Source organism: Vulpes vulpes, chromosome 12 (assembly GCF_048418805.1).
Source record: "Vulpes vulpes isolate BD-2025 chromosome 12, VulVul3, whole genome shotgun sequence".
Classification (NCBI taxonomy): domain Eukaryota; kingdom Metazoa; phylum Chordata; class Mammalia; order Carnivora; family Canidae; genus Vulpes; species Vulpes vulpes.
The window spans coordinates 79,717,866-79,789,954 of record NC_132791.1 but is presented as its reverse complement, the minus strand read 5'-3'; positions in this window follow the sequence as shown (position 1 = coordinate 79,789,954).

The window sequence follows — 72,089 nt, the reverse complement described above, 5'->3', positions numbered from 1 at the left end:
CAACATGTATTACTTGGGCAAATAATCATTCCAGAAATGAGCATTCCAAGTCATAAGAATTGGTTTTTTTTTTTTTTTTAAGTTTTATTACTTTATGAGAGAGAGAGAGAGAGCGCGAGTGAGCGCACAGGAAGAGGAGCAGATTGAGAGGGAGAGAGAATCTTTTTTTTAAAGATTTATTTATTTATTTTGGGGAGCGAGAGAACTAGCAGGAGGGGCAGAAGGAGAGGGAGAGGGAATTCCAAGTGGGCTCCACGCTGAGTGCTGAGCTCCACACAAGGCTTGATCCTACAACCCTGAGATCAAGACTTGAACCAAAATCAAGAGTCAGATGCCTAACCGGCTATGCCACCTGGTGCCCCCAATATCAGTTCTAAAAGTAACTTCTGATTTATTCTTCATAAGATTTTGCTTCATCGGTACACTCCCTCCTTGCAATGATTTCCACAGTGGCTGAGACATTGACCTCCAGAAGGACAAAGAAAGGAAAAATCAGTCAAGCTGATAAAGTTATATCTCCTATGTGACCATGGAACACTATTGCCAGCAAAGAAGGTCTTGGATCTACTTTATACCCCCATTTGAATTTTGTCCATAGTGTTCAGATGCTATCTTGTTTTCTGCCACCTGAATGTGGCATTCCTAGATTTCTTTAATCAAATACTGACAACTTTTGGGACACCTGGGTGGCTCAGCAGTTGAGCGTCTACCTTCAGCTCAGGGCATGATCCTGGAGTCCCGGGATCAAGTCCCACATAGGGCTCTCTGCAGAAAGCCGTCCTCTCCCTCTGCCTATGTCTCTTTCTCTCTCTCTCCTCTCTCTCTCTCTCTATATATATATATCTCATGAGTAAATAAATAAAATCTTAAAAAAAATACCAAGGACTCTTCATCTTTTTTTTTTCTTTTTAACATTCTCAGGATTCCTACACTAAGTACAAATTGGCAGTATGAGAGACAAAGGATGGACATCACTCTATAAAATAGCGATGAATAATAATTTTAATCCCAAGAAAGAATTCTCTAAATCTTTTTCTCTCTTTCCCTGAAATGCACAGAGCAGTAATCTCCTAATAAAAGACCTCCCATAATAGGTAACGGAATAATAATATCTTATGTTCTCAGCATCATTATTTACATGCAATAAAATTTAGCACATGCATAATAAGTTTAGATATGTTTTTCCATAAACTGTAAAGCAACAATAGGCATTTTTAGAAAGTAAATGTGTCCATTACACAATGGCTACTAAATTTGGGTATGCATATGCCATATACTGTAATTCCTGAAATAATGTAAAGAGATAGCATTTATTGACCACCACTACTGCATTGTCTCAATTGTGCAGACAAATCTCTTATGGATAGAGAGTGCCACTTTAGATGCTACATTATTTGTGTTTATATGGAGGAAAAGTAGAAATTAAAATCAGGATATGCCTGGGTGGCTCAGCGGTTGAGCATCTGCCTTCGGCGCAGCAGGGGGTAATCCCTGTCCTGGGGATGGAGTCCCACACTGGGCTCCCTGCGAGGAGCCTACTTCTCCCTCTGCCTATGTCTGCCTCTCTGTCTGTGTCACTTATGAATAAATAAATAAAATCTTTAAATAAAATAAAGATTTTCTATATTCTGGGCACCAACTCTGTCATCATTGTCTAAAATTCGCGTTACCAAGTAAAGTCAACTAATTATAAATGTCTTAAAACTTACAATGTAGAAAAACACAAGTCTTAAATTTTTCATCTCTATGGGTTTGTCTACTTGGAACTCATGCTTCCTTTGTTAGGCCAAGGCTGGTTCTCCCAAGTGAGACATACACACTAGATACGAGAACCATACAGGTTCTCTTTCCCATCCTGAATCCAGGCATTCAAGTGAGCAGCTTACAATGTTATCTTTGGGAAACAATACTGAAGTGGTGCTTCAGTTTTAACTTCATTCAAAAATCAGATACTCATGTTCACATTTGTTCATTAAGGTGAGGTTTTGGCTTTGGAAAGTGATGACTTTAGGAATAGCATACCTTAGTCCTTCAAAGCAGTTACATCTTAATCTTCAGAAAAATCTGTGGGACTGATACAGCAACAGTACTGGTGAAGATACTAGAACAGGAAGACTAGTGAATCTGATAGAAGATTAATTCAGTCTCCTTCATTTAGGAACCAACAGTGAAGGATCTGAGATCAGGAGACGAAGGAAGAAAAATAAAGAAATGAAAGAAGCAGGTACACTCAATCCAAAGTTATATAGTTAACTACTTATAAAGACTTTCTTGGGTTGAGAGGAAAGAGACATTGAAAGTCTAAAAGTCCAAATTTATAAAACTATCCTTTTTCCAAAAACATTGGGTAACCTGTTTTAGCCTTAGGGGATTTAAAATTTATCTCATTCTGTTGGATTTCTCCTTTATCTCTGATACAGAGTGGTCATTATTTCATCTCTAGTAGAAGTATTTAAGGCAGTAATTTCCCTCAGCACTGATTAATCTGTATCTGACAAATTTTGATATGCTGAATCATTATTCAGCTTGAAATACTGTTTAATTTCATTTGTGATTTCTCTTTGACCCTTGGGTTTTTAAAAAGTGTCTTGTTTAATTTGAAAATATTTGTGGTTCTCCTAGATATCTTACGGTTTTTGATATATAATTACCACCCCCCTTTGCAACCAGAGAACAGACTCTGCATGATTTAATTCTTTTACATTTATTGGGGCTTGCTATATAGCTCCACAGAATGTCTGTCTTGCTAAACGTAACATATGCTCCTGAAAAGAATATGTTTTCTCCAGTTGTTGGGTACAGTATTTTAAAATATCAACAGGTCAAAGTGGTTGACATTGTTATTGAAACAATATGTCTATTGATTCTTTTTGTTTAGATGTTCTGTTAACTGCTGAGAAAGTGGTGCTCAATCTCCAACTATAAGTGTGAAATCATTTCTTTTTAACTCTGTCAAATTTTGCTTGATATATTTTAAGGTTATTAGTTGTATGTACATGTATAATTATGTATTTCTTAAAAATTGAACATTTTATATTTGTGAAATATCCTTGTTTCCCTCTGGAAGTTCTTTTCTCATAATGACTGGTTTGCCTTATATTAACATAGCCATTCCAGTCTTCTTAGATGTACTGTAAGTATTGTATATCTTTTTCCCATCCATTTGCTTTCAATTTATTTATGTCTTATGTTTAAAGGGAAACTCTTTTAGAAACTGTCAGATAGTGATTTTTTAATCCATTCTAATAATCACTAACTTTTAATGGAATGCTTCGTCCATCAATATTTAATGCAATTGTTGACATAGTTATGATCTAGGTCTATTATTTTGCTATCTGTTTTGTTTGTTACTTCTGTTTCTTTTTTTTAATTTTTTTTTGGTATTCTTTTGGATTACTTAAGTATCATCATTAGAATTCCATTTTAATGTATCTACTGGCTTTTTTTAGCTTGCCCTTTTGTGGTTGCTCTAAGGATTGTGTAATGCATACTTTATTTTTCAATCTACTTAGTATTGATTCACCATTTCACATAAAATGTAGAAAATTTGAAGCCATCTTTTATGCTTTTACTGTCATATGTATTACATATACACAAAACTACAAGCCCCACAGAGCAACTAAGGTTTGCTTTAAACCACTCTAAAGAATTTCCTTTAATGTTTTTTAAAGTGCTGGTCTGCTGGAAATTAATTATCTAAGTTTTTCTTCTATATTGGAAAATGATTTTATTTCACATTTATTCTTAAAGGATAACTTTTCTGAATTTAGCATTCAGTTTTTTTTCTTTAATTGCTTCAAGATGTTGGTTCACAGCTTTCTCATCTATAGATTTTCTGATGAGAAATGCATGTTAATTCAATTGCTGTTTCTCTGTGTAATGTGCTGGTTTCCTCTGTCTGAGTTTGAGATTTTTTTCTTCTTTAGCATTCAGTGTTTTGACTATGATGTGCCGTAGGATTGGTTTTCTTCATATTTATCATACTTGATGTTTGCAAAACTTCATGGATCTTTACATTTACATATTTCATTATGGAAGGATGTTGGACACTATTTCTTCAAATAAATTGTCTGCCTGATTTTCTCTTTTTCTGTGACTCCTATTACCTGTATGTTAAATTTTTTGATGTGCTTCCACATATTCTTGAGCTTTCTTCTTTTTTTTCATTTTTTTCTCTCTGTTCAAGTTCATTGACTTTCACTTGTATTATGTAGAAATTTTTTAAAGTCCAGATTTTGTGTATCTTGTTCGCTTCTTTTCATAATTTTTATTTATTTTCAATTTCCTATCTATTCATTATGAGCATACTTTCCCTCATATCCTTATTTTTTTTTAATTAATTTTTATTGGTGTTCAATTTACCAACATATAGAAAAACACCCAGTGCTCATCCCGTCAAGTGTCCACCTCAGTGCCCGTCACCCATTCCCCTCCAACACCCGCCCTCCTCCCCCCTTCCACCACCCCTAGTTCGTTTCCCCGAGTTAGGAGTCTTTATGTTCTGTCTCCCTTCCTGATATTTCCCAACATTTCTTCTCCCTTCCTTTATATTCCCTTTCACTATTATTTATATTCCCCAAATGAATGAGAACATACACTGCTTGTCCTTCTCCGATTGACTTATTTCACTCAGCATAATACCCTCCAGTTCCATCCACGTTGAAGCAAATGGTGGGTATTTGTCGTTTCTAATGGCTGAGTAATATTCCATTGTATACATAGACCACATCTTCTTTATCCATTCATCTTTCGATGGACACCGAGGCTCCTTCCACAGTTTGGCTATTGTGGCCATTGCTGATAGAAACATCGGGGTGCAGGTGTCCCGACGTTTCGTTGCATCTGAATCTTTGGGGTAAATCCCCAACAGTGCAATTGCTGGGTCGTAGGGCAGGTCTATTTTTAACTCTTTGAGGAACCTCCACACAGTTTTCCAGAGTGGCTGCACCAGTTCACATTCCCACCAACAGTGTAAGAGGGTTCCCTTTTCTCCGCATCCTCTCCAACATTTGTTGTTTCCTGCCTTGTTAATTTTCCCCATTCTCACTGGTGTGAGGTGGTATCTCACCTCATATCCTTAAATAATGTTATAATTCCTATTAAGGAATACTTGTCTGCTAATTGTAACATGTGAGTTTTCTTAGGATTGTCTTTTCTATTCAAAATGGGTCAAATCTTTCAGGTTCTTCATGTGTATAATTTTGGATTATATTTTGAATGTTCTTCGACTGTGGAAGCTGAGAACTCTGTTTTATTCATTTGAAAACATTTAAAATTTTGTTTTTATTTTGGTTTGTTTTTATAGGCATTAACTTGTAAAAATTAAATTCCTAATTCTGTGCCCCAAATTCCAGTGTAGTTTAGTCTATTTATCTTTTGCTGATGGCTATTGGGAGCCTGTGTGGTTCAGCAGAAAAACCGATTTGGGCAGAATTTATACACAAAATTCTGGGATTTCTTTCTCTAGTTCTCACATTCACTGGATACTCAGCCTTAAACAGTTATTAGTTACCTCAAAATCCATTCACTAATTCTTCAAGACACAAAGATCTTAGGTTTTCTATCAAAAATTTAGCTGCTATATATACAGATAATTTAGACTGAAAGACCTAGAAATAGAAAATCATCCAAAGTATCCTTTCTATTCTATAATTTATCCATTTGTGAGTTGTTGGACATTTGGGCTCTTTCCATAATTTGGCTATTGCTGATAATGCTGCTATAAACATCAGGGTGCATGTATCACTTTGAATTAGTATTTTTGTATCCTTTGGGTAAATACCTAGTAGTGTAGTTATTGGATTGTAGGGTAGTTCTATTTTTAACTTTTTGAGGAACCCTCCATTCTGTTTTCCAGAATGGCTGCATCAGTTTGCATTCCCATTAACAGTGTGAGAGGGGTCTCTTTTCTATGCATCCTCGCCAAGACCTGTTGTTTTTGTGTTACTGATTTTAGCCATCCTGACTGCTGTGAGGTGGTATCTCATTGTAGTTTTGATTTGTGTTTCCCTGATGATAAGTGATATTGAACATCCTTTCATGTGTCTCTTGGCCATCTGTATGTCTTCTTTGGTGGTTCCACACACATTTTAAAATAGAAAATGTTAGTGGTATTTTGATAGAGATTGCATTAGATGTGTAGATTGCTTTGGGGTACTGTTATGGACATAACAGTATTTGTTCTTCCAATCCATAAGCATGGAATGTTTTTTCCATTTCTTTGTATCTTCCTCAATTTCTTTCATAAGTGTTCTATAATTTTCAATGTACAGGTCTTTTACCTCTTTGAACAGGTTTATTCCTAGGTATCTTATGGTTTTTGGTGCAATTGTACATGAGATTGATCCCTTGATTTCTCTTTCTGTTGCTTCATGTTTGGTGTATAGAAATGCAACAGATTTCTGTACATTGATTTTGTATCCTTTGACTTTACTGAATTCCTGTATCAGTTGCAGCAATTTTTTGGTGGAGTCTTTGAGTTTTTCTATATAGAGTATCCTATCATCTGCAAATTGTGAAAGTTTGACTTATTCCTTGACAATTTGGATTCCTTTTATTTCTTTTTGTTGTCTGATTGCTGTGGGTAAGACTTCCAGTACTATATTAAATAATAGTTGTGAAAGTGGACATCCCTGTCTTGTTCCTGATCATAGCTGAAAAGCTCTTGGTTTTTGCCCATTGAGGATGATATTAGCTATGGGTGTTTCATATATGGCCTTTATACTGAGGTACATTCTTTCTAACCCTACTTTGTTGAGGGTTTTCACCATGAATGGATGTTGTACTTTGTTAAATGTCTTTTCTGCATCTATTGAAAGGATCATATGTTTCTTATCTTTTCTTTTATTAATGTGGTGTATCACATTGATTGATTTGTGAATATTGAACCACCCTTACAGCAGAGGAGTAAATCCCACTTGATTGTTAGTGAATGATTTTTTTTAATGTACTGTTGGATTCAATTTGCTAGTATTTTATAGAGAATTTTTGCATCCATGTTCATCAAGGATATGGCCTGTAGTTCTCTTTTATAGTGGAGTCTTTATCTGGTTTTGATATAGGGTAATGCTGACCTCATAAAATGATTTTGGAAGTTTTCCTTCCATTTCTATATTTTGGAATAGTTTGAAAAGAATAGGTGTTAAATTTTCTTTATTTTTTTATTTTTTAAACTATTTTTTATGAGAGAGAGAGAGAGAGAGAGAGAACATAAGCAAGGGGAAGAGCAGAGAAAGAGAGAGAGAAGCTCCCTGCTAAGCATGGAGTCTGATGCAGGGCTCTATCCCACAACCTTGAGATCATGATCTGAGCTGAAATCAAAAGTTGGCCACTTAACCAACAGCCACCCAGGCACTCCAATATTATTGACTCTTTTTTAAATGTTTAGTAGAATTTATCTGTGAAGCCATTTGTTCCTGGTCTTTTGTTTGTTGGGAGATTTTTTTTTATTACTGATTCATTTTTTTGTTTATTATTGGTCTGTTCAAGTTTCCTATTTATTCCTGTTTCAGTTTTCATAGTTTATATAGTCTTAGGAATTTGTCCATTTCTTCCAGGTTGTCCAATTTGTTGGCATATAGTTTTTCATAATATTCTCCTATAATTGTTTGTATTTCTGTGGGTTGGTTGTGATCTCTCCACTCTCATTTCTGGTTTTATTTATTTGATTTCTTTCTTTTTTTTTTTTGATAAGTCTGGTTAGAGGATAATCAATTTTCTTTTTCTTTTTGATAAGTCTGGTTAGAGGATTATCAATTTTATTTATTCTTTCAAAGAACCTGCTCCTGGTTTCATTGACATGTTGTTGTTGTTTTTCTCCTCCTCCTCCTCCTCCTCTTCCTCCTCCTCCTCCTCCTCCTCCTCCTCCTCCTCCTCCTCCTCCTCCTTCTTCTTCTTCTTCTTCTTCTTCTTCTTCTTCTTCTTCTTCTTCTTCTTCTTCTTCTTCTTTCTTCTGTTGGTTTTAGGCTTCATTTGTTATCCTTTTCCTAGCTCCTTTAGGTGTAGGGTGAGGTTGCATATTTAGATTTTTCTTGCTTCTTAAAAGGTAGGCCTGGGATCCCTGGGTGGCGCAGCCGTTTGGCGCCTGCCTTTGGCCCAGGGCGCGATCCTGGAGACCTGGGATCGAATCCCACGTCGGGCTCCCAGTGCATGGAGCCTGCTTCTCCCTCTGCCTGTGTCTCTGCCTCTCTCTCTCATTCTGTGACTATAATACATAAATAAATAAAAATTTTAAAAAAAGGTAGGCCTATATTGCTAGATATTTTTCTCTTAGGACCACTTTTGCTGGATTCCAAAGTTTTGGACCATTGTTATCTCATTTTCATTTGTTTTCATGTTCATGTATTTTTTAATTTCTTCTTTGATTTTCTGGTTGACCCATTCATTGTGTAGTAGCATATAGTTTAACCTCCCCATGTATTTGTGGTCTTTCCAAATATTTTCTTGTGATTGACTTCAAGTTTCATGGAGTTGTGGTCAGAAAATATGAATGATATGGTCTCAATATTTTTGTACTTGTTGAGACCTGACTTGTGACCTAGAATGTGACCTATTCTTCATATCTTGTTATAGTGTTGGTTTAAAGTCTATTTGTACAATATAAGTATTCCTACTTTGACTTTCTTTTGGCATCCATGTGCATGATAAATGTTTTTCTATCCCTTCACTCTCAATCTGCAGGTGTCTTTAGGTCTAAAATGAGTCTTGTAGGCAGCATGTAGATTGTTCTTGGTTTTTTATCCATTCTGACACCTTATATAGTTTGATTGGAATGTTTAGTCCATTTACATTCAGAATAATTGTTGATAGATATGTATTTAGCACCATTTTATTACTTGTTTTTGTCATTGTTTCTGGACATTTTTCCCACACAAAGAATCCCCTTTTAACATTTCTTGCAGGGTTGGTTTAGGGGTTACAAACTCTTTTAGTTTTTGTTTGTCCAGGAAACTCTTTATCCCTCCTTCTATTCTGAAGCATAGCCATGTTGGATAGACTATTCTTAGCTGTAGAATTGGCTTCTCATTCAGCATGTTGAATGTATCATGCCACTCTCTGAGGCCTGTCAAGTTTCTGTGGAAGGATCTGCTGCTAGCTTTATGAGTCTTCCCTTGTAAATTAGGGATTTCTTTTATCTTACTGATTTAAAGATTTTGTTTTCCTATCACTATATTTTGCAAATTTATTTATCTATCTTGGTGTGTTCACCTTTTTTTTTTTTTTTATTTTGATGGGCATTCTCTATGCCTTCTGTATCTGGATGTCTGTCTCCTTCCCCAGATTAGGAGAATCTTCAGCTGTTATTTTCCCAAATACATTTCAGGCTCCTTTCTTCTCTCTTTTTTTCCTGGGACTCCTATAATATGAATGTTATTATGCTTGATGGAGTCACTGAGTTCCCTGAGTTTGTTCTCATGTCCCATAATTCTTGCTCTCTTTTGTTCAACATCATTATTTTCCTTTTTTTTTTTTTGTCTTCTATGTCATTTCTTCTTTCCTCTGCTTCTTTTAGCCTTGTGTTCATGGCATCCAGCCTGTTTCCAATCTCAGTTATTGTATTTTTCATTTCTGATTCCTTTTCTAATCTTTTATCTCTGTGGTAAGGGCCTTCCTGAAGTCTTCCCTTTTATTTTTCAAGCCCAGTGAGTATCCTTATGATCACTGCTTTAAATTCTCCATCAGGCATGTTACTCATATCTCTTTCGCTTAGATCTCTGGCCATGACTTTATCTTGGTCTTTCATTTGGCATTTTGTCTAAGTCTGTGCCTTCTGTGTGTTTGGAAAGCCTGTTATATTTCCTGCTCCTGAGAGTAATGACTTTATGAAGAAGAGGTCATATAGTCCAGGTCCTGGCACTTCAGGGGATATATCTGGTGTGTCCCGCATGTGCTCTGCTGTTGTGTTTTGGCCACTCTGCCCTTTGGTCCAGTCATCTGCAGAGATTCTCCTTGCCTGTAGTGGGCGGCATTTTGTACCTGACCAGATGCGGTGAGTTTTAACTAGGTGAGCTCTGGGCTGCTTGTTAAATGATACCTGATACTGCTTCCTAGAGGACTGAAGCCCTGCAGAATTCTCTGGTCAGGAGATGTGGTATGGACAGAGGTTTGTTCTGGTCTTCTGGGGAAAGAGCTCTTTGTGCTAGGACAGAGACAAGCTTGGGCTTGGTGTAAGCAGGTTAGGCAGGCAGGTTAGGTGCTGTGCTGCTTCATGCAGGTGTCTCTGTCTTTATGCTGAGGGGCAGGGGAAAGGAATGACACCAGTCAGCTCCTTTGTCCCTGGAGAGGTAGCTCCATGAATGTTACCTGTCTGGGATACACTCCAAGAAGAGCAAACAATCTCCTCTCACTGTGCCCAGATGCTCCTTGGGTCACTGTTTCCATGCTCTCTGCCCCTGGCGTGCTTGTCTGCCTTCTCCCTACAAGTAGGATAGGCAGCACCCTCAGGGCTCTAGCCCAGCCAAGACCACTGACCTTTAGGACACAAGTCTTTAAGCCCTGCTGGTGGCAAGAACTTGCAAAAATCATCTCCTCTCATTTTTCCAGCCAATGGCTTTGGGGAAATGCTCTTGTACTTCCCCCATGTGCTACTCTCTCTCATCTTTCTCTGTAACCTCAGCTCCCTCCTGTCCTCAGCAACTGTGATTACAATCTGTTTCTTCCCCAAACCACTTCTCCATACTTCCTGCCTTCCTTCAGGTGGCCTCTTCTCTTCCTGTAGTTGTGGGGTTGTCGTGTCAGTTTTCAGGTTAATTTCTGGAGTATTTAGAATGATTTGATAGTTATCTAGTTGTGTTTGTAGGACAAAATGAGGCCTAGGGTCCTCCTGCTCCTCCACCATCTTCTCTCCTTTCTCTTAGTTAATTTTTTTAATTTATCAAGAATTTATAGTCTTATCTGTAGTATGATTTAGTACTTTGGAAATTAGTTGCTTATACCAGAAGCAGGACTATGATCATCGTTTCTTGAAACAGAAGAAACCCCAAATACCCAAGATTATTTGAACTTTTGCGGGGATTGGTTACCTGGTTCTCTAAATGGCTACATGTTGCCTAGTTATCTTTTTCCCCAAATGTCTGTCAAAAAATGGAGCCTGAGGAAGAAAGTCATTCTGGGGAAGTAGGAATGCTACAGCCATGTATAAATATGTAAGGAATCCAAGAAGGTGCAATGTATAGCCTTGCTTTGATTCCAATAATAAAGAACCCTTTAGAAATATGAGCAATGAAGTAGGAAAATTTACATGCTTAAGGGTATTTCTGAATTAAACTTCTAGTCCCTGTCATCTAAATTGCTAGTTATTGCTAGTTCCTGTATCATAGAAGGTATGGTATGGTCTTTCTTACACGAAGATTGGACTATCAGTAGGAATATAATTAGAGCAACATTTTCAGATAGTAGTGATGCTTCTGAGCCAACCATCCATAGCATCTTCCTTAGCAATCTCCTGATAATACAATTTACAGACTAGATTAGTGAAACTAGAAGCTAAACATATAGCCACAGGAAAATAAAAAGGGTAAAGGGGACAAAATGAATTAATTTCAAAACTAAGATTATATTAGACACAAAGAAAAAATGAATGTTTATAGAATAGAAATATGGAAGCCATCTTGCTATAAAATGCTAATCAAGTATATAAGCTATCCAAAACTTAGGGCTGGACTAATGAATGATGGATGTTTTCTCATACGAAAGATAACACAACTTAGGCAATACTGGAGATAGCATTTGGAGCTTTGGGGAAGTGTGTGTGTGTGTGTGTGTCCACATGCACACACACTTGTGTACATGTGCATAGATTTTTCATTTAATATTTTTAATTTTGTTTTAAATTTTATTTAAATTCAATTTCATTAAATATTCTTAAAGCAAGACTTCTGGTAGAGAGGGAATCCGACTAATGTCATTCTCTTTTGTGGCTTCTTTCCTATTCATGTCATTCTAATTTATCAATCCTGCTGAGAAGCTTAAAGACTAAGGTTTAGTTTCTTACTGAATATCATTTTCATTTTTATTGTTTAATCCAATATGAATTTTTATTAGACTTGCTGGATTTTAACACCAGTTTTTCTGCAATATCCTAATGAGTTTTTGTCACTGTGGGGCACTTTATATTGCTATCAGATTAGTAGGTAGAGCACATGTTAGTTATTAGACTTCCTATAAATAATGTATATTCACTTATGCAGTAACAGTCAATACTGAAAATTATTTCTTAAGGAAAGTAAAAGTTATCAAGTTAAAGGGTAAGAAAAATCAAGTTGACAAAGAAAGAAAGATGCTGAATATTTGAGACAAGACTAAGAATGTCTGCTAAATGTTAAAATACTCTGGGTAAATATTTCTATTACACTTTGACATATAAATGCTGAACTTTATATTCAAAAGCTGGTCAATTGGAGAGGTTTTTATGAAAGCTGTAGTTGAAAAGCTGAGGGCTGAGTTCCCCAACAACTTAATTCTCTGGGTTTTATTTTATATAAACCAAATAAATGTGACAAAAATGACAAAGCTCAATGCTGATTAGAGTTGAAGATTTTTCATTCTCCATCAAGAAAATATAAATTATAACTTTTTTGGTGGGAAATTAGGCAATTTAAAAGTTACATCATAAACATTCTAAAATCCATTAAATAGTGTAATTCTGCCTCTACACATGGTGTGGGGAAGGAGTAGGTAGAGTTGGAGTGTATTGAAAAACTTTTGTGCCCCATTTCATAGCTGTTTGTTTAACTGGGGTTTTTATTTTGTTTTTGTCTCTGGAAAACACAGGATAAAGCACTTGCTATCTGTATGAAGAGGTCACAAGAGTGACAAATACAAAATGGAGGTTTATCTCCATGATTTCTCTTTGCAGGATTTTGAGTATATTCAGGATTATGACTAGTAACTTATTTGTATGCGCTCAAAATTATTAGGAAATCATTTTACCAAATCGTTTTACTAAAAATGTCAAATATAAACAGTCATAAAATCAGGAAACTCATATAATGTTCTCTTGAATAACTAATGATTTCATTCCTGAAGAAAATTTCGGAATGAACAGAAAAGATTACGCACTGATATCTGATATATATGCTGCTTTTCTCTAGCCATTGAGAGCTGAATGGTCATACAACTCAAGATCATCTTTCTGATTGTATTCTATGTAAATTTTTTGTCTTGGAGTTATGCAATGAAGAAAACCTCCCACCAACATCTATTTTGAAGAATCTGTACCTATTAGTTTATTTCATTATCTTTCTAGCAAAAACTGAGCATTTCAGAACTATTAGAGTCACGGCTTTAAATACATTACCAAACCATGATTTAAGGTCTGTTAGAAGACCATATATTAGAAGGGGTATAAAGCCAATGGGGAAATAACTGGCTCAGGTCCTCCAGTTGAGATCATGGCTAGAGGTGTGATACTTGCCAGAAACTTCGGAAAAAACATCACATATTCACACATCGCTCCAACCCTTCACCACAAGAAAAAAATAAGGCAATATGAGGTTAACATCTTTCCACCTTTCCCAAAGTCAGGGCATTAGCAGCCACTCTGTGCAGACTAGATCATTAAGTTTCATGTCTGAATGCACAGAGAAATGGCATAGGTCAAAGGTGAGATACGGCATCCTGCAACCCACTTTAAAAAGCGATTTTTCATGTGGCATTCTCCTTGTACTACAGTTGACCGTTATTAAACACAAAAATATCCTGAAGTATAACTGCCAAAATACTTAAAAGTATATCCTTGAGAAAACTTGAGTGCATTATTTCTCTCTAGGTCAAAACTTGAAATAGAATTAAATATAGTCTCCAACTCCAAGATAATTTAGTTTGCTGCTATAATTTACTGTGATAGTTTAACATTTGAATAGACTTTAGAAAATATTCTTGTTATTATTATTATTACTTTTTTTGGAAGACAGACATAGAGGATCAGATTAAACATGACAACCATTGCTTTAAAGCACATTCTAATAATATAAAAAGTACCTAGGAACACACCTTCCAACGCAACAGCCAGGTGACTTATTTATTTATTTATTTTTAGTTTTTTAGAAGCTATGATCTTAAAAATAAAATACAGCTAACCACAGATCCCTCACATTGTATAATTCATACTCTTTTTACTGGGGTAAATAAATATCATCCCAAATACATATTTGTCTTTTCCTTGCTTCCTCTTTTTGAAATATAAGTGATATAAATAAACCGTACATTTTTTTCCAGCTTTACTGAGATGTTATTGACGTACATTATATAAATTTAATGTGTACAACACAATGATTTCATAAATGTATATACTGTTAAACACACAGTACAACACAATAAGTTTAGTTAACATTCATCACTTCTGATAGTTATACTTTTTTTTCTCATGATGAGAACTTTTAGAATCTACTATCAATCTATCTACAATTTCAAATAAATGGCGTGGTATCATCAACTATAGTCACCATGGCACACATTACATCCTGGGACTTTTGCATCTTCTAACTGGATGGTTGTACCTTTTGGGCCAGGTGTTACTCATTTTGGCCACTCCCTAACCTCCTCCTCTGGCAACCACCAAATCTGCTTAGCTTTTCTTTTTGGTTCTTTCTTTAGAGTTTCATCTCTCTGATTACACCACACATCAATTATTTCATGTTGCCTACTTTATCATTACAACCCTTAGCATATTAATCACAGTTGTTTTAAATCCCTGGTCTGATAATTCCCACATTCCTAGCATGTCTGGTTATGATGATTACTCTCTTTTCAAAATTTTTTAAAAATATTTTATTTATTTATTTGGAAGAGAGAGAGAGAATGCATGAGCAGTGGGAGGGACAGAGGGAGAAGCAGGCTCCCCACTGAGCAAGGATGCTAATACAGAGCTTGATCCCAGAACCCTGGGATCATGATGTGACCCAAAGTCAGATACATAACCGACTGAGCCACCCAGGCTCTGTCTCTTAAAATCATGTGTTTTGCCTTATGGTGTGGTTCCTACAGTGGTTGTGGAAACCAATGTGACTCCATTTACTTATATATCTGTCTCTCCAACCTGGGGAGCAGCCATTTGCCCAAGATCTTCTAATCTCTTGTTAGAAGAGTTGCTGATTATTCAATATGTTTACCCTTTTGGGGTGCCTGCCTGGCTGGTTCAATTGGTAGAGTATGCCGCTCTTGATCTTGGGCATAAAGCTTACTTAAAAAAATAAGTTTACCCTCTTACTTGTTAAGACAAGATGGTTACTTTCATGTTCCTTACCTATAGAACCAGAACCCCAAATTCTCCTTTTATTGTAGGTTTAATTTACTTTTTTCCCAATATAATGAAGTTGAGCATTGTTTCATGTGGCATATTTGCCATGTACATATCTTCTTTGGTAAAATACCAGTTTAAGTCATTGCTCATTAAGTTGTATTTTAAAAACTTTTGCATACGATGTCACATATTTTCTTCCTTATTTTTTAAAAGTTTGTAGGTTTTGAATTTACACATAGATCTATGATTAATATTTATTTACCTTTTTTTATGGTCTGAGGCACAGACCAGAATTCATTATTAAATTAGAAATCCAGCGTACCTGGGTGGCTCAGTTGGTTAAATTGGATACCTAGTTATTCCAGCACTATTTAAAGAAATCTATCTTTTCTCCCCTGAATTAAATTTGAAATTTTGTCAAAAATCAACTCACTGTATAAATTTGGATTCATTTCTGGAACTTTCCATCGTATTCCCTTGATTTATTTGTCTATTTCAATGACAGTACTACACTTTAATGATTATTCTAGTTTTATAGTGAAACTTGAAATCAAACAGTGTTGATCTTTCAATTTTATAGTTTTTTTGAAGCTGTTTTGACCCTATTAGACTCTGCATTTCCACATGAAAAATATAATCAGCCTGTTATTTCCAAAAATTACCTGCCAATATTTTGAATTGGATTTCCTTAATCTATAGAGACCTATTCAGAAGAATTTACAATTTAATAATATTGAATTTTCCTGCCCATGAACACAGTGCTCCATTAATTTAACTCTAAACTTTCTTTTTTTAAAAAAAATATATTGAAGTATAATTAACATACAATATTATATTAGTTTCAGGTGCACAGCATAGTAATTTGACAATCCTGTGTTATAGTAATCACCATGACAAGTATAGTTACCATCTGTTACCGCACAATGTTATTACATTACTAACTTTATTCCTATGCTGTACTTTTCATCTTCATAATATACTTACTTATTTTATAACTGGAAGTTTGTACCTCTTAATCCCCTTCACCTATTTTGCCATCCCCCCCGACCTCCTTATCTTTTGTCAACCACCAGTTGGCTTTCTGTATTTACGTGTCTGTTTCTGTGTTTTTTTGTTTTGTTTTGTTTTGTTTTTCGGATTCCACATAGGAGTGATATCATATGGTGTTGGTCTTTCTCTATCTGGTTTATTTCACTTAAGACACACTCCCCTCCAGAACCATCCATGTTGCCACAAATGACAAGAGCTCATTCTATTTTATTGGCAAGTAATATTCCATTGTGTATGTGTGTGTATGTGTATTCTTTATCAATTCATCTATTGAGGGACACTTAAGCTGTATCCGTATCTTGACTATTGGACATGATGTTGCAATGAACATAGGGGTGCATACATCTTTTAGAATTCGTGTTTTTGTTTCCTTTGAGTAAATACCCAATAGTGGAATTACCAGGTTGTATGGTATTTTTATTTTTAATTGTCGAGGATTAGCTCTTTAATTTTCTTAAAAATGTTTTGTAACTTTCACACTTTTTTTTCCAGTCTTCTTCCTAAGTATCTAATATTTTTGTTGCTATTTTAAATAATGTGTTTTTTTTTCAGCTTCTAATATTTTGTTACTGATGTTCCTAATCTTAGGGAGAAAGCATTTAATATTTCTCCATCAAGTATGATGTTAGCTGCAGATTTTTCATAGATATCCTTTATCAGAATGGAGAAGTTCCCTTATAGTTCTAGTTTTCTGAGAGCTTTTATCAGGGATATTAGATTTTATGAGATGGTGGTTTTTGAATTGGTTATAATGATCAGATGGAGTGTTAATATAGTGAATTATATTGATTGATTATCAAATGTTAAATCAACTCCACATTCCTAAGATAAACATCACTTAATGTTACTGTATTATCCTCTCTTTTTTTCTCTAATACCATTTGCAAAAATTTTGTCAAGAACAGATAGTGTAGTTGTCTCATTCTCATTTTGCTAATATTTCTTCTTTAAATACTTGGTAAAACACAATGTTGGATTGATTTGGGCTTGGAATTTACTGTGGGAAGATTTAGCTACATATAAAATTTATCTAATAGATACAAGGCTATTTAGATTATATTTCATGTTGAATGTGCCTTCGTTGTTTGCATATTTCAAGATGAGTGCATTTCCTCCAAATTTTCATGTTTATTTGCATTAAATTTTTCATGTTACTTCCTTATTAGTACCTAGGAATTAATATTATATTACTTCTTAATATTTATGGAATTAATAGTAACATCACTTTTCTCATTCCTGACATTGGTAATTCTTATCTTTTTTCCCTGGCCGATCTGACTAGAAATTTATCATTTTCTTCAATCGACTATTGAAAAAAATATTGAAATTTCTGATCATATTGCCAGATTGGTATATTTCTTTTTGACTTCCTATCAGCTTTTGCTTTATATATATTTTGAAGGTCTATTATTAGCTTTATAAGGATTTAAAATTTTTGTATCTTCTTGATGAACTGACTGATCATTATTAAGTGGGCTTCTTTAACTCTGATAATATTTTGGTTGTTTTCTTAAGATTTTATTTACTTACTCATGAGAGACACAGAGAGAGAGAGAGACAAAGAGAGAGAGGCAGACACATAGGCAGAGGGAGAAGCAGGCTCCATGCAGGGAGCCTGACGTGGGACTCGATTTCGGATCTCCAGGATCAGGCACTGGGCCGAAGTTGGCACTAGACCGCTGAGCCACCCAGGCTGCCCAATATTTTTGGTTCTGAAATTCACTTTGTTTGATACTATAGCCTTTGCAGCTTTATTTGATTAAAATTAGGAGTACATGTACTTTTTTCATTTTTAAATATTAGTTCACTTGTCTCTTTATTTTAAATTGGGTTTCTTATAGGCACCCTTTGTTGGGGTCATTACATTATCTAATCTGACAATATCTTCCTTCGAATTGGGATAATTATACCACTTGCTTTTTATTTAATTTGAATACAATTGTTTTAAATTAAACCTTTTATTTTGTTATAGAGTTACATTCACTTATAAGAAATCCTAGGGGGAAGGCACCTAGGTGGCTTAGTCAGCTAAGCATCTGCCTTCAGCTCAGGTCATGATCTCAGGGAACTGGGATTGGGCCCCTGGTTGGGCTCCCTGCTCAACAGGTTATCTGCTTCTCCCTCTGCCTTCCCTCACTCACTCTCTCTCAAATAAATAAAATCTTTAAAAAAAATAATAGAGGGAAATATGGCATAACCTTTACCAAATTTCCTCCAGCAGAATCATCTTGCAAATTATAATACAGTGTCATAACCAAGATATGATATTCAAGTACTTAAGATACAGAACATTTCCATCAGCACAAAGAAGCTTCATGTTGTCCTTTACAGCCCCAGTGCCTTCTCTCTTGCCTCTTCCTTGACCACTGTCAACTACTTATCTATCTATTCTTTTTTTCTGTCATTTCAATATTGTTGTATAAATCAAACAGTATGTTACTTTTTGGGACTGGGTTTTTTTTTGCAAAATAATTATTCTGAAATTCATCTATGCCATTGTCTCAATCAATAGTCCATTCCTTATTACTGCTTAATGATATTCCATATCAGAGTTGTAGCACGGTTTAACTATTCACTCACCAACGACATCTGGTTTATTTCTAGGTACCAATAAAATGTGGTGCCAGCCAGCAATGTATGAGTGATCCAGTTCCTATGCATCTTTGTTAGCATTTGGTTTCTAACAATGCTTTATTTTAGCAAATATAACAGATGTATAGGGATATCTTGTTACAGTTTTAATTAGCATTTCCCTAATGAGTAATGACATTGAACATTTTAGAGTATATATTTGTCACCTGTATGTCTTTCTCTTGGTGAAGTGGTGTCTTTTCAAATCTTTTCACAAGTTTATTTGACACTTGTTTTGCCTATGGTGAAATGTCTGTTGATATCTTTTGCCAAATTTCTAACTGGATTATTTTATTTTATAGTAGAGTTTGGGGAGATTTTTTTTTTTTTTGGTAAAGATTTTATTTATTTATGAGAGAGAGAAAGAGAGAAACAGCCTCCATGCAGGGAGCCTGACATGGGATTCGATCTCCGGTCTCCAGGATCACACCCTGGGCTGAAGGCAGCACTAAACCAGCTGAGCCGCTTGGGCTGCCTGAGTTTGGGGAGATTTTATATATTGTAGATAGTAGTCCAACATAGATATTGTTTAAAAATATTTTTCTTCACTCTGTATCATTCATTTTTATCTTCTTTACAATCTCTTTTGCAAAGCAAAAGTTTTTAAATTTTGATGTGTTCCTATTTATCATTTTTCCCTTGTATGGATCATATTTTTTGTGTCAAGTCTAAGAATTCTTTGCCTAACCCAATATCCTAAAGACTATCTCTTGCATTTTTCTAAAAGTTTTATAGTTTACATATTATATTTACTTATTTATCCATTTTGAGTTAATCTTCATAAGTTGTCATTTTTTAACTGTGAATGTACAACTACTCTAGCACCATTTATTAAAAAGGCTATATATCCTCCAGTGAATTACTTTTGCATCTTTGTCAAAAATCAGTTGGATATATTTGTGTGAATTTGGTGGGTATTTTATCCAGTTCCATTTATCAATGTGAATATGCTGCTTGCCAATACTATGCCATCTTTATGAGTATATATGTATGTAACAAGTTATAAAAGTGGGTTGACTAATGCCTATCATTTGTTCCTAAGGTTTTTTTTTTAAGATTTTATTTATTTATTCATGACAGACACACAGAGAGGGAGAGAGAGAGGCAGAGACATAGGCAGAGAGAGAAACAGGCTCCCTGCAGGGAGCCTGATGTGGGACTCCATCCCAGGACCCCAGGATCAACACCTGAGCAAAAGGACATCTTCTTTGAACTCTTTCATAAATGTTTGTAATTTTTAACATGTAGGTCCTACATATATTTTATTAGATGTGTACCTAATTATCTCATTTTTGAGTGATTATATAAGGTATTGAATTATTAACTTTGGTACCCATGTAGTTATTCTTAGTGTTCTTGATAGACAATTGATCTGTGTATAGAAATCCAATATATGTTCTATCTTAGTACATTTTCCATGGACACTTAAAAATAAACTACATCCTGCAATTGTTTGGTGAAGTGTCTATAAATGACAGTTAGATAATGGTGGTTGATAGTATTATTTATTTCTTTTATATCCTTGCAGAATTTCTGTCTGGATGTGCTAGAGGGAGAGGTGTTGAATTATATTATATTTACAGATTTGGCTATTTCTTCTTTTATTTCAATCAGTTTGGGTTTACATATTTTGTAACTACAGGTGCATGCACATTAAGGATTGCTATATGCTTCTTAGTGGTTTCTTTATTATAGTAGAATGTCCCTCTGTTTTTAGGGAACTTCTGTACTCTGAACTCTATCTGATATTAATATGATTAGTCCTACTTTCTTTTGATTGATGTTTGCTTGATATATCTTTTTCTATCCTTTAATTTTCAAACCACTTTTGTCATTATATTTTAGGTGAGCCTTTTGTAAACAGCATACATTTGGCTCATGTTCTTTATTCCACTCTGCCAATATGGGTCTTTTTATTGATATATCTAGATTATTTACATGTACTATAATTATTGATATGTTCGGGTTTAACTTTGCCATTTTATTTTTATTTTTATTTTCTCTTTGTTCTCTATTTTTTCTGTTTCTATGTTTTTTTCTTGCCTTTTTGTTATATACTTGAACATTTTTTTAGTTTTACTTTGATTTATTTATAATGTTTTTCTTGTATGTCTATATACATCTATGTTTAGTGTTTGATATGGGTATTAAGTTCATGTGCATAACCTATCATAATCTACTGGTAGTTACTTTACTGATTTGAGTGAATGTAGTAACCTTTTTTTCCTTTATGTCCCTTTATCATTTTCTTAATTATTTTCACTACATATGCTTAGAACTATATCAGATGGTGTTATATTTGCTTCAATTAAAAAATGTAGTTTTGCTGTTGTTGAGAATGAAAACATACTGTATTAACCTACATATTTTTATTCTTTTTGTTGTCTTTTGTTCTTTCTCATTGTTACAAGATTCCTTTTTAATCATTTGTCTGTTTAGAGAGCTTTCGTTAGCCATTATTTTCAAGGTAGAGATGCTGGTGACAAATTCTCTTACTTTCTTCATCTGAGAATGTTTTAATTTCTGCCTCATTCTTAAAGGATATTCGTATTGGATAAAGGAATCTTGGTTGATAGCTTTTTCTTTTAGCGTTTCAAAAACATTGTGTCACTTCCTTTTGGCCTCCATTGTTTTCTGAGGAATAATCTTACTGAATTCCAATTGTCAACTGGTTAAGCTCTTTCCACTTTCAATAATTTTTTCTCTGTCTTTAGTTTTCAGAGGTTTAATTATGATGTATTTTGACATGAAATTCTTTAGATTTATCTTTGGGATTCTTCAAACTTCTTGAATTCTAAGCTTATGTATTTTGCCACATTTAAGACATTTTCGACCATTATTACTTGGGGTATTTTTTAATCCTCCCACCCCCTTCCTCTAATCACCCAGCTTTTTCCCCTCCTTGGGACTCTCATGATACACATGTGAATTTTTTTTGTCATGATATTCCCACAAATCTTGAGACTCTGCTTTTTTGTTTTTTTCTTGGTCAGAAAAAAAAAATCTCCCTGTTTTTTTTTTTTTATGGATTTTTAAAATTTATTCATGAGAGACACAGGGAGAAAGAGGCAGAAACATAGGCAGAGGCATAAGTAGCCTCCTTGTGGGGAGCCTGCTGTGGATTCAATCCTAGGACCCCAGGGATCACAACCAGAGCCAAAGGCAGATGCTCAACCATGGAAACACCCAGGTGCGTCTCTCCCTGTTGTTTAGATGGGTTAATTTTATTATTCTACTTTTGATTCCTTCCTCTCTGCTCTCTATTCTGTTAGTGAGATTATCTATTGAATTTTTAATTTTGATTTTTGCATTTTTCTGTTCTAAAATTTCCATTTGGTTCTTTTTTATATCTTAATTTCTGTGCTAAGATTTTTTTTTTTTTTTGCATTTGTTTTAGGACTCTAATTGCTCCCTTAAATACATTTCTGGGGCTACTTAAAAACATCAGATAATTCCAAAAATCTTTTGTTTCAGTGTTAACATCTATTGATTGTTTCTTTTCATTCCACTTGAGATCTTCCTGGTTCTTAGTATGGCAAGTGATTTTCAACTGAAACCTGGATATTAAGGTATAATGTTATGGAACCCTGAATATCTGAATGTTATTTAAACCTACTGCTGTCACTGGTTTCCTCTAACACTGTTCCAGCAGGGAATTGGAAGTCATCATCTTGTTATTGCCCTTTGAGGATAGAATTCCAGGTTCTCAACTCAGCTGCTATGGACATCTGAGAAATGGAAGATCCTCCTCAATGTTGAGTGAGGTTGGGAGTTACAGCTCCCCACTAGACTCCACTGATGCTATGCTGGCTGGGAGGAGTGACAGTGCCTGGTTATTACTCCTACTTTCATGTGGTCTCTACTGATACCCACAGGAATTAGCCTTTTTACTGCTGGGTGTTGGGCAAATCTTGACAGACTCCCAGGCCTCCCCTAGGACAGAAACCCAGTAGGCAGGATGACACACTTTCAGGTAGGGGTGGAAGTTCAAGCTCCCATGTGTTCTCTACTATCACCTGAAGGAAGGGGCCTTTTGTTATCTAATGGATACTTACTAGAAATTCTCTAACACTTCTCTGGCAGCAGTGTTGGAATATGCCATCACCAAGTGAAGATGGAAGTCTAGGCTCCCCAGGCAACTTTGCTCATGTGGGTCGGGATGGGGTCATATTTTCCTGTGGAGTTTGATTGGATTAGAGCAGTTATTGTCAGAATTTTCTCTCTTACTCAACTGCCCATTTTTTGGTATTTAATGAGACATTAGGAGCTTTTGAAGGAGGTTTATATTTCTGCATGCATTAGCATTTCCAGATTACCAAAACAAAAATATAAAACTAAAACTAAAAAAACAAAACAAAAACAAAAACAAAAAAACAGGAAACCCACACCATGTCATTCTTCATGTCTTGAGAACTCCAACTGTTTTACTTTCTCTCTACCATCCAGAGTCCTCTTTATTTATTTATTTATTTATTTGTTCTAAATATAATGTCCAGAGTTTTTAGATATAGTTAGAGAGAAGACTAAGAAAAACAACCCAAATCCATTTTCCAGGAAGCAAGAGTGCTAGACCCGTTTATTTTTAAAGTTATTATTCATATACTTGGGTTAAACTACCATCTTAATTTTTGTCCTATCCCATCTGTCCTTTGTTGCTTTTTCTGTCATCATCTGCCTCCTTTTGAATTAACTGTGTATGTTTTATGATTCTACTTAACTTCATTTTTTAAGTCTTAGTAATTATAATTTTTTCTTATTTCATTTTAGAGCATACCTTAGAGTACCCATCACTGTCTAGCTTTAAGTGCTATTGTACTATATTAAATATAATTTAAGAACCTCACAATAATATACTTTCATTTCTCTGTTTATAATTTTTGTGTTATTTGTTTTCACATAATTTACTATTCTGTATGTTACAAATCCAAGAATATGTTTCATTACATTTTCTTTAAACAATTGCTTCCTTTTTAATGAACTTTATACGTCTTTATATTTACTTGTGTAAACTGCTGTTCCTAGTGTTCTTCATTTCTTTGTGTAACTCAATGTTTCCTTCTCATGTCATTGTCTGAAGAGACCTTCCCTGAACACTTCTTGTCACTCACATCTGGAGCTGATGATTCAATTCTTTCATATCTGAAAATATGAAAACCAAACTGTTGGTTCTCATTTTTGAGTGTTTTTTTTTGTTAGACAAAAATTATTTTTATAGTTTTTTCCTTCAATACTTTAAATATGTTACTTCAATGTCTTCTAACTTGCTTTATATCCAGCAATCTATCTGCTGTCATTTTCATTGTATTTCTGCATTTATTGTCATTTATCATTGAATGGTTTTTAAGGTTTTGCTTTATTTATGGTTTTAAGCAAGCTGATTATAGAAAACCTTGATAGAATTTGCATCATGGTTTTTAATGTGTGTGTGTGTAGTGTATGTGTGTGTGCATGCACTACCGCTTAGATAAGCAAATTTTTGGATCTTTGGGTTTCATCAAGTTTGGAATATTGTTAATTTTATTTCTTCAAATACCACCACTTCCAATTTAGGATTTCTATTTCACATCTATTTGACTGCATGGAATTTCCCACAGATTAGTGACACTATGCTCATTTTTTTTTTTGTCTTCTTTAATATGTTTCATTTGGGATATTTTCTTTTGTTACATGTTCAAGCCCTTTTTTTCCCTCAATATTTTTGCTGCATTAGTTTTATCCAATGAGTTTTTTATCACAGATATCCGAATTTTCATTTCTTGAATTTTAATGTGTGCTTTTTAAAAAATCTTATGTATTTCTTAGTATGTTCAGTGTTTCTTTATTTTCTTTAGATTCTTGAGGATGTGAAATTCAATGATAATATTTGCTTTCGTGTCCTAGTCTACTAATTCTGCCATCAGTGTCATTTCTGTGTCAATTTCAACTGATTGATTTTTTTTTGTATTATCCTGCATCTTTATATGTCTGATTATTTTTAATTGGATGTCAGGCATTTTGGATTTTATGTTATCGGGTGCAATATAGATTTGTGTTTTACAAATATTGTTGACTTTTGTTTAGGGACATGTTGAAGTTGTTTGTAAATAGTTTGATCCTTTTGGGTCTTGTTTTTAAGTGTTGCTAACTGCTCACAAAACTGCATTTCCTGATGTTGATTTTTCTCCATTAGTGAGGCAAGAGCCTTCAGGATATTAGAGCCCAATGACCTCTGAGTTAAGAATTTCCGTTCTGGCAGGCTTGGCACTATTCCCCTTAATCCTTCCAGGTGAGTCTTTTCTTGGACTTGGATAGTTTTCTTGCATGCATATTATGATCAGTTCTCAACTGAATACTCAAAAAAGATCCCTGCATTTCTCTCTGTGGACACCCCTCTTCTCTCCTGTGTTCTGATCTATAACATCAAGACTTCTTGGCTTCAGTAGACTCCCAGATCCACTTGCTCAACTTGGGGAAATGCCTAGGGGGTGTCTGAGTTTTTCCTTTATACATCACAGTTTAGAAATTTAGAGGGCTTTTAGGACAATTGTAGTGCTCACTACTAATTGTAGCACTACTACATTTGTTTTCTGTCTCTGATATTCAACATTTTAATTACTATTATAACACTTTTAATGTCTTATGTGTATTTGTTATGTTATTTTTGCACAGAAGGCAAAACCATTATCTGGTTCTCCATCTTGACTTAAAATTTATCTTCCTTTTATACATTTTGTTTTTTAAAAAAATGGTCACTGGGGCACCTGGCTGGCTCAGTTGGTAGAGCATGTGACTCTTGATTTAGGAGTTGTGAGTTCAAGTCCTACGTTGGGCATAGAGCCTACTTACAAAAAGATGTGCTCTCATTCACCCAAAGAGTATACATTATCTTTTTTTTTTTTAATTTTTTATTTATTTATGATAGTCACAGAGAGAGAGAGAGAGAGGCAGAGACACAGGCGGAGGGAGAAGCAGGCTCCATGCGCCGGGAGCCTGATGTGGGATTCGATCCCGGGTCTCCAGGATCGCGCCCTGGGCCAAAGGCAGGCGCCAAACCGCTGCGCCACCCAGGGATCCCCAAAGAGTATACATTATCATGTTAGAAGTTTATTTTTAACTTTATAAAAAGTACCCTGTTGTAAGTAATATTTAAACAATTTTATTTTTCACTTAATTTCATGTTGCTGAAATTAATTCATGTCATTGAATTTTATTTGACTGTGGCATAATATTCAATTGTTTTAATATTTTTAGTTGACTCATAAGCATTTCTTTTAATTGACATTTGGTATTTATTTCTATTTTGAGAATAATTATTATGTGATGTTTATAAATATTTCCTATTATACATATGCAATATGTTCCTTATATATATGCTTAAAGATTAAAATTGCTTATTGCGTGCATGAATCTTAAGGTATGGGAGATAATATCCACTGCTTTCAAAGTGGGTGCAAAACTTTATAATTCCACTAGCAAATGTAAGATGTCTCATGGGCACACATCTCCAGCATTTTATATGGTCACATTTTTTAAATTTTTAGCAAATGAATTGGTGCAAAATGCCACTGCATTTTGGTTTTGATTTACATTTCACTGACTTGCAGAAGAACCAACCGAATAAACATATTGTCCTATTCTTAAGCATAATTTCTCTCTCCAATTATTTGTGTTTTTATATATCTCATTATATTTTATTATTTCATTTATAGAAGTGCCTCTAACTCTTGTTAGATTCCTGATATTTGTTATCCCTGAATCCTATAGTAAAAATATCTTTTTAAAAATTTCATTTCTCATTTGTTTGTTCCCGGTTTGTTGGCCTCTTAATGCTCAGCTATTTGCTAAAAAGTGATAAAGAATAACTTCTATGGTGATATTGCTGTTAATGGCTTCTAATCCTTCAAAATATTTGTGTTTTGTGGTCCTAAATAGAACATAGTGGTATTCATGCCACTATGAATTACTCTTAAATATAAGAGTAATTTTAGATGCATTTTGCAAACCTGCCATGCCTGATAATTCAGTTCTTTTCTGAGCATTTATACATTGGTGTTGAATACTATTAGTTCAGCCTAGAAAGCTGAACATAATGAAGAAAAATAATGAAGTCATTGAGTATTGATTAAGTCACTAATAACTAGTGAATTAAAGAAGTAGATCTGGGGCATGAAAAGGGACACTTATGTCATCATGCATTTATTTATTAATCCATATACTCATTCTATCCCATAAAGATTAATTGGGTCCCTCCTTTTGTGCCTGGAAGTGTGCCAGGGTGTGATGTATATGAAAGATACACAAGTCTTGCTTTCTCACCAGTACCTACCAAGATTATTTTTTGGTGTCCTAGCAGATTCAACAGAAATTGCTGTTTTTTATAATCAGTGAAAGGTATATTTAACACATGATTTCAAAATTAATTTATTTTAAGAATAATATGTATTATGAGTGTGGCAATAATACAGATTTTTGAAACTAAAGGTAACTTTGAGATTTTCTTGTCCAACTTTTTCATTCTATTGCCTGTATGACTTGCTAAGATTCAGATAGCCTGAGAAAAATATGCTCTACAATTAGGTTGCTAAGGCACAATCTCAGGCTGTATCATTCATTTTCTGTATTTCCTTAGACAATGGATCTCATTGTAAATTATGTCTTTAAGTCTCAATGTCCTTATCTATAAAATAGAGATATCATTTTAGTAGTACTGAGTAAGTGGGATACATTTGCACAGTGTCCTATACATAGTAAACAAACATCACTTAGTAACAATAAGCAATAACATCATGATGTGAACCCACTTCTTTGATTCATCCTCAAGGGAAGAAACTGACTTTAAATCCCCTTGTATCCATGAGAAAATAATCATAGTCATAATTTTCCATGTTGTGTGAGGTGTGCCAGATTTTATTACTGTTCCCCATTACTTGCTTTCCCTTCTTGTGAGAGAGTTAGTCGCCCCACTGAGATATGGAAGTCAGATATGGCCATATTACATGCTTTGGCTTATAAAATGTATATGAACTGGGCATATACCATTCTCTACCAGAAGGCTTAAGAGTAATCATGTAGGTTCTTTTTTTTCCCTTTTTCTTCCTCCATGAGGCCAGCATGATCTGGTAGAGGCTGAGCCTTATGGGTCCAGAACAAAGAATCAGTGGAGCAGAACCTCAGCTAACCCATGATGGATATGTATTGTGGTGAAAGAATGAACTACTGCTGTTGTAAACTACTGAATTTTCACGGTCTTTATTACCACAGAAATAACCTTTGTTACTACAGAATAACCCAGTAAAAGCTGTTCAATACAGTGATCTACATATGTTCTCTGTGCATTGTCATGCTATTTACTTCCATGGCAGCCATGTCTACAAAACCTGCCAAATATATAGTTGAATAAGCATTTTGTTTGGCAATTTTATTTGTAAAGTGCTAATCTTCTTTCTGGATTTGAGGGAAAAATATGAATGAGTATTTTTTTTAAAGTTTTCATTCCAGATGTTTGGCAACAAACAGACAGAATAGAATGTTAATGGTTTGGAAATGAAATTAAGCCAGAATGTTAGTTTCATCAGGGAAAACTCTATTTTAATGTGGAAGGAATAATAATCATCTTTCTGAGGGTAGCCCCTTATTCATTTATTCAGAAGCTTCTTTTTTGTCATCTGGCCTGAGGACAGGTTCATTCAGTTCAACTCAAGCAAAGTCAATGAGATGGATTAAAAAAAAATACTAGTCAGATAACCAGAGCCAATAAAAATACGTGTTTATTGAGGCTTTTATAACACTAAGTATTATTAAACCCAGAAAAGCATGATGAGTAGATTATTGTGAAAATTCCTTAAAAATAAGAACATTATTAAATAATTTCATAGAATTTGATAATGCATCTGAAGGGAGATGCAAAGCACTAGTGGACAGAAACAATAGAGACTTCATTCTTTTTTATTTTTCATTTTTTTAAAAGAGAAAGACAGAGGGCAAGAGAGCGCACACATGAGCAAGTGGGAAGAGAGAGAATCTTAAGTAGACTTCATAACCAGCACAGAGCCTGATTCAAGGCTCGATCTCACAACCCTGAGATCATGACTTGAGCTGAAATCAAGAGTCAAATGCTTAACTGACTGAGCCACCCAGATGCCCCAGCACTGGGGACTTCAAATGCAATGGCGAAATCATGTTTATTCAATTCTGCGTTGTGTTGGATATTTACCTATTAAATCTCGCTTATACATAGTTTTATCTCTTCAGTATTTAACATTTTAAAGAGAACTCCAGTAGTTGAAAAATGGAAAATATCTGTTTGATTTTTGACGTGTGAATTGTGAGTGACAATGTAGCAAAGCTGCTTCAGAGAAGTGATGAGAGAGGGAACCAGATGGGAGACAGTTGAGAAAAGTTCAGGAAGTGATAAAATGAAGACTTGGTGCATTAATAACTTTCACAAGAAAGGAGATACAGTAGTAAATGGAAGAGGATGTGGATTAGAAAAAAGTGGTTATTTGACACACATGGATTAACACATGTTTAAAAGTCAGCGGGAAGGATCAGTTGAGAGTACAAGGATACTAGAAAGAGGAAGGATACACAATAGTGAAAGGTACTTGAAAAGAAAGGAAGGGTTCCTGAGTGGCTCAGTCAGTTAAGTGTCTGCCTTCAGCTCAGGTTGTGATCCCAGGGTCCTGGGATCGAGCCCTCCATCATGCTCCCTGCAGAGCAGGGAGCCTACCTCTCCCTCTCTCTCTGTCTCTCATGAATAAATGAATAAAATCTCAAAAAAAAAAAAGAAAAAAGAAAAGAAAAGAATGGAAGAGTAGAATCCATACTGCACACAGAGGAAGTAGTCTTGAATTAGAAAAATATACAGCTCTGTCATTGTAACAGGAAGTAAGAAGAAAAGTATGTGAATTTTTTCCAGAAAACCAGGAGAGATACCTGTTTTCTGAATCAGGGAAATGGTAAAGACAGTGGAAAGCAGTGAGAGGAATCAAAACAAATTTGGTAAATATTAATACGACTTTATTATTGCTTAATTTTTATTTTTATTTTTGGCAAGGAGGAAGTATATATAGATAGAGGAAGAATACAGGCATAGCTAGACTTCTGGCTTGATTAGGCAGATGAATTATAATGAGATCCATTGTATTATTATTTATTATATATTATACATTTTACTGATGGATTATAATTGAGATCAAGGAAGATGGTAGATTAGAAGCCAATCTCAACTGAGCATCAAAGCTGCACAAAATTTCTTTCAGAAACACAGATCAGAACAACCACATCATGGGTACTACATAGTGAGTACAATGGAATAGTAAAAATAAACAAGCAAACAACAGGAGTCAGATGATCTGGCTTATTTTCTTTTGATTGCACCATTACATAACATCGATCTGAGCACATATTTGGTGAACTCATTGTCTTTACTAAATCATATCAATTTTTGTACCTTCATAATATTTTAATGAGCTCTACTGAGAAACTACATTTAAGAACATCTTTAAAAATCACTTCAAGAAAAAAGAAATAAAAAATAAAAAAAATAAAAATAAAAATAAAAATCACTTCAAGGTTTTTCTTCAAGAAGTCTATGGTGTTTTTTGGTTTGAACCTGGTTAGCATGAGAAAGGCAAGAAAAAAAATCAAACAATTGTTTTTAGAGCACAGCTTTTAGATTTACATAATGTCAGTATTCATTTCATCATCCAATAAAAATGCGTTGAGCGTGGGCTCTGTGCAAAGCACAGTTTTAAAAACTTAGCACAAGTAAGTGAAGCCCCTCCTGCTCTAAAAAAAAAAAAAAAAAAAGAATCTGTGCCTTCTGGGGAGAGGAAAAAGGTAATGAAGAGTAAACATAATACATACATGATAAATAAAAGAAGGTGGTATGTTTTGAGAGGACAAGTACCATGAAAAGATAAAGGGAGAAATGAAAGAGGGATCAGGCTCAATTAGCAGTTATATTATAATTAAAATAGGATTATCAGCATGGACCACATTGAGAAGGTAACAGTTGAGCAAAGAATGAGGGGTTTGACCACTCAGATATTTGACAGAGAAGGGAACGCTGAAAATGCTGGAGAGTACATGGTGTAGAGCAGGGAAGGCCAGGGTGGCCAGATCAGAGAGACCCAGGGGAGCATGGTAGGTGATGAGGTCAGGGAAGTTTTTTGACTTCTGAGTGAAATGCCTGGGGGGTGGGGGATGGAGTGAGGGTAGAGGGTGTCACTAGGTTAATTTAAGCAAAGCAGAGACATGATCTATCAGGCTTCATAAAGTCACTCCAGCCAGCTATTCTGTTGGAAGAGTTACTCTAGCTAAGGGTAAGAGAGGAGGGCAAGGAGACCTAGGAGAAAGCTATTAGAGTTAAAGTAAGACATGATGATGGGTGAGCCAAGGTGGCAGTGTGTTCTATTTGGAAGGTGAAACAGGTTGCCGACACTCTAAATATGTATGTGGAGGAAAAAGCGAAGTCAAGAGTAACTCCAAGGTTTTTGACCTGAGCAGCTGAAAGGATGGAACTGCCAACTGAGATGGGTAGACTGTGGAGTGGGGTGGGGGGGTAGGTCTTGGGGAGTGTAGATCAAGAAGTCAGTTCTAAATAATTTAAGTTTGAGATGTCAAGTAGACATTCCAGAGAGTTGGCAGCATGGCTCCTATTGGCAATCTCCTACCTGACATAATACTTTATCTGGTTAGTATATGCATAAATGGCACAGGACAGTGTGTTTGTGCAGTACATGCTCCATATTTCATGACTGGTTAATATTAAAATTCTAGATATTTAACCAAAGTTGTTTTTATGTGTTTGAATGCTTTATTAGGGAATAGAAATAGCTTAGCATATCCAAAAAGCTAACTTGATGCATTGGAAATAGGTTAGAATACCCAAAAACTGATTTAGAAACTCTTTCAAAATGTTCCAAGTGCTTGACTCTGTGAGAAGAACCTGTCTGTGGTTTTTAAAATATAATTCAGCTTTTAAATTGGTCTGAAATCTCTAGCATCATTTTCTTTGCCAAATTTCCTTGCTCTCTGTATTGCAAATTTCTAAAATAATTATTCTGCCATTTTGCAGTCAAGAAGAGCATTTCATTATATCATAATATAACCATAAACCAGCGGAAGTCAAAGCGTATCCCATGGTTCTCTTATTCTGTAAGTAGGTTTAGGTTATTCCTGATGAGGAGATTAATTCCACATAGTCAAGTCGGTAATGACTGCCAGACAGGTTTATGGGATAAAAATGTTCATAGAACCATTCAGGGACCTTGATTGCAGAGTGGTATGAAATATATTTGCAATATTTTCTCTTAGTTATTTTTATCTGCTAGGCTTACAGACTTGTAAATAAAAGTGGCAGATTTCCCAAAAGAATTAAATTTCAGCTTATGAGTTTATTTTATGGAGCCTCTATTCTACCTGTACAAGTACTTCAAGTGGTAACACAGGCAAATAAAAAGCAACATCCTATTCTATTTTATTAGTGTATTTTACAACAATTCTGCAGATACACAAGCTTCAGAGATCATAAACACCCAAGGTCTTGAAGAATTTACCTTCCTATAAAGTGCTTTTTGAAAAGTGGTGCTGCCTTCCAACCTATAAATACACGGCTACCCTTGAGGGAGCAAAGATTTATCTCTTCTCAATTTACAAGTAAATCCATTGTTAACCCACCTCACCTCTTCACCAATAAAGGGCTGATTTATGATCAACGGTCAATGAGTCCATCTGAAGCAGTTTCTACTGCAGCTAAAAAAAAAAAAAAAAGTATAAGAAAACCTAGTAAATTGTGCACCATTTAATGTAGATAAAATGAAGTGAGCTGTATTATACTGCACAACATCAATCCTAAGGAATCACCTGACTGCTCCTTGTTAAACTTACATGATGGGTATGATGATGCCAGCCAGTAATTATTCCTCTAGTGGAACATTGTTCATGATGCTTGGGAATTGTGGGCATAGCTGTCTCTCAGATAATCCTGATGAATTCTTATTTACAAAAAATTGTCACGTGCCCATTGTGTCCTGAATTTACTGTCAAGTAATTTTGGAGTTCATTTCATTATATCATGAATATACTATTTCGTGCTAAAGAATAACAACAACAACAACAAAAACCAAATAGCTCATCATTTATAAATAAGAAATGTTAAAATTGATAGATGGAAATAGGGATGGTTCTTGTGGCTAACAGAAGAGAACGGAAGAGTAGTGTATGGAGTTAAGGGTTTCATCTCAAATCCATCACTAACTATGTATTAGAACACACTTTCCTGGGGTGCCTTAGTGGCTCAGGGGGTTGAGTGTCCAACTCTTGATTTCAGCTCAGGTCATGTTGGGGACCTGAGATTGAGCCCAGCCTTGGGTTCTGAGCTCAGTGGGGAGTCTGCTTGAAGTTTCTCTCTCTCCATCTCCCTCTGACCCTCCCCCTGCTCACAGTTTCACTCTCTCTCTCTTTCTCTATCTCAATTAAATAAATCTTTTTAAAAATGCAATTTCCCTGGGATGTATAAGATACTTGTGTTTTCTTAAAACATCTTTCCTGGGGTGCAACCTACTAAAAGATCCTTCATTATTCCTCTTTATTAAAGGATGAGTAGCCAAAAATCTGTGAAGAGGATCTCTGTGTGCACGTACTACATCATGGTCAAAGGATCTCAAAATTTGGAACCCAGGATAGCACCCAGTGATCAGTAACCTCTTTTCAGTGTTGTGTGGTAAAATAACACTTGAGGAACACTGTGTGCTGAATCCTCTTCTTGTAAGTTTGTAAGTCACATCAATATTAAAGTGCTCTGAACAGTTCTGTGATACAGAATTCCATTGCATGGGGGACTCTTCCTCAGGTATTTTTCATGATAGATTTATGTTGTTGTCAATTCGAAATAAAATTCACTCACACATTGGTAATGTTAACCAAATCCCACTACACTCAAAATGAGAAAGCCCTTGTGAAAGGATCGAGCTGTGTATAAGAATCAGGGAAACGCATGGGGGAACATGAAAATGTTTTGGATCAGTATTTTAAGAAACCAATATTTTATTTCTTTTCACTGTTAATATTTAACTCTTTTAAATGTATTACCTCATTTCCTACCTTCATCAGACAATAAGGTGTTATACTTTGAATTACCCAGAAACAAGAGTCCTTCTTCTTTAAACTTGGAAAAATTAAGTTGTATATTCCTATATGAGTTGGCTTCAGCTGCCATAACAAAATATCACAGGTAGGGTGGCTTAAAAAACAGAAATTTATTTTTTGGAAGTTTTGGAGGCTGGAAGTCTAGGATCAATGCATTGGCAGGGATGGTTTCTGGTAAAATCTCTCTTCCTAGCTGGTGTATGGCTGCCTTCTGGCTATGTCCTCACATGGCTTTTCCTTTGTGCTTAGCACTCCTGGTATTTCTTCCTCTTATTACAGGGACTCAAATCCTATTGGATTAGGGCCTCACTCTTTCATATTTAGTCCTAATGACCTCTTTAAAGGTCTTCTTCCAAATATAGTCACTCTGGGGATTAGGGCTTCAAAAATGTGAATTTTGAGAGGACCCAATCCAGACTAACACATTTTTTCCCATATTTTTTAAAGATTATTTATTTATTTAGTTAGTTAGTTAGTTAGTTAAAAGAGAGAAAAAGGGGAGAGAGAAAGAGAGAGAGAGAGCATGCAGAGTGAGAGGGAGAGGGGGGAGAGAGAAAATCTCAAGCAAACTCCCTACTGAGCATGGAGCTTGAAGTGGGGGTCGATTTCATGACCCTGTGTGAGATCATGACCTGAACTGAAATCATGAGTTGGACACTCAATTGACTGAATTACCCACATGCCCTCATTTCCAACCACATTTTTACATTTTCTGCTTTCGTTGTTCTTCCAGAAAGCATCCCTATTTTATCCTTCTTCTCTCATGTTACCCTGGATAGCCCTTTCTTTCTTGTCTCTAAACTAAACTCTAAACACACCCATAATTGAAGACCTCTGAAGTTTTGGGACGAAGCCCAAGAGCGGTCTTGTTTTCATTACCTTCAAACTTCCAAGCCCTTATTTTCCTGCCAACACTGATCTCTCTCTAGGTTCTCAGCTTTTGAGTCCTGTACTTCACCAGTGAGCCCCCTATACAACCTGCCCATGCTTTTTCCACAGTATTCAGGTCAATAATTGTTGTTTTATAGAGTGGGCTCCTGGCAACATCCCACCTGAGAGATAAAGTTTTTTATTTGCATCAGCACATGAGGAGTATCAGTCTGTTTGGTCTTTCTTTAAAACAGTCTTATACTGCATTAAGGAAGAATGGCTGCCTTGTCATTACTTCTAACATTCTGCTAGTTCATACAGAGCTTCCAGTATAGTCTGTTCAGGGAGCACTGGTTCTGTTTCACCATCACTGTGGCAAAAGAAAAAAGATATAGAATAAACAGACTAACCAAGAAGTCAATTGTATTTGATTATTTTCATAACAACCTTTACATTGGGCATTATTACTATGTAATTAAAATAACTAAGATCTCTATATTGTTTTCAGTTGTGCCTTTTTTATTGCCCCTTATAACATTGTTGCAAAGTGTGAAGCAGACATAGGTAGTTATATAACTTGGCTGTGATCACACAGCTATTAAGTGGTTGAACCAAACTTAAACTTAATTGACTTACACTGAAATTCAATAATTAATTCATGCAGGATTGACTGTGTGCCAGACCTCAGTAGTATATGGTGAGCAAAAAAAAGAGGCTCCAACTCTGCCTTTGAAAAGAATCAGGTAATAGAGACATACAGGTATTAATACAACAATTGAAAATAGACTATAAAATTGCAGCCCTAAGAAGTGCTGTTTGGAAGGGCAGACATCGTAATGAGAACAAGTGAGAGGGGCTCCAACCTGCAAGAGGGGTTGCAGATATCAACATTCTATATGTTTTGAATAAATCAAGTTACCTCCTATATGGAATTGTCACTAGCCATTTGGTCCCCCTGTTTGTAGTGCCATATAATCAGTCAACCTAATTAATATACCAGGATTGCCTTCCTTTTCAATTACCGCAAGGTTAGTTTAAAAAAAAAAAAACGAAATATACAAAAACAAGATGATAGAGCTCTAGTCTTTACCATAAAACATCTATTTAGATAGAGCTTAGAAACAGACAAAATGTATATTCACCCCTACCCACCTTCCCCGCCCCCAGCGGAAAGACACACAGTTCATGTGACCAGTAGGGCTCTGGTTGACTACAGAATTCAGGAACGGGTGTAGAATCAAGGTTCCACAGAGGACCAAAATAGTAGGAGAAGAGCATTGTATTCACTGAGGAGGACCAGAGAGTAGGGCATGAGGTTAGAGGGGTAGTAGGCGGGTAGGTAAGAAGGTAGGTAGGTAGTTAGTAGGTAGGTAGACGGATAAAGTATTCATTTGAGACAGATAAACAGAGACAAAACAAGATATACCCATGACTGAAGATTACTGGAAATACTTTTCTTCCCCTAGAGGAAATGCCATTACAATGATAGTTAATCACAACATGCACCTAAAATCCAAAAAACTATGGTTTGAAACATATTTTGATTTTTTATTCAGCACAATTCTGTTGTCTCAGTCTAAGAACCTAAGGAATATTTCACTAAGTCCAGTGAATTTCAACAGCCAGATTTTGAAGTCTGTTATTAAAATTATGGAATGTGTGTGAGAGTGTGTATGATGTGCCATCAGCCTTAAGGAGTGTGAGTGAGACACACCATGAACTTTGCCTTAGTAACTCATTGTCAAAAGCTAGATCTAAACATTACACTCACCTTGAATATATTTGAATTCAATATATTGAATATATTCAGTAAACTTTGGGCTACTGAATTCATCATTCTAACATTGTACTACTTTTGTTTATTTATATCATAAATGTTTTCTTAAAACATCGAGATACCTCATTCCCATGCAGTTTTAACATTTGAAATCTAAATATTTTTATTGTTTCTATGTCATTCATATTTATAGAAATGTCAGCAATATCAGCTTTTATCTTAACAAGAAATGTCTTGGTTTATTTGATTTTCTTAAAATTTACTCAGGGACATATCTATTATTTTCTTTCAGATACAGTTCTATGTTCAATAATTTTTTATAATTATTTGGTAGAAAAATCATCAGCATATTTCTTTATAATTACTTTATACTTAGTTTATAATTACTTTAAACTTACCTTTTTAAACCATCCTTTCAATACAGTATTAAATACTTGCTATATGCCATCTATTAATCATGTAATCCCGCAACATGGTGACTTTTTTCTCTCTTTTAAAGAAGATTTATTTTGTCTTGCCGTAGAAGAATCCAGAAAGATTAAAAGCCCATGCATGTAAGCAAGTGGTTACCAGAAAAGCTTTTTATGATACATGATTGTAACATGCCAGAAGAAAATTGCATTGAAAATGATGTAGTCTAACTAATAAGAAATACATTTGAAATTGAAAATTAAATATACTTTTGCATATCCTGATATGCTACTTCACTTGCCTCATTTGCATGCAAATAAGGATTCAATAACTATTTTAATTGCTATATTCTCCCAAAAGCAAGGAAAGAAGATTCAAAATATATGTATTATTTTGTATGGGAAAGAATGTTAATATTCACCAAATAATTACCTAATTTACATAGTGATTAGACTCATCTGCAATAAAGTATTTTTATAAATATACAGAGGGAACATTAGACGTTGTGAAATTTGACAAGTGAAATCACAAGCAAATCTAATAAGGAAAATTGTATGCAGGTGAAAGACTTCTAGTACATTATTTTTAATATAACTATATTACTAATGTCAGAATCATAAGTCAAATCCTTAAGCATTTGGTGCATCATATTTGGTAGGTAAGAGGGGAAAAAGCAAATATAATATAGTTAAAAAAATATTGAACATGATCAAACACATCTGAAAGAGATAAATTCCTCAGGGAAGAATTTCCACCTACATAATTTCAAGTGGAGTAATCTATTTTCTAATTAGCAAGGAAAAAATCCCCTGTATATGACCTTGAATTCTAAAATATTAGCTCAGAGGGAATATTTACAATCCAAAGGCTCAGATGCATAATGAAAATACGGACATGACTTTTACTGTTGTTAAGGTTCTTTTTAAATCATTCTTAGGCATAATCAGCCTATGTTGACTGACATTTATAGTATGGAAATTGGCTGGAATACAAATGCAATGCGTTTGAAATTAGAAAGCACATTACTGCAGAGACAGGTTAAATATTTGTGGTGTTCAAAGCCATTTTTCTTGGTAGAACCAATACCTTTGTTCATTTTGATCAAGCTTATATTCTAAATGAGTTTTGCATATTGAAATTATTTTAGCTCTCTAATGCTACTTTAGCTCTCTAATGCTACTTCTTTTGTCATTCTCTACATCATGCTGTTACTTGTTTCAGAAAAAAAACATTTTAAGGATGTTGAGGGAGAGAGGACTTTAGGATTTAAACAAGGCGAATTTGTCAGATGAAAATGTGTGCTAAGTGAACAACTGGCTACTTGAATGAATGAATAAGCAAACTGATCATCATAATTATAAATAATCTATTACCTTATGTGATCTGGAAACATGAATTATAAGGTGAACAGTGAGTCTGGGAAAAGGATATCGAGAATGAATAGATCTGATGAAAAATTTTAGTTCACAAACTTCTTCCCCAAAATGTGGGACAAGATAGAGATTTCTGGACTTCTGGGAGAACAGTGAGATGCTGTGTACTTGGAGTTGGGAACTAAAATTATAAGGGATAGGATGCCACTGGAAAATGTATCGAAATTCTGGAGTTAGCGAACAACGCCTGAATCCTTCATTCATTCATTATGTGACCCTATAAAATTACCACTTAGACATTCAGGTTCATGAAAAATGAGAATAAAAATTCTTTCAGGGTTATTGTGAAGATTCACTAAGATTATTAATAAACATAAAGTCTGGAGAACATGGCCAGTTTAATAAATAACGGCAAGTTATGTGTGTTAGAGAAGATCCAGGAACATAGATCCCTGGGATATTTCTTCCTTTGGCCACTGACTTCCCTTATCCTTTAAGATACAAGGATTCTGCATCTGTGATGGTTTCTATGGTGTGTTTAAAAGAGCTGACATTTAACATCTGCCAGGGCTCCGTTCAATCATGCATGTATTTTGAAATAGTAAATTAATGTGATCATGGGAAATACAATTCTCTATGATTATAATTTTTTACACATACTAAACAATGTATATTAATCTAAATGTTCAATCATAGGTAGTCATTGTCCGTGAACTTGATGCTCCTGGTATAAAGTTTTATTGTACCTGACACATAATAGCACCTGAAATTTATACATAATGCTATGAGACTTTCGTAACCTTGATATCCAAACTAAAATAGTATATTGCAAGCCAAACAAAATACTGGCAAGATGAAATCTAGCAACATTTATATTGTGATCAAGTTGAGTTTTTCCAAAGAATGCAAGGGGGTAGGTGAGCGTTAGAAAATATATAAAAATGACTCTCCATATTAAAAAATTAAAGGACAAAACACACAGATGCATAAAAAGTGTCTGACATTATTTAACAGTCATTTGCAATTCAGATTCTTTGCACACTAACATTAAAATGAAATTTTCTTAACTGAGTAACTTGTGTCTATAAAAACCTCAGTAAAGAAGGAACCATTGAAAATAGAGTGTTAGGAAAAGTTAGGACTTTTTTGGAAGAGTACGTTTTGAAAGGCCTGTTTTTATTCCTTATGTTGTATTTATCATGAAACTCAGAGCAAATGTCATAAATTATGTGTGCTACAGAATCATAATCTCTGTAAAGGGGATGCTGCCCGACCCCTGTCTAGCTTAATGAGATGAATTCAATTAAAGGAGAAAGAAGCTAATCTATCCCTGTGCTAGTCATCAACGTAAAAAAAACAAAAAGGAGTGTTGTTTCATGCACTTATGATGATGCCCTTTCTGTGATCTTGCACCTCAATTATTCTTCCTGTCAAGGTGGATGATATTGCTTTAGCCCTTGGTCCTCTGGATGCTGCAGGAGAAGCGGTATCACCAGCATCACGCGGGAACTTATTAAATATGGAGAAGCTCAAGCAGACTCCACCCCAGACCCACAGAATCTGAGTCTGCATTTTAACAAGGTCCCAGGGTATTTATCTGTACATTGTAAAGCATGAGAATACTTTCTAGGCTACCTATCCTCCTGCCTGCAGAAAACTATGAGGATCAGTGGCACCCAACCCCAAGAAGAATTTTACTTTTGGCCTAGAGCGTATGATACTTGCAAATTTTTGTTTATTTTATCTGAAGGTGTGGGAATTTGTTGGTAACTTTCTCCATAATGGTGACAATAATGGATAACAATTATTAAACTGTCACCGCACTGTCCTAGGCATGGACATGGCATACCATACAAATGTCCGGGGCATTTGTTCATTTCATTTCTCCAACTATGTCTGAGAGTTGCACTACTCCATTGTAGAGAAGAGGAAGCACACAGACGTATGTAACCTGCCAGGGTGAAAGCAGTTAAGATCAGGTCAGTTTGGGAGCCAGGGAGTCCGAGTCCCTGGTCTGTCCTGTTCAACTCTCCCAGGCTATTTCTCTGATAAAATAAATATGTTCTTAAATTTTGATCACATTATTAAATCTGTTCAGGTTGTTCCCCACATTTATCAAATATTGATGATATTGAACAAAGTTTCATAGGGAGCATGTGTCACATTTTTTTAAAGTATTTACTAGGCACTCTTTTAAGCACTCAGGTTCATGTACTCCTAGTAGTTTGCACAACTGGGTGAATTTCATGGTTTCCTTTTACAGGTGAAGAGTTTTTTTTATTCCTTTTAGAAATGGAAAACACTGAGCCCCAGAGACATATGACTTGCCCAGCATCAGCCAACAAATATTGAAGACTAAAAACTAAAAATAAAATATTCTAGCAGATATGGTTGGTCCTTGTGGAGGTATTCAGTGTGATGTTTCTGTTCTAGAATTTTCTACTTGGCATTCTCTTGAGCAACTACATGAAATGACATTTCCTAATACTGAGGTCAGGGGTAACAACTTCTCCAAAGTAATTGTAATTTAAAAATTCTTGCCTGTCCACCTCCCTGTGTCTTGTCTCATTCGCTGCAGAAACAGCCCTGAGGCAAAAGCTACTTTAACAAAGAATGCCAAAATGCTGGAGATGGTACAGGATAGAGGTGAAAGGTCAGCAGAAGCCATCATCATATTCTATAACAGTGCTGTCCACTGGAAATACAATGCAAGACACCTAAGTAATTGTAAATTTTCTGGTAGCTGGATTGGAAAAAAAATAAGAAACAGGTGAAATTCATATCAATCATATATTTTATCTCTTTACTTGAGAGAGAGAGAGAGAAAGAGAGAGGAGAGAGAGAGAAACCATAAAACCTGAGGCAGACGCTTAAACTGACGGAGCCACTGAGGTGCCCCTAAATACACATATTTGTAATGGGCTCCGTAATATGACCAAATTGCTTTTCAGAAAGAGAGTATCAATGGTAATCATCAAAAGTACTCCTTTTCCACTCTGACTAACCCTCCTAAAATTTAGGAAATATTTTTGCCACTTAAAGAATTGGTTTATTGATTTTTTTTTCCTTCTGATTAGTGTTTCTTTAACTGCAGGTTAGGAAAATTTATGTGTGTTCTCATGCACGTATGTGTTTATAGGCCATTTATATTTCTTCTCATGCATTTCTTGTTTTTGACCATAGACTATTTCTTTACATATTAAGGTAATTCATTATTTTTTAATCAAGGGCGCCTGCATGGCTTATTCAGTTAAGTGACCGACTTGATTTTGGCTCAGGTCATGACCTAAGGTTTGTGAGACTGAGCCCCACAGCAATATCCCCACTCAGAGTGGAGTCTGCTTGAGACTCTCTCCCTCTCCCTCTGCCCCTCCCCCCAGCTTGTACATGCTCTGTGTCTCTCTTACAAAAATTTATTTTTAAATCAAATATGTTGCTAGAATTTCCTAGCTTGAAGAAAGATATTGAAATGATCTTTGGCATTTACAATTACACAGTTATAGCTACCAATATTTCCAACTGGTGTGCCCCTTCACTTTTATTTTTGCATAGGATATTTTCCTTCTCAAATTAAATACTAATCTACATTTTCTCCCTGCTGTTTTTCTGTTTTCCCCCTATATTTAATGTCTCAACCCTTATGAAATCTATTTTTTAGAAAGGATGCAAATGAAGTATAACTAATTTTTTTAAAAATATCAGCTGATTCCACCAAGTATCATAATAGTTGTTAATTGCAGAAGCTTTTAGGTGCATAGAATTAGGTATTCAGTCAACCTAAAAAGTAACTTCATTTTCTTCTAAAGTTTTGAGGTCTTGCATAAACCAGTGAAAGTCTTTTTCTAAATCAATCCCAAATGATGTGAGACACATGAAGTTTAGAATTAACACAGTATTTCCTGTACTTGGTCAGTGATCCAACAAGTGGAGCAGCAGGAGGGAAGGGGGGAAGCCTAATGCAAGGTAAATGCTGTAATGGTGTTTCCTTGTGCTGAAACATTTCTATATGCTGGCACGGTGCCTTTATAAAAAAAACTTCCTGGCATGTCTTCTTTCATGCACAGCCAGCCCTGGTAAGAATCACCGTTTGCCTGGTATGAAGAGCCACATTAGGTGTAAACATGTGATAAGCATCTGCATAGCCTCCAGGCTCAATCTAGAACCAGAATCACTTTCTAGTATCCTGAGTGGGACCCGGATGTTCTCATGCAGAACTCTGCTTTTCCCATGTCCCCAAACCACATGCTTGCCTTAACATCACACACACAGACACACACACACACACACACACACACACACACACATCTCTTGCTCTCAGAAAGATCGGCAGCATTCTGCCAATAGCTTCTTCCTTTTGCTTCCCTGGTATACACAGCTCCTCCCCATGACAAGAGCCACAGCCCAGTCCTCAAGTCAACTCTATCTTGAATAAAGTGGATCCAGCAGAAAGGCCTTAAAGTTTCGTGTTTGGATTTTTTTCTTCTTTCATTTCAAAAGTTGTTTTCTTTCTATTTTTATATTCAATTGGTGTATATATTTGGTAATCTGAAAGTAAGCAAGGTAAATGCCTCTTACATAGTTATCATATTGTTAACTGTATCACTGACATACTAACCATATTGTTAATGCATAACTATTTCACATTTGCTTATGCTAAATGCATGCGTGTCAGAAAACAGTGCAGACTGTATCCCAAACATAAATCCATCATTGTGTTCGCAGGTGTTCTTTCAATAGCATTGAAAGGGCCAATACATTTGAATATTATTTCACTAGCTGTCAGCAATAACTTCAGTATGGAGGAGAATAGCGTAAATATATGGATATCTTGCTTGCATACATGGAAGACACAGACTTCCTTTGCCAGTGGCTGTGAGCTTTGCACATATTTTCAGCAAAGCAATATAAACCCCCATTTAAAAAGTTGGTTGATGGAATACTATCTGATTTTACTGAGACCATAATGATGAAAAAAATTCCTTTTGGCGCCATCCCTGGGGTTACTGTGCACACCTCTCTCTCAATAATTGTGTATGGTGATAACAAGCCAGAGGCTGTATGGGATAATTGGCTCCCCCTCACTGCATTTATGGGTAGTCAATCTGAGAATTACTGAGATCGAACGAAAGCCACAGTGTCTACAAGACTGAGACCCATATTGATCCAGTAAGAATAGGATGGATCTGTCAGGTCTGGGCAGACTACATCATGCTCCTGGTGGGAGAGTTCTTTCCACAGAAGGGAAATAATTATTCTAAGGAAACACTTGAGACCAAAATACACTCTCACAAAGTGGTCTAATAGAAGGCAGAACATAGAAAGAAATAGATTCCTGTCCTCTTTTTTCTCCTTCCTTCCTTCCTTCCTTCCTTCCTTCCTTCCTTCTTTCTTTTGGTAGTTTCTGCCTGGGAACACATTACACTGAGGTTTCCTTTGTCTTTCTGAATTTCCTTCAGTCTATCTGGGCGTTTTTATATTTGAATCAGTGGATTCACATTTCAGTTGAAACAGAAAAAGGCAGATTCATTTGGTGTATATGAAGTAGGCAGTAATTGCATTGGAAAACCCCAAAACACACAAACCAGAACCAGCTGTAACCAAACATGTGTGGAAAGCAGTGCACAGAATTTTCCATGGCCTGGAGGAACGATGTTATACAAATAGTCCCTGAGGTGTCTCAGCAGCTCCATACACAGTGGAAAGAAATTAGATAATGCTAAAGACTTACCAGATGGATATTCAATCAGTTGTGTGTAAAATTCTCCCCGTAAATTGAATATTGAGGACATAGCTACACTGAACTTATAAAATTAGCATCTTTGTTTTCTAGCACGCTTCCCTGATGTGAATGAGCTGCAGGAAGAATGCTAAAGACAAAGTCAGTGTTTACAGAACACATGAAAATAAGCAGCAGAGATAACCCAAGAACAATCGATAGAAAGCAAATAGAGAGTAGTTTATGAGAGAATGCACAGAAAAATAATTTTTAGTGTCCTTGATTCAAGATTTGAGATAACAAATTGCCCTTTTAATAAGAAAGAGACTTCTTGTGTAAATCACTGTCTTCTTGCAGAATGCTGTAACTTTCTTAGAGCACAGTCATGATGTTGCTCTCCATGTAAAAAACTCCAAACTATGTGCTCCTTGTTGCACTAAATCCTGACCTTTCTGTTTTGTTGTTAAGTCGCTTTCTGATCAAACTTCACCATAACCTGGGTAAACATAAATCCTCTTGCTCACTAATATAGAACATACTCCAATTAACCTATTCTCTAGTGAATACAATGCACCGTTATCAGTACACGAGACATTGTTTCCCTAGGAATGTCTTCTTTTTTCCTTTAGCATGTCCAAATTCTGCCCAGCCTTAGAGGCCCAATCTCTTCCATAGCTGCTGCAAAACTCCATGATCTCCTGTCAAAATTCCCCCACTACAGGAACAATATTGGCTTTCATTAGGCAGTGAGTGAATCTGTATTTGCAAGCAACTCAGAAGGACTATCATTCATGAATGTGCACACTAGGAGAGACAATAGGTGTTAGATCCAAACAAATTGAAAAGGAGTGCTGAATCAAAATCACTACATTGTAGGACAAGATTTCTTCACTAATTACAGCAAATAATCAGGACAACCATGCATCCCCACTTACTCTAGGTAATTCCAGTTTATACCTGTTGTTTCCGTGTGTTATCAATAGTATCCTTTGCTCTCAAAAGTTGTTTCTACCTGGTTGTACAAATAGTATGGCCACTTTACTAATCGGTGAGTATTTGCTACATGACTGGTAATATTCTGAGTGCTCTGTGAATTACCTTCTTTGAACTACACAATGGCCTCATGTTTGGTAAAATTATTTTCATTTTTCAAATGATGAAATATAGAACCCCAAGGGTTATCTTTCAAAAGATCACAAAACTATGGCGGTTAAGGCATCTGTAAAGGGTACCAGTTGGAGAATTAAGATAGGTTTTGCTAAATTCTAACAAAAATTATCAAGAATAGAGTTAAAATTAGCCTTAAATATTTATAAAGAGGGTTAACAAGTCCTTGGAGACTTTTCCCCAGTCTTAAATCTAAATATTTAAATAAGTGACACTCACTGTTTTCTAAACAAAGACATCTGTGATACTCTCACAGGAAGACCACAAACACTGGCTGAGGGAGAAGGGGATTAGGAGCTGAAGCAGAAGTAGATTCAACTATGAATAAGATGGCTTCAAGAGCCCATCAGCACAACTGACACTGCTTGATAACATACTAGAGAGTATCATATAGATTTTCAATATCCTGCAGGTACTTAGATTTTTGGAAGTGTTCAGAAAAGGATAGAAGTGGAAACTTAAAATGTAATTGCTTTGTAGTAACTTGTCTTATTAAAGAAACATTAATATCCATATGCTTCTGGGTGGCTTGTGAACCTAAATGAAGCTCTCTGTAGATATTAGCAGTGATGGTACTCCTGCAGGATGTTGTAATTAGCCCCACTGAATCTGCTCATGGGATGTGTGCTCATGGGTGCTCAATACATTCTTTATGGATGATTTTTGCAGTGAGTGAATTTACATATGCTCATATCTATGAATAATATTGCCATACCAAATACATCTTAGAAAACTATAAAAAATCAGTTCAATTTTAATGAGTAGTACATTAAGAATGTATCGATTTGTTAAAATAACAACTTTATTTGAATACTTGATCCTTTGGGATCCCTAGACCATAACTATCTATTGAACTTTCTTCTTGTCCTTTAGGTCTATAATTTTCCAGATCATAATCCTCACTCTATTTACGGAAGTTCTTAATCTTTGATATTTAGTATATTCAAAGTTTATGCACCGTCATTGCATTTCTCAGGAAGTTTTGTTTTTCTTCTAGAATGGTCTGTAAATTGTTGGCTACCTGCTTTGCATAGTGCCTTAGGGATTATTTCATGTCTGTTCCCTTGATGCTGCAAATCTTAATCTCTCTTACCTGATGTCCTATGTCTATCATTTGTTCTTTGACCTGATAAATCTGTGTTCCATTTCTGGAGTTAAAGTGGGAGTAGACTTCACAGTTTTTTTGAATAGACTAATTTCTTGAAGAGCACAAAAACTAAAACTAGATTCCTCTAGAGGATAGAACATAAATGTCATTGTATTTTCTCTGCAATAACATAAACCTTTCACATGTGTATAAGAATTCAGGAACACCTACAAAAATGCCATCTTAATTAACAATTTTCTTTTCTACTGTGATGCACAGTGTTTGTAAATGGGCATTTACATATGTCACCTAAAGCATCCATTTAGTAGCACTTGACATTTTGTTAAGTACCACTATACTTATTTTCTAACACATAAATAAACAATAATGTCCTTGCTTCCTCATCTCTAAAATCAGTAGCACACTTCCTACTTCACCTCTTAATGTGAAGATACACACAAACTACATGTCCATACCGGACATGAATCTTAAGTCAACATCCAGTACCACCATGCTTCTGCAGCTGTCCCTTCTCTTTCATGCAGTATATATGCTTTAGGGAAAGTGGGTCCACTCTCCGCCCCAGAGGTGTGTCCTAATCATTCCAACAGTTGTGGACAATCTAATATCCCTGGCCAACACAGTAGATTCAGCTTGATGGCATCAACAGAACCATTGGGAGTTCTCTTTGATGCTGAGGCAGGAGTTACTTTTGAGATAATTTAAGACACTCTAACAGATACAGTTTTCTTGTCCTTATTTTACTAACTACTTACAAATAATTTATATAAATTTAATTAAATTTCTATAAAATTAAATAAATTTGCAATTTATAATTCATATTTATTTTAAATTTACAACTTATATAAATTAATTAAATGTTAAATATAAAATATATGTAATGATATATCTATATATATGTGTGTGTGTGTGTCTATACATCTGTATACCTATACATATACCCCAAACTGATAGTAAGATTTGTCCATAAAACCTACTACTATAGGAACAAAAACTCAAAATACTTTCAGAGAGTTTTAAACCTTATAGTAGCTACTACAGCTGCTACAGCCATTCAGCTTTCTCCTAGAGGACAATTAACTAATACAGGACTTTCTGCTCTGGGAGCTTTGTAAACCATGGCACAGGAACATGGAGCCCAGGCAGAAATCAGAAGTCTTAGATAACTAACTCCACTCAGGCTAAGCAGGCAGAAATCTAAGACCAGGACTGTGGAGGTCCACAGAATTTGTGGGACATGGTACCAGGAAAAAAATGGGCAATGTCTCTGTGGAGGTACCCTTTGGGTCTTTGGCTGAGACCTAAATTAGTTTGCAAAGTCTAACAGAAATCAGAGGCTGTGTACCTGGAATTGAAGTGAAATGCCATGCTGCTAGGATTCCTTAGGATATTTCCACCTAGTCAGAGTGGAAATGCCACGTGGAACACATTGGGTATTGAGGTAATCTCCCAGAATGGTAAACTTTATAACTAGATGCTCCCTAGAGTAGGATTTATACTATAGGACTAGAGAAGATAAAGATAGACATGACCAGAGGAGGGATAAAACCTACCCTGACTGATTCAAGAAAATCCACTAGTAATTTAACTGTTTATCAAAGGAAAAACCAATCCCTAGAAATGAAGACAACATATTCTGGATTCCTTATAATTTAATGTCTACAAGATCTAGTGCAAAGGACAAAAAAAACTTGAAATGTAGAGAAGCTGGAAAAAAATGATCACTAATCAAGACAAAAAGCAGTTAATAAAAACAGACCCCAAGATGACCCAGAATTTGAAATTAATGGAAAGATACTACAAAACAGTTATTATGAATATATGGAGGACTTAAAGGAAAAGGTGAACATAAATGAATAAATGATGAAACTCAGTATAAAACTGGAAACTATTAAAAAAATCAAACAGAAATTCTAGAACTGAAAAATATACATCCGACATGAAACATTCACAGAATAGGTTTAATACAAATTTAGAAATAGCAAAAGAAAAAGGTATTAGCTTGAAAAAATTAAAATTATTCAACCTGAAGAAAAAAATACAAAACGTGAAAGGAGCCTCAGTGATATATAGAACTATTTCAGTAGTATAATACATATGTATCTGAAGTCCCCCAGAATAAGAAGAATGATGCACACAGTGTGTGTGGGTGTGGGTGTGGTAAACATCAACCTACAAATCCAAGGATCTCAGCAAACCCAAGAAGAAAAAGGTACAGATAGATTGAAAGGTAAAGGAAGAAAGAAGAAATACAATAAAGATACTGAGCATGGTCAGCCTGAGGTGGTTATATTATTTTCAGACAAAGTAAACATCAAGAAAAAGTATATAATCAGGAATCAAGGGAAACAATTCATAATGATAAAGGGACTAATTTATTGAAAAGGTGTAACAAACAGAAATGGGGATGCAACAAGCCATAGAGTTTCAATATATGAAGAAAAGCAGAGATAAAGGGCAAACTAAACAAATCTATAATCATTGGTGGAGATTTTAAGACCTCAGTAATATATAGGAAAAGTAATTTATAGGTAAAAACATATGCAGTTTTAAATGATTCAAACAATATTATAAACTATTGACCTAATTTAAATGTATAGAACATTTTACCCAATAACAGCTAAATCTACATTTGTTTCCTTATGGAATGTTTACCATGATGAACTATATGTTGGGTCATAAAACAGTTTCCAGTCATTTTCAAAATATTTCAATCTTACAAAATATGTTCTGTTACCTTTACAGAATTACAATAGAAATCAATGGAAATAAGTTTTCTGGAAGAAAATCCAATACTGGGAAGTTAGACAATACAATTCTAAATAACTCATGGGTGAAAGGAGAAATCACACAGGACATTATACAGTACTTCACACTGAATTATAAAGAAAATGCTCTCATGTCAAAAAAATATTAAGATTTTATTTATTTATTCATGAGAGACACAGAGAGAGAGGCAAAGACATAGGCAGAAGGACAAGCAGACTCCCTATGGAGAGGAGAGCCTGATGTGGGCCTCAATCCCAGGACCCTGGTATCACGACCTGAACCAAAGGCAGACACTCAATCACTGCTTGAGTGCCACACTCTAATGTTAAAATTAGTGGAATGACCTTCCAGTAATGCTTACAGAGAAATTTATAGGTTTAAATATTTGTATTTAAAAAGGAGAAAATGTCACAAAACTGTGATAATTTTTTTTTATCTTAGAAAGCTAGATAAAGGAAAGCAAGCTTAACCCAAAATAGGTACATGAAAAAAAATAACAAAGAGCAGAAACCAATGAGAGAGAAGCCAGAAAGATAATAGAGAAATATTAATAAAGCTGAAGTTTTTCAATCCAGAAATCTGTGTCTACTTTTCTGATATGCAAAAGCTGAAGTACCTTATCACCTCTAAGATGACAATAAAGAAAAACTACAGATAGTCTTTTAAAAGTCTTTTCAAAAAAGACTAGTGAAATGGATAGCCCCAAGGAATAGGGTTTTTTAAAGTATTTATTTAAATTCCAGTTAGTTAACAAACAGTTTAATATTAGTTTCAGGTGTACAATTTAGTGATTCAACGCTGACATACAACAGCTGGTGCTCACCACAAACACCCATTTAAAACTAAATATGACAATTTAATTAGAATGAGGAAATATCTCGAAAATGCAACTTGATGAAATTGATACTATAAGAAATAGAAAGTCCAGATAACCCTATATCTATTAAGGAAATTGAATTGAAATTATCAAAAAAGATTCCTGGGTAGCTTGATTGGTTAAGTGCCCGAATCCTGGTTTTGGCTCAGGGTCTTGAGATTGAGCCCTGCCTCGGGCTCCAGGCTTTGTTGATAGTCTGCTTGAGGATTCTCTCTCTCCTTTTTTTCTGCCCCTCCACACCCACTCATGTCTTCTCCCTTTCTCCCTCTCTCTCCCTCCCTCCCTCCTTTCCTCTTTTAAAAATAAATAAATAGATCTTAAAAAAAAAATTTCCCAGAAAAAAATTCCAAACTTGGTTTTGTGGATGACTCTCAAAATAAGGGAAAAAACAAGAAAGAAATAAGAAATAAGACCAAAATTACCCAAAGAGTTGCATAAAACAGAGGAGAAAAGAAAACCCAAACATTTCCAAATCATTTCATGAGGTCAGCATATCCTAATACCAAAACCTGATCAGGACATTATAAGAAAAAGAAAAAATACAAACAAGTTGTCTCTATTAATATATTTTAAGAGGTTACCTTGAAAACTCATCCTGCATATTTAAAGGCTAAAGTCATCAATATATTTACTACCCTTGTGAGGACCATAGGACTCTTTCTGAATTTGAGGTTGTCCAAGGAAAGTTCAGGTTTGGTGCTTGATGAAAATTGACATCTGGCAAATGAATTTTATAGAAGTTGGTATTCACTATGATATTAGACTGTAACAGAGACATCTGGCTGGGAATGTTTCACGAGCATGGCTTTGTGAATTGTCTTATTTCCTCATGTAGGTGACAATGGTTTTTGTCGGTTGGGGATACCATGCCAGATGACATTCACTACACACAGGTACCATTGGTTTGCTTTCTGCAGTATACATCAAACTCTTTCAGAACAGGTTTAATTCACTCCACCCTAACATTTTTGAACTAACAATCCACTCAACTGGGATGTTCTACTCTTGTAGTTTCATGTGACCTGTTCCCCATTGTTATTCAGTCAAAGAATGCTCTGAACATCATAATCACTGAATAAATGCTCTTCTCACCCTCAGCCTGAAACCATGGCTTCTCATCCCAGTACAACCTTTCTTTCAAGTTGCTTTTTTTATTATTATAGAACTTTGGAATGTTTTATTTCTTTTATAGAATGTTACCTCCACTAAGAGACCTCCAAGGTGACATACCACAAGCAGTCTCCAGTCACTCTAAGATCTACTTTAAATTTTATAGAACCTACCAATACTAGAAGAGATTTATGTAGTTCTTATTTTTTTGTTGTTTCTCCTGTTCTTACAATGTAAGGTCTTTGAGGGAGATACGCAGGGCTTTTTTCTTTTTAATTAATGTATACTCAGTGGAGTGAAGAGTGTCGAATATTTTGTAGATTCAAAATTAATACCTCTTGAATGAGTAAATATATGGAAGTGAGGCACGTTACGAAGTGTAAGAAATATAGAGTTGAGAGAGAAAATTAGGAATCTGGCTAGGTAGTATAATATATATTTCTTTTAAAAAGCCTTCACTCAAGGATGCCTGGGTGGCTCAGCTGTTGAGTGTCTGCCTTTGGCTCAAGGCCTGATCTCAGATTCCTGGGATGGAGTCCCCTATCAGGCTCCTTTCATGGAGCCGGCTGCTCTTCCCTCTGCTTGTGTCTCTGCCTCTCTTTCTGTGTCTCTCATGAATAAATAAATAAAATCTTTAATAAATAAATAAATAAATAAATAGCCTTCATTCAAAAAATATTTATTATTTATCATTGTCCCCAAGGCAGAGTCCTTTAAGGATAATAGCAGTTTTTATTTTTTAAAAGACCTCTGTAAAAGTCAAAGTCCTCAGGACTGGAACATCTTTAGTAGAGAATAATTTAATGTGAATTAACACAAACGGAAAACTTGGTAAGCAGCTAAAAGATCCCAGCAGAGGGGAAAATAGCCAAAATGGAAAGACAGGAAAATACCTAAGGAAAAAAGCTTATACATTTTTTTCCCAGGGCTAATCATGAAAGAATATGATTAAATCTCACGGCATTAGAATTTTATTGAAACAACCAAACCCTTTTCTCTCCTCAGTCCTTAAAACTACTGTATTTATGCAATGACAGTTTCTTAAAATGAAAAAAGATCAATCCCACAAATTTTTTAAAAAATCAATTATCCAATGGGAAAGAGATGGATTACCATTGATTGCATCCTGCCTGTGGTAGAGATGATGGATGACCGCAGTCATGGCATTGATCTTTGGGAACAGGCTTACACCGGTCTTGCATGGCTTATTATGGGGCCACCCACTCAGCAGATGCATAGATATACAACAAACACCATATTTTGCATTCTATCAGGTTTTTCAGCTCTTCTTTTGTTCATATAACTTTGATACTGTGCTCCTAAATTCAAGCATTGTTACTTGCCTTGAACAATTTGTTCAGACACAATGACTATAAAGAACTTCTGGACAGACCAGTGCAGTAACAGCATGAGAGAGCAGCCATATAAATGATCTTCTGACAGTCACTGTGGTTTTTCCTAAGTGAAGCACCTGAGAGTTTATCTTGCAACTCATACAAATCCTTCACATTTTCAAATAACCAGGGAACATGTGAAATATTATAAGTTTATTCTAACCAGCAGCATTTTGAGATTATAAATATTTCCAGTTCAGTCTCAATTTATATACTCTCTGATATATATATATATATATATATATATATATATATATATATATATATATATATCAATAGTGACTTGTTAGTCAAGTGGAATATATTGTGACTCCAAGAAGACTATTTTATTTAAATTGATTTAAATGGTACATTTTTTGTTGAAAGGCATCTCAACTTTAGCCTCATGCACTGTTCCAAGAATCACATGAACTCAGAACTGGTAACAAGAGCCATTTCAGATTCTACAATGCATTTACTGTTCCTCTGGTTGTCTACTGAATGTAGCAGTTAAAACTACACTTGCCACATCCTTTAATCACTGGTTGCTGAGCAAAACTGCCAAGTGCACATTTACAAGGACAGTTATTGGAACCACGTTAACCATTGTGGTACCAATTAAACTGGGCAGGTATTAACTTGTCTTCATCATCCTAATATTTGTGTTGCTCTTTATGCAAAATTCACAGGGAAAAAGGTTGATGAGTAAGCATGATAAAAGAAGTAGGAAATATATCTTTGTTTGTGTCTCACATTAGCCCAATCAGTTTGACCGTTCAACCAAGATCAGTTTTTTATTATATATATATATATATATTTTTTTTTTGGTAGAAGTTGGTAAACCCTAGTGTTAAAAGAAGGGAGAAAGTACATCATTTTTTAAAAGGAGCTCTCGTTACAAATTTTACCAAATGCAGTAACATTTGTTGGTAAACAGGTACAGAATAGTCATTCAAACCAGTCTGTGCTTTGGGCAAGCCTTTGCTCTGGGTGCATGGAATTGCAGCTAGAAGAATAACCATTCTTCAGACATAACACAAACAATGAAAGTAACTAATAACCAACTGACATAGATTAGCATTAACTATCACATCTGTTGAACAATTATATTTGATCTATTTTGATAGTGACATATTTGATGCTCAAGTATCTTAACAAAAATTACCAGGTAAACAAAATAATATGTTCAACCTGAAAATTTTCATTTGAGGGCATAACAACCTAGCCAGAGGTGACCACCTAGATTGTGAGAAGTATTCTCAAATAAAAAAAAGCAGAAGTGAACTTCCTCAAGACTGTGATTGTCTTCACATTTTCTCTGTATGAAAGTGGGAATACATCTTACCATCCCACCTTTTGAGGCTTAACAAAATTATCCCTGAATGACAACATGCAGAAATAGAATATAGAGTAAGATTCTAGAGTCAGGCATTATTTGGAAGTGGAGCCTGAAATTAGATGCATTAGATATTATTGCTATTAATGTGATTGTTTATATCTAAATCAGTCATGGCTGGCCCCATATCGTACAGAAAGTTCTAGAAAATTGAGAAAATACTTGCTGAGTTATCACAGTATAAACTGACAGGCCAGATTTTTGGCAATTACAGTGCAGGTTAATAGATCATTTATGTTAAACACTTTTATTTTTAGTTCCAAGTTTTTTATTTAAATTTCAGTTAGTTAACATATAGTGTAATATTAGTTTCCTATTTTTGTAGAAAAGTAGTTGTAATAAACTAACCACCCAAGCAAGCAGATCTGTATTAAGGGAAGGAGGTTCATTGAATGTTCAGGCACAGCAGTAGCTGTGATCACATTACACCATCTCCTTTATTACTTTGTGAGGCAGGGGATATTATCATCATGTTCATGGATGATGATTCATCATGACTCTTGCTGGATAGAGCTACTTGTAAGTATTGAACAGTCGTACCACGAAACTAAATTCAAACGTTTGATATTGAAGAGTGAAATGTCTGGATTTCTCCCTTAAAATAGAAGTTTTTATTGACTTTATATCATATAAATGCAGTTGTTTCCTAACTCTGAAATATGTAATATTGTCAAATTGCCAGTTTCTTCCTAGAAAGTTTGCTGTACGTTTTTTTTTTTCTTTCTTTCTTTCCTGGGTACTATCTGGTCATTTTGTCATGTTTACATTAGTTTTGTCTCCTTAAAGACTGTAAAGATGATGTTTTTGTGAAAATGAGTATTACCTTTTCTTTGACTCAAGATGGCTGAGGATAATTTTACCATCAGAGTTATGTGGAGATCTCTTGTCCATCTGGGCACTGAGTACCTGATAGAATTCATAAAGCCTATGCTTGCCTTCAAGGAACTTATCTTTGCCTGGAAATGAAGCCAAACTTTTTTCTTGGTGAGCAGCAGTTGAGCTACATAATGTAGCCTTAGAATTGATGACTTTCATCTTAGAAGGCTTCTTTTTTGCTCTTTACTCAGAAGACCACCTGGAAGCCAAAAGAGTTTATACATAAGTTCTATTCTAATTGACACTTGCCACCAAAAGCTTGTTAATAGAGCAGAAGGTTGGTGAGTGCTGGTGTTTACCAACAAGCAGCATCCTTTGTAATGGGCTTGTGGGGAGAAATAAAGATTGGCAACCTCACTGCTCTGACCTGCTCCTCCCTTTTAAAATATTGATACTTGTTCTGAAGTCACTTATAACCCTCTGTTGTGGCTAATTGGAGGCACTTAGTTCCACTGCTAGCTTCTTGCTGTGATAAATATTTAATCACAGAGGGGAAAGAGCCTTTTTGAGAACATACATTGGTCTGTGGCTCTTGAAAATAGAATAAAGGGCACTGTTACCTGGAAGGAGCCTTCATTCTCTAGTCCAGGGTTGAGAAAGGTCCACCTAATTACCTCTGCTGAGAAACAGCAGTCTCCTCACTGCCTGTCTGACATTTAGACATTTCCTCCCCTCACCTCTTCCCGTTGGTGTGAAAAGGAACTGAATACAAAACGAAAGTCCACTTTGCCAGCAAATTTTTTACCCATCACAAAGTTAGGCCATGGATATGTGGTATGTCACTCTAACTGTGTCATTTTTCTCTCCAATTAAAAATAATAGATGCTATTGGCCTGTCAGGCTGCACAATATTCCTGTAGGGAGAAAATTAGTTGGTATCTCCACAGAGCCATTGTCCACTAATTTGAAGTTCAAGGTCTGACTGCAATCCATCTCTATGTCTCTCCACATATCTGAGTGTCACTGAGAATCCGTGCTTCCCGTGGGAAGGACTCTGACAGGCACTATTACAGCTGAACCCATTTTTCCTGGAACAGTTTTCACGCAAACTGGGAGTGAGAAAAGATTATCACATCTTTCAATTACTCAACTATATTTCCTGGAAGGAAGTCTTCTGAATTTGTCAGTGGTAGCTGCTTCATCACCAGGATGTTAATATAGCGTATGGGCCAATTTTCTGTGACAAATCCACTTTGAGAACAAAAAACAAGAAGCTCTTGATATGTCAGGTATTAGAAGACAATAAAGGATACAGAGTCACCATCGGTCAAAGGAAGCGACATATTCTGCTTGTGTATATGTGTGTCCTCTTTATATTTTTATTTCTCCAATGCAGAGAAGAATAAACAAGTTGTCTGTCCTCCTTAGGCCAGTTGGGCTGCCGATTGTTAGAATGAACACTGACGATCTGAATGTTGGATACAAATAATTGAAGAGGTGCAAAAACATTTAATTAAGTCCCGTGAGCCAGCAGTAAATTTTAATGGTTAAAAACATCTTATTCCTCTTCAATTACACCTACTCAGCCTTCACGGTCTTCTCTTTGAAAGAAAGTGCTGTTGCTTTTAGGGCCAACTTTCCTTGAAGGGAATTACATTCTCTGGGTTATAACTATAGCCAATATTAACTCCTGTTTGAAAACCACCCCTCTAAACCCATCTGTAAAGACTGCAAAATATATGCAAGAGGAAAAAAACATTATGAACAAAAACATTAAAGGAATAGAACTTAAATGATTTCAAGACACAATCATTAACCACAAACTTAGCAGTATTCTAATAACTAGAATTCCAAAGGGGATGCAGCTATCTATGCCTGGGCTTTCTTGAGTTCATGTCATATAATATTTCCCATTATGGCTCTTCAGAAATTTGTTGAAGTGTCTTCAGGATACGAGCTACAATAATTTCATATATATAGCATGGATAAAGACATTTTTTTCTTTTTTTTTTAAACTTTTTTTTATTTTATTTATTTATGATAGTCACAGAGAGAGAGAGAGAGGGAGAGAGAGAGGCAGAGACACAGGCAGAGGGAGAAGCAGGCTCCATGCACCGAGAGCCCGACATGGGATTCGATCCCGGGTCTCCAGGATCGCACCCTGGGCCAAAGGCAGGCGCCAAACCACTGCACCACCCAGGGATCCCAAGACATTTTTTTCTTATTCCTAAGGGTTCTTCATGATTATTTTAAGTAGTATCTGGCCTAGCATTTCACCTTGTGTGAAAATAAGTTAATTTTCATTTTTTTCATAACTGTGCATGTGTGTTACATATCTTCTTGAGCAACTTGTGGAATTTCAGGTAAATATCCTTGTATAAGAGCTAACATTTAAAATTTAACTCTAAGTTATAGGAATCATAACCTTAGAAATTAGAGGCTTCCTATCTCAAGTGCTACCCCTAAGAAAATATTGGAAAATCCTTAGATAAGAATTGAGGAAATAATTGCGTTTTGGATTCATCTACTATCATACCAGATTTAACAGACTAGAGAAATTTTCTGTGTGAGAAAAAATCAAGTAGCACTTCACAGCAAGCAGTGGGATATTTTTGTTCATGAGTTCCATAAATGTACATCAATTAATCTAAAATATCTAAAGGGTAGGAGCTGGAGGAAGATAGCACAATAAATCGGTGTGGTTCACATTATCTAATTTTACAGAATAAACTGAGGCCCAGTTAAGAGAAGGGTCTTGCATAGAATTTGTTTCCTTATTCCTAGTCCCAGAATCTTTGGACTATAACTGTATTTCTCCTTTAATGAGAAAAGAAAATGAACTACAGAACTTCCGGGTAGAAATAAACTTGGAGGGGATCCCTGGGTGTCTTAGCGGTATAGCGCCTGCCTTCGGCCCAGGGCATAATCCTGGAGTCCCTGGATCAAGTCCCACGTCAGGCTCCCAGCATGAGCCTGCTCCTCCTTCTGCCTGTGTCTCTGCCTCTGTGTGTGTGTGTGTGTTTCTCATGAGTAAATTAAAAAAAAAAAATCTTAAAAAAAAAAGAAATAAACTTTGAGTTAATTGTGATTAAAAAAACAAGCTATGGAGGCCATGAATTAAAGATGAGTCTTTAATGTAGTAATAATGTAAGAAATTTGACAATGATACAGATAACATCAACTGAAGTGCCTTAATATCATTCAATCCCTAATGATCACAACTGAATTAGGATTTAGTACTTTGTTTGGGTTCTACATTGACCTATGGAGTGCCCCCAAGAGAGACGAATGAATGTGATTAATTGCTGAATTTTTTCTCATATTTCAGGAAAACACTTTAGACTCCATTAAGCCTGGAGAGGACAAAACTATCACTGGGGGATAGTGATTACTTAGGAAAAGTTCAAATATAAAGAGGAAGATGATTCAGAGGAGGAAGAATTGTGACATATTACTTAAGACCATAGCAGAAACTGGGTTTGAATGGATCAGAAGGGACTTAAATTAAAGAGAACAAAGCACAGTGTTATGGATTAAAACACAACTTCTCGTTGCTATAAAAATATCTTCCCAGGAGAATTGGAAAATACAAAAGGGGAAAAAAAAGGCGATATCTGCCTGGACCACTAATGTAGATACCTACCTAAAGAGAAGTGAGTGAATTCAGAATTCCCTTCTAATCCTAGAATCCAAATTACCAATGATTAAAACTTCAGAATCTCCAGGCTGAACACCTCTCTGTTGAGACTTTACATATTTAAACCAGGAACAATAAATCATCTGTAGAATCCTATACAAAATCATTTAACTTGAAAATAGAAACCGAATGATCTCCACTCTTTTATAACTTGGTTCACACAAAAACAGAAAGGAATTTTTTTTTATTTTTTATTTATTTATGATAGTCACACAGAGAGAGAGAGAGGCAGAGACACAGGCAGAGGGAGAAGCAGGCCCCATGCACCGGGAGCCCGATGTGGGATTCGATCCCGGGTCTCCAGGATCGCACCCTGGGCCAAAGGCAGGCGCTAAACCACTGTGCCACCCCAGGGATCCTAACAGAAAGGAATTTATGCGAGAGATAGTTACAAGGAAAATTACTTACGACAAATAAATGCATGCCTATGAGACACACACATACACATATTCTGTAGATAGATTTGTAACAAAGGAAGAGTTTAGGATGGCATTCTGTCTTATTTTAGTTAAATGGGATACTGAGGTACATTTTTCTATTTTGCAAAAGGAAAAGTTTATTGAAATAAGACCTTTGGAATGTGGTGACTCTAATTTTTTTAGATTAAATAAAATTAGGGATCCCTGCGTGGCACAGCGGTTTGGCGCCTGCCTTTGGCCCAGGGCGCGATCCTGGAGACCCAGGATCGAATCCCACGTCGGGCTCCCGGTGCATGGAGCCTGCTTCTCCCTCTGCCTGTGTCTCTGCCTCTCTCTCTCTCTCTCTCTGTGACTATCATAAATAAATAAAAATTAAAAAAAAAAGATTAAATAAAATTAGATCATTTTTTACAGGCTATCAATCTGTTGCCATAGTTAACATTGCAAAAGGGCATAGAAGTGGAAAAATTTCAAGGAGACAATTCTTGGAAGACATGGAGGTTTTCTTTTTCTTTTTCTTTTTCTTTTTTAAGATTTTATTTATTTATTCATAAGAAGCAGAGAGAGACACAGGCAGAGGGAGAAGCAGGCTCCCTGCAGGGAGCCTGATGCAGGACTAATTCCCAGGACCTCGGGATTATGACCTGAGCCAAAGGTGGATGCTCAACCACTGAGCCACCCAGGTGCCCCAACATGAAGTTTTCTAAGCTAAGTTAGTATTATGTTTCCTCTTTCCTCTCTCACCAGGTCACCAATATCCCAATCTGCCCAACATGCCCTGTCTGATAGAGCAGGACACAATTTTGCAACAATATTACAGAATGAACTACAGGAATTGTGTGTCATTTTCTTGTTGGTCCTGTAAGAAATTGCCACAAACTTAGTGGCTTAAATCATGATGGTTTTTATGACTTCACTCATACAGGGAATATAAGAAATAGTGAAAGGGATTATAAGGGAAGGAAGGGAAAATGAGTGGGAAAAATTAGAGAGGGAGACAAAATATGAGAGACTCCTAACTCTGGGAAATGAACAAAGGGCAGTGGAAGGGGAGGTGGGCGAGGGGGGATGGGGTGACTGGGTGACCGGCACTGAGGAGGGCACCCCATGGATGAGCATTGGGTGTTATATTATATCTTGGCAAATCAAACTTCAATAATTTTTTTTTAAATGATGGTTTTATTGCCCTATAGATTTGGAAGTCAGAAGTCTGAAGTCAGTCTCATGGGTTAAAATCAAGATGCCATCAAATGTGCATTCTTTTCGGAGGGCTCTGGAGAAGAATTATCTCCAGGATTTTTCCACCTTCAAGAGGCTGCCCATATACCTTGACTTGAAGCCTCTTCCCAAACCAGCCACAGTGGGCTGGGTTCTTCTCAAGTCCTCTTTCTCTGATCTTTTTTCTGCTTCCCTCTTTCACTGTTTATCACTGCATCAACCTTGTAATTATATTCAGTCCACCTGGATAAATCCAGGATAATCTACCAACTCCAGGTTAGTTATTAGAAATCTTTTTTATTTTATTTTATTTATTTATGATACTCACAGAGAGAGAGAGAGAGAGAGAAGCAGGCTCCATGCACTGGGAGCCCGATGTGGGATTCGATCCTGGGTCTCCAGGATCGCACCCTGGGCCAAAGGCAGGTGCCAAACCGCTGCGCCACCCAGGGATCCCAGTGATTAGAAATCTTAATTCCATTTGAAATCCTAAGAGCACCCTGTAGTATAGCCTCACAAATTCTCAGGTTCTGGGGAATAGGACTTAGACATCTTTGGTTGGGGGAAATAGCTGCATTCTGCTTACCACAGACTAAATGGCAAATGCGCACACATATACACACCCAGGTGGGAAATTGTATCACAGTACCTACAGACCTACAGATAAGTGTGGAGATTCCCCTCTGCCTCAGTTGTAGATAAAAGACACCTCTTCTGTAAAACTTTGTATCAAAACTAGGGCTGCTGACTTGCATTTTAGCCAGATCCCTCACCTGGAGGTCATTCTCTAAATGACATAACCGAAGTAAAAGAAAAGAGGGAATTTACATACATCGTGAAGAATGACCCCTTTGTGAACACTCATTCTTCCTTTTGTTTCCTGACTTTAAAATTCACTAGAAAGATGATATGGTAGACATGGAGGGTATGAAAGAAATCCCCAACACCTAATCCCGTTGTAAAATGGAAAGACTTCGATGTTATTCAGCATATTATGATTTTTTTTATATATGAAGGGTTTTTTTAAAGATTTTATTTATTTATTTATTTATTTATTTATTTATTTATTTATTAATGAGAGTCATAGGGAGAACAACAGAGACATAGGCAGAGGGAGAAGCAGGCTCCATGCAGGGAGCCTGATGAGAGACTCAATCCCAGGACCCTGGGATCACAACCCAAGCTGAAGGCAGATGCTCAACCACTGAGCCACCAGGAGTCCCATTATATGTGAACTTAAAGAGCAAGAGTCTCATTGAATTATTTTACAGGACATGCTTAGCAATGCAAAGAAGCAAGAAGAAATGCATCTGCATTCAATTAAAGTGCTAGGTAGTGTCAATAAAGAGGTAGTCTTTGTGAGCAAATGACCAAGAACCTGATACATGTGAAGAGAGCTATAATGAAATAAATATTTTTGGTGGAGCTAAAAAAGCTGATCTACTTCATCTATTGTGGTTTTCTTGTTTTTCACTAGTGACTCTGCAGGATTCCCATCCAGACCACATGAAAATTAAAGGAAATGCTTTTTTTAAGTGTCTTTGAAAAGGCTGCAGTACCTTTGTCTGTGCATTTTGGTTGACTAGCATGTCATGTCACATACAATGATGTGAAATCGGTACCTTTTGTGATTGAGAGTCATTCATCACATCTAATTCCAGAGGATATGAAAAAGATACACTAGATGTTCCTGATTTGCTAGACAGAGACGATTTGACCAAATGTTAAGATAATGATAGTTTCTTCAGTAATTTATTAAAACTTGCTTTAATGGGTAAAATGGAATGTCACGCTGAGTGATAAATAATCTTTCTATCATGTACATCAGAACAGCATAGAGAGTATCACTTTTTGGAATCCTGCCCCAGACCTATTCTAGCATTCTTAAATCCAAATGCAGACCCATTGTCAGTTTCCTTTCAAAATTTTATAGCAACCAAGAAAATTTTGAATCCTCTATAAAACCAAATATATTCATGATCAGAGCTTTCTTTCCACATCCAAGGAAGATACGATTATACCAAATGACTTAGAATATACTGTCCTTTATAGCCTCGGGAGGAGCTGATATTTCTAAAACTGTCCACAGACATGGAAAAATGTACATTTCCCACATTCTGTCCACCCTGTTGTTGAAATATATTCAGCATGTATGTAAGATGCAAATTACTTTTTAATGTATCTCTTTATGAGGGGCATCGAAAATCAATGTTTAAAGTGATTTTGATATACAATCTAAGAAACATTGACAATTACAAAACTCACATATTCGCACTGTGAATAGTAATTTTTGTACAAGGTTTATTTTTCTATGTATAAAGATTAAGTCCTAGAACAAACAGTAAAAATCTGGTGGACAGTATATTTTCATTAATCTTACAGACTCATCCAATAACATGCTCTCAAGTAACGGATATCAGTGCTTTTTTTCATGTGGAAAATATTTGGGTGGCACAGATAATTAGGAACATAGCAAAACACAGCAAACTTGTGTTCATATAATTTCATTGTGTTTTCTTTAACATATAATAAAAATATCTTGGCTTTTACATCTAAGACAGATTGGTAAAATTATTAAGATTGCCCTAAAGCAGTTACTCAAGATTTAGCATCTGCTTAAGCTTCAGAGTGAAGTCTGTACTGAGCAGTTTCCTGCGTTTCCTGAGTACAACCCACCATCTAAACAAAACACCTACCTTGTCTTCAGAAAAGATTGTGGAACAGTAGTGAAGATTAGTAAAAGGCTAAGACGAATTCCTAAGTCATCGTCTTTTTCTTCTTCTTCTTCTTCTTCTTCTTCTTCTTCTTCTTCTTCTTCTTCTTCTTCTTCTTCTTTCTTTTAAATTGCAAATTACTTGTTACTTCCCTCGCCTTGCAGTAAATTCAGGATACAGTTGAAGAGATCCCATGGGCTTTGGTCTTACCTGCCTTACTTACTGTTTTGTGCTAGGTACAGTACATTGTCTACTGTTTATTACCTAAGTGAGGCTGGCCAATTAGAGTGGGTCCTTCCAAACTAAAAAGGCCCAAACCTTGGAGGAAGCTGTGCCATTTCACTGGAAGGAAAAGGAAATGGTGAGAAGCAAATGCAGCATTTGAGTATCTGTGTATGTGTGTGTATGTGTGGCAGTAGACTCATAGTTCAGGGTTTTTTTTTTTTTTTTTTAGTTCAGGTTTCAAAAGTCACTTTGGTCGGTAAATTCCACCTTCTGAATTTAAGCTGTCCTCCTGCTGCTCAGATGTGTTTGCTGGATCCCTTGGAGGAGTAATAGGGATAGCATTGCCGTGTTCTAGTTGTGAGATACTGGGGAGCAGGGAAGGTGAAAGAAATAAAGGGAACTTGAGATGGAGAAAAAAACGCTGACTCAATATCATTTTTTGATGTATTTTAAAGGATGGCTCAGGTGGTTAAGTATCCTTCTGCCTTTGGCTCTGGTCATGATCTTAAGGGTCCTGGGATCAAGTCCCACATCGGACTCCTTGTTCATCAGCCTCCTTGCTTCTCCCTCTCCCTCTGCCTGCCATTCTCCCTACTTGTGCTCTTTCTCTCTGTGTCAAATAAATAAATAAAATCTTTTAAAAAATCAAGTGTAAAGAATGAATATTGCTAATTTGGCCACTTACACGACCTGAGTAGATGCCACTGACTTATGACATTCAGTCAGTCTCTACTACTATAAAGTCATCAGAAAAAAACATGTCCTGAGGAGTTAACATCACAGATGCCTGAACCCAGTGAATCATGCTTTGCACTGGGCATCTTTGCCCATTAACCCTCCAACATCTGAACCTCCACTAGCTAAAGATTACTTTTTCATTGAAATACAGGAGTGGCTTCCTTTAACACCTTGTATCTTTCTTGAAATGTGTTTTCCTGGAAGGATATCTTAGATACACCAACTTGGGTTTAAAAGCTAGATAAGGGGATCCCTGGGTTGCTCAGCGGTTTAGCACCTGTCTTTGGCCCAGGGCGCGATCCTGGAGTCCTGGGTCCACGTCAGGCTCCCAGCATGGAGCCTGCTTCTCCCTCCTCCAGTGTCTCTGCCTCTCTCTCTCTCTCTCTCTCTCTCTCTCTGTCTATCATAAATAAATAAATCTTTAAAAAAAATTAAAAAATAAAAGCTAGATAAATTGAGATGGAAAACTGTATGTGAGTATATGTTAGTGATACTCTTAAAGTGTGTGACTAAGTTACTGTTGAATTTCCAAATTGAATTAAATATTTTAAATTTAATTTTAAATGTAACAAAATTTAACAATTTTAAGTTAACAAAAATGCTATATATACCCATTGGATTCTGGTCCTTTTCTTAGTCATATGTCTACCATCTATTACACTCTATTTCACGACTCTGACGCTCATTTGCTACCAGAGTGTAGGTTTCTGTGCTTCTACTAGAGATTTATTTATAAATTAATATCCCAAGTCATGATTGAGTTTTGTGACAACCTTACAAGATCGTTATTTCCTGATTCAAGGAAACTGAGTCTGAAAGAAGGCCAATAACTCTCTGAGGGTCACTTAGGTAATAAGCCCCATGTTTCAAAAGCTCATGCCAAGGCATGGTGAAAGCAGGCTGCCTTCAACAAGGGAAAGCTTTTCCTGAGCCAAAGAAACAGAAAGGTAACTCTTTTTATCAATTTACCTATACATCAGTTCTCTCAGGGCAAGTTGACTTTTCATCTCAATTAATCCAGATTAACTTTCTTGTAAAATCAAAATTCCCAGGATAGTTGCCAACTAATTCCTATTTGCGTGCTAGTAAGACAATCAGGACAAAGAGACTTATGAAATAAAAGTACTATGTTGTTAAAATACATTTATTAAACAGTTTTTTCCCTCCTTCACCTCCTCCAAGTAGAGAAAAATGATGCACCGTCAGTATCGATGTGTTCTTACTATACTATTACTCCTAGACCACCTTGAAGGGAGGATACAATAAAGGTTCATTTGTTATGTGCCTACAACAATAGATAGATTTAAATGGCTTTTTTCTATTACAGCATCCACAGCAGCTTTCTTTCTGTGTAACATAACATGATATACGCAAGCAAGGAGCAAAATTCCCAGTGTGGCTTATCTTTTTTCGGAAACAGTGACGTGAAGGAGTATTATGTTTTACTACTTGTCTTGGTTTCTTGTTTTGATCCACTTCATTGTAAATGGTGAGCCATTGTTCATTCTCTGCTTGCTTTTAATCTCAAAAAAAAAAAAAGGTAGTGGCCATCTGTGCACTTTATCAATAATTGAGCCAATTCAATTGGATTTTTCAGACATTTGCTTAATTCCATATTATGTATTATATTAGTTTGTTTTTCTGAATATTATATATATAGGTTAACTCCAAGAAAATAAATCCTCTAGAAACAAATCATTTCCAAAAGAATCAATTAGGAAATCTTTATGAGTATTTCGCTTAAATTATTACTGTTCTGGGGAGCCTGGGTGGCTCAGTTGGTTAAGCATCTGCCTTCGGCTCAGGTCATGATCCCTAGGATCGAGTCCTGCATCAGACTCCTTTCTCAGCAGAGAGTCTGTTTCTCTCTCGCCCTCTGCCCCTCCCCCACTCATTTTCCCTACCTCTCTTGTTCTCAAATAAATATATAAAATCTTAAAAAAATAAGAAAATAGAAATATAAAATAAAATAAAATTATTACTATTCTTGAAGCCAAACAACATAAGTGATAAAGTAGTGTACCTCAGACAATGATTTTCTCATACTAACCTCTGATTGCCAATTTTCTTTTAAGAACTTCTGATTGGTATTATTAAACTCCCATTTAGTTTAAATCAGAACGAGGTCAAGTAGAGCTTGACAAACATTTAAATGAAATTGATTAATAAAGCAATTTTTCATATAACTTAGGCAAAAGTCTTTTGTTTTTAAGGATACGTCTTGAGCTTCAATTATTATCTTAACCTTTTACTCAGTTTTGATTGCGTAGAGAAGGCAGGAATAATTGTATTAACAAAATAGCAGACTATCTACTGCTGCAATCTTCTGACAGCAGGCATGCTTATATAAATAAGTCCAGACATGCTAGGCTCAGGGGGATCACCGCCCATAAGTGATCAGTCTTCAAGTGGGAAGAGCTGACAAAAATGCCAACCTCTCTCCCCCTTTGTTAAATCAATATTCTTGAGTAGAACGTTAAAACTCCACTGATCTGCCTAGGAAAAAAACCTCTGCAGCAAAAGCTTAACAGTTGAAAATGATGAAGTATGGATTTGCCACATCCACACACCCATGCATTTTTCATTTTCAAGGAATCATAAAATGCAGTTTGTGATTTTCAGCAACTGGCATTGGGAATTTATTCAAGTGTACTGCATACATTGATATATAGGAAGCAAAAAGTAGTTTGAAAAAGACTGACGGAAACAGAATGTTGCAATACTTCTTTTACCCCAAACTAAATGTCTTCAAACATCACATGGGCTTCAAAGAAGGATAAAACCAAAGCTATTCACATTAGCATAAAATGAGTATATATTTGCTTTATTGGGGTCTCTCTGGTCAAACAGATTACTTAGCTTAGTGTGCCAGGCACCTGAAGGGAGACTAATCAAACATCTGTGTTTTGGATCAGTTCATGGAGTACGGCGGGGGGGGGGGGGGGGTGATAACTATTACAGTCTGAGGAAAAGTGATCAAAAGTGAATTAAAGATATAACAGACAGGAAATCAAGAACAATTATCAAGGAGCCAAAACAAAGTGATGTCCAGTCCAGAAAGTAGACAATGAAACAGAGACCAGAGGTCAAGTCCAGGCCTCAACAAAGGGGAGTTCCTGGAATCTACTGCACAAGAGAGCGAGCCATTCACATTGTAGACACAGAGTGATTTGTGCAGCAGTGAGTGTAGAATATGGAGATTCTGAGTCTCCCAACCAAGTCCTAAAGTGGAAGGAGAGAAACTCCTCTTGCATAAACCCACACTGGCACTCACGGTCACACACATGCATGTCCACATACGAGAGAGGATGCTCACACACACTCACCAGTGCTTGCAGGGGCATGGCTGTACCCTGTCTGGTCACACACTCTCACTGTTCTCTGCTGTCATCTGTCTGCCACTCCCCAAGGCCAGTCTCCACCGGGCAAAGGCAGAGTAGGACTGGAAGCATCCTACTATTCATGGCTTGTCCACCCTGATCTCCAGGGTTGATGAACAGGTAAAACCACATATGAGATTATGAGAACCTAAGGTAGCTGTCTCCAGGGTTGAACATGAACCCAGTACAGAGCTATTGAGGGTAATCCATAATATACTAACTTGAAAATATTCTATTTGAGGAAGGAGTGAGCTAGCAGAGACTTGGGTCAAGTTCATGGTCTCTATATTCAAGAAGAAGCCAGAGACCCAAGTGTGAATAGAAAAGACGGTAATGGAGAATTCGGCATTCATTGCAAGGAGCAGGCTGAGATGTGAAAATCCTTTCCTTAAGAGCTTCCTGTCTCAGCTCTACATGTTGCACAACTCTGGTTGTTTGTTTTAAATTTTGTTTTATTTTCTGTTCTTTAGATGTGCTCCCTCCTATCCCCAGGGCTTTTACACAGAGCCTTCCTTCTACTTGAGAAGTTCTCTCGTCAACCCCAATCTTTTATTTCTCCACAGAGATCCTTTCCTTCTTACTAAACACTTACAAATCCATTAGCTTCAGATCAAGCACCATGTTCTTGGAGCAACCCTCTCTGACAAGTCCAGGGGATGTCTGGGTCCCTTCTAAGGAGAATATAGAGTTCTTTCTTTCACATCTGTTTGTAGCCATATGTACATTGAGTGGGATGCTAATGACTGATATTATAGAGGGGTTGCAATTATTGATAATAAAAAAGTCAAGGTAATATCATGAGATTGAGTGGGTGGGGCGAATGAAAGACAAAATATTTAGAGGTCAAAGAATAAAAGAGCAGCCTACAGGAAAAGTCATGTCTATGGGTATTTGAATCACTGAGGAGTATGATAACGGCAATAGTTGGAACAGAGAGATAAAGAGTTGGGAGCTCAAGGAATTAAGTGCAGTTACTTGAGGAGGGGAGGTATGTGTCTACAAAATAAGGAAGTGGCTGCTATTGTCTGATGTAAGAAGGGTCCAAGGTGGATGAATTCATGGAAGAGAAAGGAACGATTGTCTAGAGGTTACAACAAGCAGCAGTGAAGGCACTTGTGTCACCAACTGGCCCCAGGTGGATGAGGAGTTGGAGAGACAAAACCATGAGAAGCTTTGAGAATGTTATAGGGAAAGCAGTTTCATGAAGAGAGAGTCAGATTTCAGTTACAGCAGGAAGACTAAGGGAATGATCAGAGAAGAGGCAAAAGATATGGTAAATTTTACTAATGACTGTCGTAGGTTTCCAGAAGCCTAGAGAATTAGTTTCACAAGTTGGGACATTGTGGGAGAAGGGGTCAGAAAAGTTTGGAGTGCTATAAGAATTAGAGGTCAAAAGATAAGCAATGGTCTACAGTCCAGAGCTTCTTTGGGTGACCACCAAGAGCAGGATAAGGTGTAATAAAATTAATCCTGGATATCCTCACAATCCTAAGGCTATAAACTCAAGGGTAGGGAGGACTGTAGGACATTCCCCGGAGCAGGAAGAGCTCTCATGTGTCCACTTGGTCCCTGCTAATGGAAGTGAGGGTTTCTGAAGTGATCATACTTTGAATATGGGGACAGTCTCAATCCCTGCCAGTAATGGTCTACAGAGATGCCAATGCAAACATGTGAGTGACAGACAGAGTCAGTAAGAGGTCTTATTTGGAGACATAGATTCCTTAGCTCTTGCTGATGGCAGCTTTCAGAAAGGTGACCATGAATAACGGAATCATTTCTACTTTGTTCTATATTTTGATGGCTTGGTGGGTGACTTCATTGTTTCAAGGTCCTTATTCTGTCCTTGGTGCTAAGGCTTGGTTTGAATTCGCCAAACACTATCCCAGAGTAAGAAGCTCAATTTCCTTTTCAACAACAGAAAGTCTTCCTTGGTCTGGCAGCTTATACACTGCTCTGTTTTTCACCTGCCACTCATCATCAAACCTGTCCTGCCTTTGGGAGACTGTTCTTACACCATGAGTAGCTTCCATGTAAACTGCTTATTTAATTCTCTTTTGCTTATTTTTCAAATCTTTGACTTGCTTTCCAATTAAACAATGCTGACAGAGATGCTGGACAACCAACTGGTTATTATTTCCTTCCAATTGATTATTGCCATATTTGATCCATCATGGATCAAATTCGATTCATGCTCTCAATATTCCACTGAGCATAAAGTGTAACAGACCCTATATTCCCTGTTTTACTGAAGTCACCTTGGCCATGCCCAGCTGTGATGAAATTTTTTTTTACCTGAACCGTCATAAACTCTCTTCTAAACATAGCAGACAGTACTACTTGGAGCAACACAGCCTGCTGTTTTTGTGATTAAAGTCTACCAAAAGCAAGCAAATGAATGACAACCATACCTGTGGTGTTATTTTTGTTGGAATCTGTATTTTCAGTATACTTTTTCTTTTGTTTTTGTTTTTTACTGATGGCTCTTTTGTCAGTAGAACTTGCTAACTCATTAAATTTTGTTGAACTTAGGTAAGAAATAAAATGTTTCTAATTTCTAAGCTTCATGTTTGAAAACATCTTTAACTGTTCACGTTACTTCCTATGACTTTATTCTATGTGCTATGTTACAAGATTTTGCCAAACATGGCTACCAACAATTTGCCATAACCCGTATAATTTATACATTTTATTGATCAATTTAGATAATATTTACTAAATCTGGAATTAGAGGCAAATATTAAGTGTTTTTTGGTTGGTTGTTTGTTTTTAATTCTTAGCCATAATCTTCTGGGGTCATCAAGCCCATGTAAATGGATCACTAAAGAAATTTAAAGGCACCACTGTTAATTTTCCCTAATGTTCCCAAATGCTTAATTGTGCATCTAATACCAGAAACACTAAAATATAAAGAAGAAAGAAAAAGAAAGAAAGAAAACTTATTTTGTGGGTGTTGTAAATAAATCAAGAAGTGATATAAACTGCCTTCACCGTTACTATTCAACCCAGTCTGGTCCTGGAATTTTATTTTCCAGAGACCAGGAATGCTTCTCCTCCAGATGGAAGTGGCTGATAAAGAATGTGGCATTAATGGCTCTATCTAAGTTACGACTAAGTTCTGTTTCCCCCCACTATTTTCTGCTTGGGATGGAAAAGAAGAGATGACTAGACTTCAATAATTCACCTGAAAAATGGAAGTAATAATTAAATTCAACTGTTTTCCTCCTTTATCAGGACCTATTCATTTATTCAACAAATATTTATTGAACACTATTCATCCATTTGACATACATTTATTCAGTGCCAACTATGTACGAAGAGCTCCTCTGCATGTTAGGAATACAATAATACCTGGAAACAAACATGATCCTTCCTTATAAGTAGCTTTGCTTTTTCCCCCAGAAAGAAAGAGTGAGGAGGAGGGCAGGGAGGGCAGAAGGACAGAGAGAGAGAATCTTAAGCAGGTTCCATGCTTATCCTAGAGAGAAGGCAGGACTCAATCCCAGGACTTTGGAATCATGACCTGAGCCAAAACCAAGAATCTAACACTCAACTGACTTAGCCACCCAGGTCCCTCCCTGTTAGTGTCTTGAAGTTTGGCAGAGAACACCACAGTGAAAAGAAAAATAAATGAACAGTTATGTCATGAAGTAAATGTTATAAAGGCAAGTTAAATAGTTGCTTGCCTGAAGAAGTGATGTTAGAACAGAGATCTAAAGGTGAATAAAAATTAACCAGAAGAAAAAAACATGCAAATGATCAGAACAAAAGCCCTGAGGTAGAAGGAAGCATGGCATAATGAAGGAAAGGAGAACATTAGAATGGAAAAGAAAGTCAAATAAACAGTGTTCGTAGTGACCACACCATGCAGTGCCTTGCAGGTTATTATTTATTCAAGGAGGAGGGAAAAGCCACGTAGGCTTTTGGTCAGGAGTCAGTGGTGGGAGGTGGGTGACATGATGAGATTTGACTTTGAAAAGATTCCTTTGGTGGTAGGATGGAAGGGGGGGCCTCTCAGGGGGGAGGCCACTCTGTAATTTAGAAGAGGGATGATGCTGGCTTGGAGGAGGAAATAAAGATTCATGAGGAGATTAGAGACATTGTAAGAAATAAGCAAACGTGTTGATGGGTTGGATTATAAGTGTAATAAATGGCAGTGGAAAGATGCTTTCATCCCCACCTAGATGATGGTGGCATTTACTAGGGTAAGGTACCCTGGGGGAAGAACACACTGGGTGGATATGGGAGGACAAGGTAGCGACTTTAGTGTAGACTGTTAATTTGAAGCACCCATAGAGAGATACTGAGTGTGTAGTGAAATTATATTCAGATTTCAGAAAGTAGGTCTGGCCTGACAATAAACATTTGTGACTCATTGTCAGATAAGTGATGATTGATTGAATCCATGGATGTGAATAAAATTGTTTAGGGAAACATAAAATGAGCTGTGAAGGGGGCCCAGGATGGAGCCTTGGGCAACTCCTAAATGTGAAATTCTTTCAATTATTTTCTCCCTTCACTCCATCCTTGCCTTTCCGCGCGTGGGCATGCACACACGCACACACGTGGATGTATACACATGCAAACTCACCCCTGTGCACACACATGCGTGCACACATACACACACATGTGTAAACTTATGCACACATGTACACCCACACACCTAACTTCAGAAGAAGGGCTCAGCACCATTTCCATCATTCCCCAAATTTTTCCATCTGAGGTGGGGCTATTGCTTGTCAATATATTTTTAAGGCCAAATCATTCTAACTAGAGCAAAATTAATTCTAACCCATTTTAATCAAATATACATTTGTTATAATACTGTTTTCCTTTCTCTAATGTGATATAATTTATTATCACATTTAGGGGTAAATTTCCCTT